Here is a 70,195-nt window from a genome sequence, read left to right as displayed (position 1 = left end):
ACTAATTTCTATGTTCTAAGATACAGCTGGAAAGTATTCCACATATCTGTGAACTGCTTGGATAAGTAATTCCAAACAAAGCATCACTAGCAACCTAAACAGTTGAAGTAAAAGTACTTATTGCCTAAGAAGCAATAAAACAGAGTTGTTTATATTAATGAGTTCTTCATTGAACTTGGGAAGATTGCATGTCTGCTGACTTGATGGTTCTTCATTGCAAAATGCGTAGAACCACTATCGAAGTAAGAAAGACTAGATCACAAAATAAACATACTAAATAGATCTTATCATCTATCTCGAAGAACATTCGATGAAAAGGATATTAAGATTGGCAAAGCATGATAACTAAACCTATGCAACAAGTGAGAAACAACACTCACATTGTGGCACTGGAAATCAAGCATAGCTTTGAATTCCATGAACTGTTTTAAAGATGGGTTTGAGGCCCATGGTTGTAAAACATTGGGGTTGAACATTTATCATATATGAAATGTATTTTCATATTCCATTTAATCTTGGTTTAGTATTAAATGATGAGTCCCTTCAAATTTGACGATATATTCAAGATAGACTGTCAGGACCAGTCCTGTGACTAAGAAATGTCTATCAAGTGAACTTGAATGTCAAAGGTTGAAAATGGTCCCTGGTCGGAGTTTTCTATAAAATTGGACGCATAGAAAACGTTAGACGACTAGAATGCAAGATGACTAGTAGTTATGTTTCTTGAACTATGTGGACATGGCAATGTCATAATCATTTGCATAGATACTTACTTTGAGAAGACTAGTATCGGACAAACCTATGAAACTTTACTGTAAGAGATGAAAATCTGTCATAAGTAAATTTCATTAAAATTATTAGACACTAAATCCTCAATACCTGAGTGATTTGAGATTACTTGTTTGAGAACTGGTTGCTTTGACGTTGACCAACCGTCGCACCGTAAAAGGAGGCTATAAAGGCAACGCTCAGGTAATCACCTATCAAACGAAGTCTAATCTCAAGATCGCAAGATTGGGATTGTCCTCCCATAAATCGGGATGAGATGCTTAAAAGTTGTACAAGGCCACTCGGAGAGCTAGAAACTGTGAAATGCATGGGCGTGCTCGGATGAATCATAGGCTATGATTATCTGTTTATTTGATAAGTTGAACTCTGAAACCGAGAAACACCTCTGGGCATAATAAGGATGACAACTCTTACCTTATGTTCAAGAGCAAGCATCGAGCGACAAAGGAATTAGGAAATGCACACTTGTCCCTAAGGACAAGTGGGAGACTGAAGGAAATAATGCCCTTGGTCCAAGTATGCATTCAATGTTAAGTCTAATAAATGCGGTTCAGTATTAATTAACAAGTTAATAATTCAGTGAGATCAAGTGAGCTGAATGCCTAGCTAGAGGCCGCTTCAGTTCAAGTGGAATTAATGATATTAATCCACAGCTTACTTTTGACTGAACCCGTAGGGTCACACAAATAGTACGTAAACGGATCAAGTATTTAATGGCATTAAATACTCTATCTATGGATATTCGGAATCGACGGATCTTGGTTTCAGTGGGAGCTGAGATCGTCACAAGCAAGTGAATACTCCGGAAACGATGATATTGCCGGAAACGGAAATATGGATCGTATCGGAAATATAAATATTATCCAAGTCGTAGATGTTGGCGGAAATGAAAACATGGTACGTATCGAAAAATATTATCGGAAATGGAAATATTGCCGGAATCGGAAATATTGCCGGAAACGGAAATATTGTCAGAATCGGAAATATTATCGGAATCGGAAAATAATTCCGGAAACGGAAATATTAAATATTTGTTCAAAACGGAAATTAATTCCGGAATCGGAAATATTAAATATTGTTCGTATCGGAAATGAATTCCGGAACCGGGAATTTAATCGGAAGCGTATCGTACGAATAAGCATCGGACGAGGCCTGCCGGACGAAGGCCCAGCACGAAGCCAGGCCATCGCCCAGCAAGCAAGGACGCGCGCCAACGCCCAGCCCAAGGCAGCGCCTGGCCCACCGCAAGGCAGGCCCAAAGCGCCAAGGCAAGGCTGCCCAGCGTGGGCTGCGTGGGCCGAGCGCACGCGTGCGGGCGCCCTCGTGGCTCCGTGCGTGTGTGTTTGTGTCCATGAACAATTCCTAAATCTATTAGGATTTGGTGTGTGATTTAATTCCTATTCCTATTAGGATTATTTAATTAATTAGAGTCCTTGTAGGATTCTAAGTTTAATTAAATCGTATCCTACTAGGATTCCAATTCCCTTTCCAAACCTCTATAAATAAGGGCCTAGGATCATAATTTATAGACACGATTGAAGTATTCAAAGGGTAAGTTTTTGAAAGAAAATTCAGCCACTCTCTTGCACTAATAGCTGAAAATTCCTAAGCATCTTAAGGGCGATTCTAGTTGGTCAATCTTGAGGCGGATCCGGACGCACTGTGGACTATCTACGGAGGGACGACACTTGGAGTCCTAAAGACTTGTTCTTGTTCGGTTCGGGCGCAGCTAGGGAAGGCACGCTACAAAGTGTATGCATCTATACTATGCTAAATGATTATGTGTAAATAATATGCTTTCCTGGCTTTATGGTTTTTTTGCATGATTTATGTATTTTCATATGTATCATAACCTAACAACCACAACCTTGTACCATCATAGTGTCATAAGGAATACCGAGTTTGTTAACTCTACATTTAATCTTGAATCTTTTTAACCACGTCAAAATAAAGTTCTCCAATATGTAATCAACAGTATTATCACTGACATCACAACCTATTTAATGGTTCAGAACCAAATATCAGTGCTTACTAACTACAGAATTCAATGCACAGATGATTTAACAGAGAGATCCAACCCATTCAAAAGCAAAGTGGAAATTAGACAGAATAGAAACTACAATCACAACTTAATACTGAAGGATATGAGAGGAATATTCGTTAAAAGGCACATATAGAAACTTCGGCTATTACTGGTTAAGGCATTTACTGAAAAAAGAGACATACAATTCCTCTAAGATAAACACTTATGAGTTATGACGATTTTCCTTGGCCCTAGAAAAATTCTTCCAAAAGAAAAAAAATCTAAAGCATTATTCAGTTATTCCTCCAAGACATACAAAAGGGTTGGCACAAAAACACACTACGGAGTACAATGTACCAGCAATTTCAACAAATAATGTGTAGTACTATCAAACAAGCAATACCAAATTGTACTTATTCTTCAGTAAAGGGAATCGTAACCCAGAGTCCATCAATTGGGGAAATTAGTCATTGAAATTTAAAAATACTTCAAATATTGAAATATCAGAAATTCACTTCGATAAATTCTTTGGAGGACTGATTTTTCGAACATAAATTAGTTTCACATAATTCACAACTCAAATTTGACATATTTTATTGTAAACTGAAGCTAATTTGTAACCCTAAAACAATTTCGATAATTTAAATACCCTTGAATGCAAAGGCTTAAACCTTATCAGTATGATCAACACCTAAATAATTTTGGGAAAAAAACATATATTAAAGAAAGAAAATGCGAAAACGAAGGAAATTTAAGATCAGTACCTCTAAAATTTGAACAAGTGTTTTAAGGGTTTAGAAAACTTGTGGGGAACACCAGTAGTGCAGACCATTGCGGTGGCGCGCGAAGGGTCTCGAGCTAGCGCATGATCGAGTGCTTCACTGCTTGTGCATAGCCCATGGCCATTGGTGATGATGTGTATGTGGAATGATGAGTCATTTAGATGAATTATATGAGTACTTAATGCTGTTTTTTTTAAGAGAAGAAAAACTAGGCTAACTCCTAATGTAAGAGTAATCTAAGTCTATCTTTTCAGATGATTAATATCAGGCTAGAAGCGGAATCTTCGACATGATATACGAACGATGAACACGAGTGATCTTTATCGATACAATGCTTGTTTGGTTCACTTGGGTAGTGGAGTAACTTTTAATGTGAAGTTAATTTCTTTTGTTAACTTTCTAGGAAATAGTTTGATTTTGTTTGGTTGAACTTAGGCATTGGTACTTTATGGAAATTGTGATTCATAATATTCATAGGGTATCTAAGCCAATTCCTATGTTTCATAGGATTTTCAACTTTTCAAGGAAGTTCTGATTCCCCCTCTCTCCTATTTCATGTCAACCAAACAACTTAAATTATCATATACTACTTGTGTGCAACTTAGAGTATGCATTTTTCAAGAACTCACATTTGTGTGCAACCAACCATCACTTTAATGTTAGATTCTAAACATAAATTTGCATCCTCTTGAATATAATTATACATGCATGCATATTATGATTATCTTATCACGTGATCCTTAAATAAAATGAGAATTTAACTTTAAGTATGTCGATCTTTTATTTAAGAAGTTTCTCACTTCTCTCTATAATCACAACAATGAGGGTGAGGTAGTCTATAAACATTATCGATTATACATGAACAACCTTAGGGTTAGGAGGGTGGTAGGGAAATATAATAATAAATACCCACTATATGTGATAAATTGAGTTTGTTTGAAATCATACTTGGCCCTTCTCTACCCCCATGAGCATGATACAACTCCAGTATATCTAACCTACTCCTTTTTGTTAGATTCTGACAATCCATTATTGAAAAAGAAAGTCATTCATATGTAGTGAAAATCTAATAAAATTTAATTTGCTCATATAAAAAAAAGAATGCAAGGAAGAAATATAAATAAGATTCACAATTATTTAACATTTCAAGGAAATGGTGCCGTAACTTATTTTTTCCCCTCATTTCCCTCTCTTCACCCTCCTCTTTTAAGGTTTTTATTTTCTTGGCCGTTTAAACCAAAATACTCTAATTTCTTGGGTCCTCTTTCTTGTTTGTCTTCGGTTTTTGTTTTTCGTTTTTCGCCTGTTTTGTTGCCTATTTTCAAGGTTGTTTCCAATTTCTATGTGGTTTTCTCAACCTTTTAGGATGTTAGTAGATTCATATGAGTTTGGGGGTTTGTCATCAACTCGTTGATCGGAACGATTTGTGCGTAAATTGCAAAGGGTTCGGAAGATGTGAAAACATCGAATCGCTACTCGCGTCAAGCTATAAGGGGTGGAATACGAGCTATGCTTTAGTAGGCAAAATAGTAATTGTGTTGATTGTAACAATTATGTCTTTTTTTAAAACTTGTAATTCACAAATTTGTCTATTAATTTTATCTTTGTAGATACCGTATGACTAATTATTAATGATATTGTTCTTCCCCGTTAAAAAAAACAAAAACAAAAAACAAAATAAAAATTTCAAGACTTCCAAAGTGATTGCATCAGAAATATAAATAAGATTCAATATTCATTGATCAATAATGTCTGCTCTGACAATTAGAGATGAGTACATAAATGTCAATATATTTTTCTTCTCCATAAATTAATTAGTTAAGAAAACCAACCATGTATCCAAAAATACCTAGTTTAGGATTATAGGATACAATTTAGAATATCCAATACCAGAGCAAACAAATACAAGGGTAATTGGGGTGATGATAAACTTATAATCAACACAAGAATATCCCATACCAGAGAAAACAAATACAAGAGTCTAAAACTAATGATAACATTGATCACACTTACTTCAACATCAATAATAATGTTAAAAATGAATGTGAGAGTAGAAGTTACAAATCGCGTCTGACAAACAAGAGGCACAGAGCTCTTTCGAGCAATTCGCAGTGTTAGTGCCCTTAAGTTATGCTTTACAGTGATTATTGCTCTCAATGGCTTGAATGGTGATGTTCAATAGCCAATATTTTGTAATAGAGACATCCCAAACTTGATATGTTTTCTTAATCACGTAAAAGCAATAAGAACATTAGCCAACTCCTTCTGACAATCGAGATGAGTTCGAGTAATGAGATACTTATAAGTAATGAATTCAATTCATTTCAAATCTCAGTCTCCAATTTCCGTTTACATACATCACCTCCTCGAAGGAGCATTTCAAGGCGATAAGAATCAACCTTAGAAGTATGGGATGTGGACGCGATGGAGTTGACTAAGTAATGGAAGAGAGCTTTTAAAACCCAGAAAGATGCAGGATTTGATGATCTATTTCTATATTGTTTCATCATCCCCGTCACTGTGATTTCTGCACTTCTTTTACTCCTTCCTGTCAAAATGGGTACAAATAAAATTAAGTAAAACTTTTTTTAAAAAATCTTTCTGTCAGAATCACACATAAGTCAAGTCAGTAAATTAGACTAGTTTGCTTTCTACAATGTGTAAAAGAAAATCAGCTGTAAATCTGTCAATGCAATAAAAAATAGACTACAACAATATCATTTTATGTAAATATGGAATAAACAAAAAATAAAATCAGGAAGGAAGGGGGAGGAACAAATATAAGAGTATTGGATAATGACATTACCTATATCAGGTAATTTACTGAATTGATGAAAATGGAACATTTCCAATCCCATTATAAATCTTTCTTTTTTTCTTCCTCTTCCTCATTGTTGGATGGTGATCTTTCACTCTTTTTTCTCTCCTAGAATCCTCAGAAAGCTTTACTCTCATTCAAATTTATGAGGATATGTAAAATAATGTTTGTAGCTTGGTGAATGCAGAATAAGGAATCGATACCTCTTTTTATAGAGCCAGAGAACTAGGTTAGTCCTTTTTTTAATACAAATAATTATTTATTAAGGCTAGTTGTTCAAGTAAATCATGATGATCCTATATATTTAAGGAAAATAATGACACCTGATTTGGAGGAAGAAATCTTCTGATTTGGTAATAAAATATTTGAAAAAGAACTAGGGTTAATCCTTTTTTTTAAATAAATCAGGATGTTCCTACATGTAAAGGAAAATAATCACACCTAATTTGGAAGAAGATACCCCTAATTTGGTAATAAAATATTTGAAAAAGATCACAGGGTTGTTGAATCTTTTGAAACTTTTTTTTAGGGTATTCTTGTGTTAAAAGGTATTTTCCTCAAAATTCAGAGATATTCTGTAACTTATATCCCTAGAGTTTTATATTCTCACAACATAGTGGGTAAGCTCGTTTTCTTTTCATAATTTACCAGGTCAGAATGAGGAAAACATAACATTTACTCCGTACATGATATTGATAACCTGTTCTTTTTGAATCACCCATTTGGAAAAGAATAAAACGTAGAGACGCCTCATATGATATACATCACCATTCTTAATCACCCATTTAGCTCATCCTTGTGAAGTATGTAACTTAGACTCTTCGTAAAAAATTGATAAGTTGATTCAATCCTGACAAGGAAAGATTAAGAGATTGATCAATCGTTTCATCAAATGCACGACACAAATAATAAAGAACCAAATATTGTAGCAAGCATGCATGAACTCATTTTAGATATCCCTTCATGTCTATAACAAGGAAAATAAAAATCATCCGTAAGTGCAATTAAATATGACATATAACCGTCTCCAGCTAGTGAACACTAGTTTTATCCTATGCATGCTAGCTACTAGGATTTGCTACAAGATAAAGAGCTATAAGAAAGCTGGCACCAAACTATTTCTCCTGGGGACCTAATATAATATTAGCACTAACAAAACGTGAAATTTAATAGGAGAAGTGGCAGTGTAAGAAATAGCCAGTTACCCATTCACACATTTAGATCCTCGCTGAATGAAAGGAATGAGCAACAAAAGTTCATAAATTAGCCTCATCTAACTTCAATTTAATGAAAAACATTTACATATTGGTGCCACAAGCCTAACAAAATTGATCCTAAGAAGATCTAACAAAAAGTATGCAGAAAGCAAGGACTAGTTTCTTTATACATATATAGGTATTATGGACATAGTCCATGTAGATACATGGTCTTACTTTTCTGCAGCAGTAATTCATAGGTCATATAGCTCAAACGCTCTATATACCTACATAAAGATTGTATCGTTTAGTGTGATGTTCCAACTTAGTGGACAATACTCATGTCAACCAAACAACAAAAGGTACAATACATAACTAAACATGCGTAGAGACAGTGAAATTAAGGAATCACCAGATTGATACATGAATTTACGAATCTGCATTCCTTTTAGCTAATCATTATCGGACGGAAAAGCATTACGATATTTAAATTTTAGAAACTAAAAGAATAAAGGACAATAAGCTCCCGGTCAGTGTGTAAACTTGTTTTCTAAATCATAAGTTGGACCATTGTGTTAGGGTATAAACTTTGGCCAGGTAATATCCAACAAGGTGAAAAAGTCAAGCATGATGAATAACAAACAAGGATAAAAATATCACAGGAAGCACGTCTCCTAATAAATTGAATTCCTACCAGAATTCTTAGATTAGAAGACTAGAGCTCAATATTAGAACGGACATATTTTTCTTCTTATCCATTTTGTCATTTGCTAAGAATTCCAAGGCCGTTTCAATAAATATTTTGACTTATTTTCATGTTCAACACAAAGAGGATATCAGCTTGATACATGAATTTGCAACAGGGAATAATTTCATGTTTTCCCTAAGGAAATATCTCCCCTTGTCTACACCATTGTGTCTTCTTTGACAATGTCAGAAACATACATATTACTCTGTTACCAACCACCTCTTAACCTTTCTTTTCTAACATCATAAGGTTTTAGTAAAAGCGTCTTCTACATCTATCTTAATCACCACTAATTAGCTACTCCGTATTACGTTAAAAAAAGCTGTGGTGACTGGTGAGTCAGGAGGCCCCAAGTTTAACATTGATCCAACATTTCTAAGAACCTAGCTTATTTGTCCTAGTATTTTTAAAAGACCAACAAGATCAATTCCTCAGATAAATGCACATTGAATTATGTATACAAAATTTTAATGGAATAAGACAGAAAACCATTTGGACACAATATGAATTGGTACATATATACCTTTAAGAATACTTTAAATAATCATTTCATTTGATTTTATTTTCCCAAGATGGGCAATATAAATTCTACCAAAGTCTCTAATATTCCTTTGCTTATTAGTTAGATAACTCAATAAGGAGATAACTTTCTTCTCAAAATAACAAACTTGAACTTTCTGGTTCATTGACCCCTCTTGCCTATTACACTTATGTTCTTTCCAAAATTTCTTACATTCCTACAATGCTTGTATCAGATCAAAGTACAAAAGGAATTAACAGTTGTATCAGATAAAAGTAAATAAGGAATTAGAAATTGTATCAGATCAAGTATAAGAGGATTAGGTAAATATAAGCTGACAAAGATTGGGTCAGGTTCATGTTCCACAAGAAAACCATTCAATAAACATAGTATGAAAGATTTAGGGAATCCTTAATTTCCACAAGCCAAGCAATATAATGATGATGACCACTATTAACTATTAAGCACAACCTTAAAGTGAAGTAGTACTAAAAAATTAGACCAGCATATAGAAGTATATCTATTCGTGGCATGGCTTACTTGGCATTCCAAAAATATTCAACTGCTAGTTAAGGGAGAAGGAATACAATTATCATGACCACCATTAAGCATATCATATACAAGCATATCATTTTACTAAAATCCAGAAGTAATAAAAAAATTAAACCATAATATTGAAGTATTTTTTTTATAGCATGGTTTACCTGGCCTTCCAAACAATTCAAATGCTAGATGAGGATCTGATTCCTTATTAGAGAAAATAAGTCTCATACTATCTAGCTTTATATACTTCATTCTGCATTCTGCAAGCACAATTGAGTGTCTTCCGCCTCTGATTATTTCTTCATGTGCACTAATACAGACATGTAGTAGACAATTAGCGTCTTGCCTTTGGTTGCAACGTGCATGATTTAAAACCTAGCAAACAGGAAATGCAAACAATAAATGGCGGGCATGAAGAGCATATTTGAAAAAGAAAAACACACACACACACACCCATTCGCCTAAAAGTATAGATTATGTTTCTAAATATTCAATTTCCTATTATAGATGACACGGTTGAAATAAAGCATGTCACGTTCAGTTTGATATAATGATTCTGAATGCATGGGCTTGAACCAGGACAAAAATAGAAGAACATTTGCAGGATCAGTATGTCTAGCTCTTCAAAACCAGAGAAATATATACTTCTCTACCTGTAATAAATTGTATAACTTGGAAGTCTTTGCTTATAGGGGACGCAAATACCATCAAAGAAAAGAAAATGTACAAAGTCAAAATAAGCGAGTTTGTGGATCCCAATAGCCCATGCATCGACTAGATATTGTTGGAAGATCGAGCCCGACCAAAAGATTTCCTCTAGAACTCTTGCCAACCCAAATCTAAACACATCTTTGCTTTGCTAGATATATCTAGGAACCTTCATAAATCTAAAACATAAGAGTTGCGTCTTAGATTAGCTAGTTAAATCAACATAATCTTTGTTCACGCATTGTGTACAGCTAACAATCACCAGATCTTACCAATATTTATTTTTAGCAAAAGTGTAATTTATTATATCTGTATAAGAAAATGTCAAAGTAACAGTTGCAGATAACTCACAAAATAATGTAGTTCCATTTAAAAGATTAAAAGAGTTATATTTACTAGGATTGATGCTAAGCCTAAACAAGGAAGATATGATAAAAATCCAGCCTTACTAGGATTGCAACTTAACGAGTTGCTGCACACATTTTCTGATGAAGTTAATAAGATCTCCCAACACCTATTAATAAAGAAAATGCATTCACTATTAGATAGACCAATTTAAAAGTGTCAAAGTAGAATTGCACTGTATAATCACAAGATCTAAATTGTTAAGCTGTAAATTATTTGGGGGAATGATTCCTCAGCTCTAACTCAAAAGAAGACCAACCACTTTGCATTTCTTATCATGAATGCTATTATGAAATAAGGACCAAACTATTTATGTCCTTCCCATCTAAGAAAAATACGAAGTATTTTATATATTTCATTGACTGCATTATTACTTTATTAGGAATACTAATGTATGTTTCAAAATTCTCATAAAGGGCAAAAATCAGATGTTAGTTTTAAGACTTAATTCACATATGTGTATAAGCTGTCCAGAATTAGTAGTCTTAAAAGATTGATGTGCGTTCCTCAGACTCAATATTACTTGTTGACATCAATAAATCAGCAGAATGCGTGATCCAGGCTTTCTAAATCTTGAATCAAGACTCATTTACACACAACATAATCTTATACCAAAAAAATCTATTATGCCAGTTACTACCTTGAATTGTCGTATCTGACTGGTCTTTTGCAAGATTAATTTTTTGATTACCTATCAACTACATAAGACAACGTACCACATTGTCTTGTTGAAACTTTAAATACCTATGATCCCCTATCTGTTCCAGCAATAATATAACGCCCTAGGGAGTTACCAAAATCTACACATGCAAATCACCAAAACATCTACTATACCACCATAGTAATTTGAGGTACTTCCATGACATACACTTTACAACAACAGTAATTGAAATTCAATCACTATCATATGTGTAGTGAATACCGAGTTTGTTAACTCTACATTCAATCTTGAATCTTTTTAACCACGTCAAAAAAAAGTTTATCAATATGTAATCAACACTCCTATCACTTACATCACAACCCATTTAATTGATCGAGACCAAATATCAGTGCTTACTAACTACGGAATTCAATGCACAGATGATTTAAGAGATAGTATCCAACCCATATATTCAAAAGCAAATTGGCACTTAGGCATAATAGAAACTACAATCACAGCTTAATATTGAAGGATAATCCTTTTCTTTGTTGAGAGGAATATTCTTTGAAAGGCACATATAGAAACTTCAGCTATTACTCGTCAAGGGATTGACTGAAAAAGAAACATACAATTCCTCGAGATAAACACTTATGACATTTTTCCTTGGCCCTAGAAAAATTCTTCCTAAAGAAAAAAAAAACTAAAGCATTATTCAGTTATTCCCCCAAGACATACAAAAGGGTTGGAACAGAAGCACACTATGGAGTACAATGTACCAGCAAGTAGTACTATCAAATAGGCCTGGTTATTGGGTGGGTCAGGGCGGGTCACTAGCTGGGCGAATCGTTTGCTGGTCATATAAAAATTCATGTGGGTTAGGGGCGGGTCAGGGTTATAAGGGCCAGGGTCGGGTCAGGGTCATGGACAAAATCTAATAGGGTGTATAGCGAGTCAGGGTCAGGCTCGATTATGTCATTTCTATCATATAACTAATTTTGTAATTTTTCGACATTACCTTCTTACCAACAGGTGCTCTGGAAGTATTGAACTTAATCAAGGAACAAACACAATAACAAATTACAACATTACTAAATTCTAAAACATTGGGCGAATTAGTTAGAAACTTTTGGAATGTAATTACCGTGAAAGATTCCCTTAAAAAAACTGCAGAAAGTTGAAGAATTAAAAATCACTCACTAAATCAAGTAATTATGTGCTCGACATATCCAAATCAATTCAGGTACTAGCCCACGCATCAGATTAGGGTTATTTTAGGGAGATTTAAGCTAATTATTTTTCCTTAATACAAATCAGGCGAGATTAACTGGAAATCAACATACTTTGTTGAGAAAATCTTGCCATGAAAGCCGATGGATCTGTGGGGAATGAGGTAGAGAAAGATGAGATATAATTACCTATTGACGTATGGGGGAGGAGAGAAAAGCAAAACAACCGTGATTTTTTTTCCCATGGCTTGATCCTTTAATTTTGTTTTAAAGTTATTGGGCTTTTAGGAAATACCCTGTAAAAGCCCTATAAGGGCCCTGTCCTATACGAAGGTAAAGGGTCAAGATCCGTTTAAAATTGGCCCGACCTTTATACTCGTTGGACTACCCTGTTCAATAACCAGGCCTACTATCACCAAGCATACCAAATTGTACTTTTTTTCAGTAAAGGGAATCATAACCCAGAGTGCATCAATTGAGGAAATTAGTCATTGAAATTTAATAATACTTCATTACTCGAATTCTATCAAAAATATTGAAATTTTATGCAATTCACTTCAATAATTGTTTAGAGGAACATAAATTAGTTTCACATAATTCACAACTCAAAATTCACAATTTCGATAAATTTAATTACCCTTGAATGCAAAGGCTTAAACCCCATGAGTATGATCACAACCTAAATAATTTTGGGAAAAAACATATACTTGTTAGGTTATGATACATATGAACAACATAAATCATGCGGAAAAACCTTAATGCCAGGAATCATATTAATTGCACATAATCATATAACTAGTCTAGGATGCATACACATTGTAGCGTTCCCTCCCTAGCTGCGCTCGAACCGAACAAGAATAAGTCTTTAGGAATCCAAGTGTCGTCCCTCCGTAGATAGTCCACAACACGTCCGGATCCGCCTTAAGATTGACCAACTAGAATCGCCCTTAAGGTATTATTATTTTCGGCTAGATAGGCAAGGTTTATGGCTGATTTTTCTGCTTAAAAATCCTAGCTTTTATTGTTTGAATACTTATTAAACTCGTCTATAAATTTGTGACCCTAGGCACATATTTATAGAATCATGGAAAAGGATTTCGAATCCTATTAGAATACTAAATTAATTAATTAGAATCCCTTTAGAACTCTATTTAGATAATTTCTATCTTCTAGGATTAGGATTTAATCATAGCACGAATTCCGATAGCTTTAGGATTCGTATAGCACGCACACGAGCACGAGCACCGCACAGCCCGCGCGCACGCCTCGCGGCCCACGCGAACTGCACAACGCCCAGCCCATTGTTCGCAGCCCACTTGCTCCGCGCGCGCGCCACGCCTTGCTGGGACTGGCCTTGCGCTGGGCCTGGCGAGGCTTTGGCGTGTGGTTTGATGCGTATGGCTTGCTGGGCGAGGGCCTGGCTTCGTGCTGGGCCTTCGTCTAGCAAGTCTCGTCCGATGCTGATTCGTACGATACGCTTCCGATTAAATTCCCGATTCCGGAATTCATTTCCGATACGAACAATATTTAACATTTCCGATTCCGGAATTAATTTCCGTTTCGAACAAATATTTAATATTTCCGTTTCCGGAATTATTTTCCGATTCCGATAATATTTCAGATTCTGACAATATTTCCGTTTCCGGCAATATTTCCGATTCCGGTAATATTTCCATTTCCGATAATATTTTCCGATACGTACCATGTTTCCGTTTCCGGCAATATCTACGACTTGGATAATATTTATATTTCCGATACAATCCATATTTCCGTTTCCGGCAATATCATCGTTTCCGGAGTATTCATTTACTTGCCTTTGACGATCTTAGCTCCCACTGAAACCAAGATCCGTCGATTCCGAATATCCATAGATGGAATATTTAATGCCATTAAATACTTGATCCGTTTACGTACTATTTGTGTGACCCTACGGGTTCAGTCAAGAGTAAGCCGTGGATTAATATCATTAATTCCACTTGAACTGAAGCGGCCTCTAGCTAGGCATTCAGCTCACTTGATCTCACTGAATTTATTAACTTGTTAATTAATACTGAACCGCATTTATTAGACTTAACATTAAATGCATACTCGGACCAAGGGCATTATTTCCTTCAATACTTCCTCTGCTCTTTTTTAAATTACACAATTATTTAGGCACGTTTGCCAATGCACGATTTCAAACATCAATATCTTTAGTTATGGATAAGAAAAAATTATAAAAAGTTGATATTTAAAAAATATTTATTGAGACGAATCTAATAAGACCCCATACGACTATATATTTTCTTAAGTATAAATCACAAAAGGAAGTCAAAGTAGCTTGTGTGAATAGTGTCAAAAACCCATTTGTGTCATGTAAATAAGAACGGAGGAAGTATGAAAGAAAGAAAGAAAATGCGAAAAACGAAGGAAATTTAAGATCAGTACCTTTAAAAATTGAACATAAGTGTTTTAAGGGTTTAGGAAACTTGGGGGAACACTAATAGTGAAGAACATTGCGGTGGCGCGCGAAGGGTCTCGAGCTAGCGCATGAACGAGTGCTTCACTGCTTGGCCATGGATGATAATGTGTATGTGGAATGATGAGTCATTTAGATGAATTATATGGGAACTGGGAAGTACTCAATGCTTGTTTTTTTACAGTAACCTAAGTCTATATCTCCTAATGTAAGAGTCCTCTATCTTTTCGGATGATTAGTATCACTGAGTAGCGAAGTCTTTCGACGTGGTATGTGAGCGACAAACACGAGTGACCTCTATCGACACAATGTTTGTTTGGTTCATTTGGGTAGTGGAGTAACTTTTAACGTGAAGTTAATTTCTTTTTGTTAATTTCTAGGAAATAACTTGATTTTGTTTGGTTGAACTTATGCATTAGTACTTTAAGGAGAGGGTATCTAAGCCAATTCATATTTAACTCACATTTTCCCATCTATTTATATGCAACCAAACATCCCTTTAATGTTAGATTCTAGACATAAATATACGTCCTCTCGAATAATCATGCATGCATATTATCATTATCTTATTACATGATCCTTAAATAAAATAAGAACTTAACATTTAGTATGTTGTTAATTTGTTATTTTATGTAAGGAGTTTCTCACTTCTCTCTAGGTAGGCTATAAACATAAACGACTATACATGAACAACCTTAGGGTTAGGTATGGTAGGGAAGGAAAATGATAAATACTCACTATATGTGATAAATTGAGTTTGCTTGAAGTCATACTTGACCCTTCTCCACCCCATGACAATGATACAATTTCAGTATATCTAACTTACTCCTTTGTGTTAGATTCCGTTATTAGAAAAGAAAGTCATTCATATAAATAAGATTTACACTTATTTAAGGTTTCAAGGAAATGGTGCCGTTACTTATTTTTTCCTCTCATTTCCCTCTCTTCGCCCTCCTCTTTTAAGGTTTTTGTTTTCTTGGCCGTTTAAACCAAAATACTCTAATTTCTTGGGCCCTATTTCTTATTTTCCTTCGATTTTTGTTTTTCGTTTTTTCGTTGTTTTGTTGCCTATTTTTAGGGTTGTTCCTAATTTCTATGTGGTTTTCTTAGCTTTTTAAGGTTTTAGTAATTGGGAAGATGTATATTTTTTAGTAATTGCAAAGATGAGTTTTGGGGTTTGTTATCAACTCGTTGATTGGAACGATAAATTGCGAAGGGTTCATAAGATGTGAAAACATCGAATCACTACTCACGTCAAGCTATAAGCGGTGGAGTACGAACTATGCTTTAGGAGGCAAAATAATAATCGTTTAGATTGTAACAGTTATGTCTTTTCATTAAACATGTGATTCACAAATTTGTCTATTTTATCTTTGTAGATACCGTATGACTAATTATTGATGATATTGTTCTTCACCATAAGAAAATAAATAATAACATTTCAAGACTTCCAAAGTAATTGCAATAAAAATATAAATAAGATTCAATTATTCATTTGATCAATAATGTATGCTCTGACAATTAGAGATGAAAATATAAATGTCAATATATTCAAAACTATTACAGGATTACTGGATACAATTTGATACTTCATAAATTAAATAGTTTTGGATTACAGGATACAATTTAGAAGTAGCACAAGAATATCCCATACCAGAGCAAACAAATACAAGGGTCTAAAACTAATGATAACATTTATCAAACTTACTTCAACATCACTAATAAAGTTAAAAATGAATGTCAGAGAAGAAGTTACAAGTCGCGTCTGACAAACAAGAGGCACAGAGCTCTTTCGAGCAATTCGCAGTGTTAGTGCCCTTATGTTAGTGCCCTTAAGTTATGCTTACAGTGATTATTGCTCTCAATGGCTTGAATGGTGATGTTCAATTGCCAATATTTGGTAATAGAGACATCCCAAACTTGATACGTTTTCTTAATCACGTAAAAGCAATAAGAACACTAGCCAACTCCGTATGACAATCGAGATGAGTTCGAGTAATGAGATACTCAGAATTAATGAATTCAATTCATTTGAAATCTCAGTCTCTAATTGCCGTTTACATACATCACCTCCTCGAAGGAGCATTTCAAGGCGATAAGAATAAGCCTTAGAAGTATTGGATGTGGACGCGATGGAGTTGGCTAAGTAATGGAAGAGAGCTTTTAAAAACCCAGAAAGGTGCAGGATTTGATGATCTATTTCTGGACAGTTTCATCATCCCCGTCACTGTGATTTCTGCACTTCTTTAGCTCCTTCCTGTCAAAATGGGTACAAATAAAATTAAATACAATTTTTTTTTATCATCATTTTGTCAGAACCACACATAAGATCAATGTTAACACAACGAAAACAAAGTGCATTACATGTTAATATACAAAATTAGACTAGTTTGCTTTCTACAATGTGTAAAAGAAAATCATCTACAAATCTTTCAATGCAATAAAAAATAGACTACAGCAATATCATTTTACGTAAACCTGGAATAAACAAAAAGAAACTCGGGAGGGAAGGGGGAGGAACAGATATCAGAATATTGGATAATGACATTACCTATATCAGGTAATTTACTGACTTGATGAAAATGGAACAGTTCCAATCCCATTACAGATCTTTCTTTTTTTCTTCCTCTTCCTCATTGTTGGATTGTGATCTTTCACTCTTTTTTCTCTCCTAGACCCCTCAGAAAGCTGTTTGTAATATCCAAACAGATGAGGATATGTAAAATAATGTTTGTAGCTTGGTGAATACAGAACAAGGGACCAGGACCTCTTTTTATAGAGCCCGAGAACTAGGTTAGTCCTTTTTTTAATCCAAATTATTATTTATTAAGGCCAAATGTTCAAGTAAATCATGATGATCCTATATATTTAAGGAAAATAATCACACCTGATTTGGAGGAAGATATCTTCTGATTTGGTAATAAAAGATTTGATAAAAAAAACTAGGGTTAGTCCTTTTTTTATCCAAATACTACGTAATTATTTATTAATATTAGCTGTTCAATTAAATCACTATGCTCCTACATACTAAAGGAAAATAATCACACCTAATTTGGACGAAGATACCACTAATTTGGTAATAAAAGATTTGAAAAAGATCACAGGGTTGTTGAATCTTTTGAAACTTTTTTTAGGGCATTCCTGTGTTAAAAGGTATTTTCCTCAAAATTTAGAGATATTTCGTAACTTTTATCCCTAGAGTTTAGGGAAGCTCGTTTTCTTTTCATGATTTACCAGGTCAGAACGAGGAAAACAGAACATTTACTCCGTACATGATATTGATAACATGTTCCTTTTGAATCACCCATTTGGAAAAGAATAAAACGTAGAGACGCCACATATAATATACATCACCTTTCTGAATCACCCGTTTAGCTTCTCATTGTGAAGTATGTAGCTTAGGGTCTTAGACTGAGTAAAAATCTGACAAGTTGATTCAATCCTGACAAGGAAAGATTAAGAGATTGATCAATCGTTTCATCAAATGCACGTCACAGATCATAAAGAACCAAATATTGCAGCAAGCATTAACTCATTTTAGATATCCCTTCATTTCTATAACAAGGAAAATAAAAATCATCCGTAAGTGCAATTAATTACGACATCTAACCATTTCCAGCTAGTGAACACTAGTTTTATCTTATGCATGCTAGCTACTAGGATCTGCTGCAAGATAAAAATTAAATATTTCTCCTGGCACCAAACTATCAGAAAGCTGGCACCAAACTATTTGGGCACCTAATACAATCTGTTAACACTTAACACTAACGAAACATGAAATTAAATAGGAGAAGCGGCAGTGTAAGAAATAGTTACCCATGTACACATTTAGATCCTCGCTGAATGCAAGGAATGCGCAACAAAAGTTCATAAATTATTTTCATCTAACTTCAATTTAATGAAAAACATTTACATGCCACAAGCCTAAAAAAAAAAATTGATCCTAAGAAGATCTAACAAAAAGTATGCGGAAAGCTAGGACTAGTTTCTTTTATACATTATGCAAAAAAGATATAGGTATAATGGATGTAGTCCATGTAGATACATGGTTCTTACTTTTCTGCAGCAATAATTCATAGGTCATACAGCTCAAACGCTCTATACACCTACAAACAGATTGCATTGTTCAATGTGATGTTCCAACTTAGTGGACAATTGTTAATACTCAGGTCAACCAAACAAGAAAAAGTACAATATATAGCTAACATGTGTAGAGACAGTGAAATTAAGGAATCACCAGAATAATACATGAATTTACGAATCTGTATTCTTTTTAGCTAATCATTATCTGATGAAAAAGCATTACGATATATAAATTTTAGAAACTAAAAGAATAAAGGACAATAAGCTCCTGATCAGTGTGTTTTCTGAATCATAAGATGAACCATTGTGATATGGTGACTCCACCAATTTAAACTTTGGTCAGGTAATATCCAACAATGTGAAAAGGTCAAGCATGATGAAGAACAAACAAGGATAAAAATATCACAGGAAGCACGTCTCGTAAGAAATTGAATTAGTATCCTACTAGAATTCTTAGATTAGAAGACCATAAGCATTAAGCTCAATACTAGAATGAACATATTCGTCTTTTGCTAAGATTCCAAGGCCATTTCAACAAATATTTAGACTTATTTTCATGTTCACCACAAGAAGAGATAAACTTGATACATGAATTTGCAACGGGGATCATTTGAAGTTACAGTTTCATGTTATCCCTAAGGAAATATCTCCCCTCGTCTACACCACTGTGTCTTCTTTGACGATGTTCAGAAGCAGACATATACTCTGCCACCAACCACCTCTAAACCTGTTCTTTGCTAACATCACAAGGTTTTATTAAAAGCATCTTCTACATCTATCATAATCACCACTAATTAGCTATTACGGTAAAGAAACTGTGGTGAGTCAGAAGGCCCCAAGTTTAGCCAAGATCCAACATTTCTAAGAAGCTAGCTTATTCGTCCTAGTATTGTTAAAAGACCAACCAGATCAATTCATATAGAAAATTTTAATGGAATAAGAAAGAAAACCATTTGGACACGATATGAATTGATACATACCTTCAAGAATACTTTACAAAATCATTTCATTTCATTTTCCCCCCCAAGATGGGCAATATAACTTCTACCAAAGTCTCTAATATTCCTTTGCTTATTAGTTAGATAACTCAAATAAGGAGATAAATTTCCTCTCAAACTAACAAACTCGAACTTGTTGGTTCATTGACCCCTTTTGCTTATTACACTTATGTTCATTCCAAATTATTCTACATTCCTACAACGCTCGTATCAGATCAAAGTACAAGAGGAATTAACCCTTGTATCAGATCCAAGTAAATAAGGAATTAACGATTGTATCAGATCAAGTATTAAGAGGATTAGGTAAATATGAGCAAACAAAGATTGGGTCAGGTTCATGTTCCACAAGAACACCGTTCAATAAACGTAGTATGAAAGATATAGGGAATCCTTAATTGCCGCAAGCCAAGAAACATAATGATGATGACCACTATTAACTATTAAGCACAGCCTTAAAATGAAGTAGTACTGAAAAACTAGACCAGCATATAGAAGTATATCTATTCGTGGCATGGTTTACTTGGCAACAGCCTTAAAATGAAGTAGTACTGAAAAATTAGATCAGTATATAGAAGTATATCTATTTGTGGCATGGCTTACTTGGCATTGCTAAAATATTCACTAGTTGAGGGATAAGCAATACAATTAGCATAACCACCATTAAGCATATCATATACAAGCATATCATTTTACTAAAATCCAGAAGTAATAAAAAAAATTATACCATCATATAGAAGTATATTTCTTTTATTTATGGCATGGTTTACCTGGCCTTCCAAACAATTCAAATGCTAGATAAGGATCTGATTCCTTATTAGAGAAAATAAGTCTCATGCTATCTGGCTTTATATATTGAGCTTTATTCTGCATTCTTCAAGCACAATTGAGTGTCTTCCGCCTCTGATTATTTCTTCATGTAGTCAATTAGCGTCTTGCCTTTGGTTGCAACGTGCATGATTTAAAACCTAGCAAACACGGAATGCAAACAATAAATGGCGGGCATGAAGAGCATATTTGAAAAAGAAAACACACACACACACACATTTGTCGGAAAAGTATATATTGTGTTTGTAAACATTCAATTTCCTATTGTAGATGACACAGTTGACATAAAGCATGTCCCGTTCAGTTTGATATACTGATTCTGAATGCATGGGCTTGAACCAGGATAACAGATAGAGGAACATTTGCAGGATCAGTATGTCTAGCTCTTCAGAACCAGAGAAATATATACTTCACTACCTGTAATAAATTGTATGAATTGGAAGTGCTTGCTTAAAGGGAACGCAAATACCAGCAAAGAAAAGTAAATGTACAAAGCCAAAATAAGTAAGTTTGTGGAGCCCAATTGCCCAATGCATCGACCAGATATTGTTCCCTAATTTATCTAGTTTTTTAATCTGCTGATACTGGCACAAGATGAAGTATGCCCCAAACCAGTACGTCAATGTGACATGATGAGATTGATGACATCCTCCAGTTTCCAACATGATCTAAATCATTAAAAGTTTTGAGTGCTAGCTAGCAAGTAACAACTAAAGACTTCAAGAAGCGTGTAGGCTAATATACATATGTAGCGTGTTGAACAAGAAAGGAAGCAAGCATTACATAAAGAAGAAAGTGTATTTATGGAAGAAAGCAAGGATCGCGAAACTAGAAACTATACAAAATGTTGTACTTTTCATTAACTTGGGTTTGTAAATTACATGTTTCAAGAGTTTTAATCGAGAGACTTCTTAATACACTGAGCCATATAGAGTTTTAATCAAGGAAATAATGGTTTACGTGAAAATGTAAAGTCTTTTTAACCTGATGTTAAGGATTTTATGCCTTTGATATGAAATATAGGTTGTTTTCTCAATTTTTACAATACTTGAATATTACTTATATTTAGTGAAATTAGCATTGGCATTGTAAAGTGGCATTGAATACGTGCTGATGTTATAATATGACACAAATTGTTGTATTGTTATATGAAACTATTTAACATTGTATTGATATACAGTAGTAACATTTTCATGTATATTTTAGATTTAAAAAATTCACTAAACAGGATTGAAGGAAATAAATCAAATAATTGATTATGAGGAGCATGTACATTCACTCGGAAATTTGATATATTTCTGTGAATAATAAACAATCAGAAATCAAGAAACAACTTTTTGCTAAATTTGCCATTAACACCACTCACCAGTCTTAAAACATTTTCTAATTTCTATTGATCTTCAATCTTCAACAGGCAGTGTGCTAAAGTAAATCAAGAACATCAATGAAACTAATAGGTATTAGTTCACTAGGGAGAAAGAGGAAATCCAGAATCATAAGATACCTCCATGTGAATTTTTTTTTCTTTTATCCGAAATGTCCGAAGTGATTAGTGAATGGTGATAACATCAGTAATATCTGTTGAAATTGGCGGTAGCTTCTAGAATTACGCTCTGCAACAGTGAAAAGAACAAAGATATCACTCATATCATCTCCATGTATTCAATTTTAATGGACAAGAAGAATTAAATAGCTGAATAGTGAATACTAGATTTTTAGCTCTAACTAGCCTATCTTGTTAGATTATATTTCGCAAAGCAGTTATTAGGCTGATGCCGTTGCTAATGTGTAGTTCCTTTTTCCCAAAATAATTGCAACATAGGGGAGACACAAGATTTTAGGAGGCTACGTGATGAGAAGAGAGAAAGAGTGATAAAAAGTGAGAACAAGGTGATGATGATGACGCGTGACGCGTGAGAGAGAGAGAGAGAGAGAGAGAGAGAGAGAGAGAGAGAGAGAGAGAGAGAGAGAGAGAGAGAGAGAGAAAGAGTGATAAAAAGTGAGAACAAGGTGATGATGATGACGCGTGACGCGTGAGAGAGAGAGAGAGAGAGAGAGAGAGAGAGAGAGAGAGAGAGGGGGGGGGGGAGGAGGGAGGGAGGGAGGGAGAGAGAGAGGGAGAGTGAGAGAGAGAGAGGGAGGGAGGGAGGGAGGGAGGGAGGGAGGGAGGGAGGGAGGGAGAAAGAGAGAACCAATTCCCAATTTAAGTATTGTTGCAATAAAAACCTCCTGAAAAGGAAGTGTTGCAATTATTATGTAACACGGGAAATGAGGAAGTAATGAATTAAGTTCAACAGCTCAATGCCAAAATTACTTGATGTTTTCAAGATATTATTGCTTCCCCTGGTAGTTTCTTAGTAGGATACAGTCCATTAGATTTCAAGTAAAAGCCACAATATACCGGGGCAATCCTCTGCTATGCATTAGATATAAGAGGCGGGTTACTAGAAGTTCATAATTAGTTTGTTAGAGTTAGCTTGAAGAGTTAGAGCAGAACAAAGGGATAAAAGAGGGATCCTGTACAAAAAATGGAGATTAGAGGGAACCAAATCATGAGAAAATTTATTGAATTAGCTTGAAGAGGAAGCAATGAAGTTAGTTAGAAGTTTCATTTTACATTTGAAAGCTTGATTGTCCTTTCAATTTCTGCAATTTTCATATCATCAATTGTGTGATCATCCTCCTTTGATTTTTTTTGTCAAAAACTCCGAATTCGTCACATCCTCTTCAAAGAAGTTTGTATTATAACAAGAACTTATTCCAACAACATCCACTAACTTCAGCAAAGCACTATGTACCATGATACAAATAGGATTTACATTGATCAAACCCCATCATAAGCGATCATAGGCATAACTAGAAAGAGGTCAGGTCAACGGAAACAATGGCCTCCACCATAGAATTTTCTGAAACCTAATTCCAAAGTTGAATAAATAATTGATGATGAATTGAAGAAAGACAGGAAGTGGCTAGGGTGGGAGGATGAGGTATATCTGGTGAGAGGAAATGAGGATGTAAGGATTCATTCATCAAAGGTGAGAGCAATGAGGGCTAGTGTGATTTCTATAGTATACCGCATCGCCTCTTGTTTGGTGTTAAATCTGAGCAAATTATTTATTCAAAAAATACCTGAGCAAATTATTTATTAAAAAAAAAACCTGAGCAGATTATTATTTACATAATTTCTTTGAATTTTTATATACAGAAGAAAATTATTATTCTTTTTAAATCTTTTAACTTTTTCGATTTCAATTCAAAACGCATCGTATTTCTTGAAGCATTTAGCTATTTTCCCACTAGTTATATATCTATTAATAAGAAGCGGTAACTTGTGGAAGAAGAAAGAACATCTTGCACTCTACACGTGACTCATATGAGTCATATCAACTTGTTTAAATGTTGATAATTTGTCATTTGTCTCGGTGTATAATTTTAAATATCAACTTTTATAATTGTTAATAGGGCGCCATGCATTTATTGCCACTATGTGGTGTGTGTGGTTGGAGAGAAACTCTTTTCATGAATTTCAGGTTCTTTTGAATTATTATGGGACAAAATGCGGGTGGGGCTTCCAAGAATTACTTGGTTGGGGAAGTACAAAGAAATTGGGGCAATTTGTAATTTATTTTCAAGTTGAAAGTACAGCTTGTCCTCATTGTTTCTTCTCTTTCTTTCCTACCGTTAATATGATCTCTTTTCCAATTAAAAAAAATCAACTGATAATTGTTAACAATAGATAACTAAATATATTATGGTTAAAGTTGTGTGTTGACAACTTGACTTATAATTAAATAGAGATAGTACCACAGTAAACAGATATCCTTCAAAGCAAGTTTCCCTCTTGAAATTTCACACTAAGATGTAAAATTTAAAAATGATTGCTGGGAGTATTAGAGATGTATACAATGTTCTATTAGTCTTTAATCAATAAATATTTGCATTGAAACTTAGATTTGATTTATTTGATGTACAATATTTGAACAATAGCATTGAGAATTTAGATTGAAATAAAACCCAACTTTTCCGTAGTTATTTAAGGAAACTGAGCATCACGAGCGTATAAGATATAACTTGGGATAGAAGCAGAGTATTGATCATATTATTTCACGATCACAAATAAAACTTACTTTACTAGATTCAAGGTATATACAACAAAAGCTATTTATCGATATATCATATAGTCCACATTTTATAACCACTTATAAACATTTGTTGAAATTATCAAAAACAACAAGGCGAAGAAGCTTAAGATCACATAAAAGGTGATAAATTGCATCTGAGGAACAAAGGAAAAGATCATCAAGGTGAGAGCTTAAGATCAGAGTTTTTCATCTGAGATCACTAATAAATTTAAATTTGCAAGAGTTAAGGACAAGGTATGTTTGGTCAAATACAAACTTATTTAGCCTTTACTGGATCGTATCATCTAAGTACTTTTTAGAGTAGTGATTAATTAACAGATCAGGGAATGAGGAACACTACAACCAAAAAAAAAAACAAAGTGCATCGACAACTTTTGCCTTGGAGGTGTAAACCATACAACCATTTTAAGCAATTGACAGTGTGTACGAAGACGATGATGCTTACGGTAATCCTGTTATGAAGAAGAAAAAGCAGGATTGGAATCTTCATCAACCACGTAGGAAGCGGCTCAAGAAGATGGGAGACAAAAAGGAATAATTACGGAAGCAAGGTTGGAAGAGAGGAGAATGGTAAATGTGTATTGTCACAGAATTTGATAGTGACAATACCTAATTTCAGGTAATTTACTGACTTGATGGAAAGAAGCAGGTCCAACACCATTATAGATCGTTCGTTTTCTCTTCCTCATTGAAGGAAGGTGATTTCCCCCTTCTTACTCTTTTTAAATCCCTCGCAGAGATGCTCACTATTGATAAGGGTATAATATGTTTTGTAGGAGGATTATTGCAGAATAAGAGATCAAAGACTCTTTATATAGAGCATGAGGATTAGGGTTATGCCCTTGTTTTTCATCAAAATAAATCAAATTATTAGTGGTTTACAGAAATCTTGATGTTCCCATTTGTAAAAGGAAATAAATCAAAACTTGATATGCAGTAATGAAAGAATATCTCCCCTGATTTGGTAAACAAAACTAGAAAGATTATAGGGTTGTTCAACCTATTGAAAGTCTTTTTGGGGAATTCTTATGTTCGAATTTTTTTCCCCCACGGCTCAAGGGCACCTTTTATTCTTTAGAGAGTTGTTTTGGCTCACTATGTTAAACTTACAAAATCCTACTATAATGTTGATGTGTGTTAAACCTAAGTCTTAAGCACCTCCTCCGTATAAATTTATTTGCTCCATTTTTCTTTGTGAACCACTAATTTGTTGGGGGAAAAAAGGTCCTGACACTGACAATGAGGAGATATATGAAAGCTAGTGGAGCAAATAAAATTGGACTCCCTCATAGGTCCAGGTCCAGGTCCAGGTCAAGGTCTTGTAGTTACAATTTGAACTCCAACCACCAAATATCTCATTTGCTCTTAATTTAAGCTAAAATGTGCATGACCTGGCATAAAAAGAAAGCAAAATTCTTCTGTTTTCACCCAAAAATATTAGCACCGGATCCAACAACACTCAAAGATTAGTAGATTATACAGTTGTATGAACAAGCTGACACGAATCTTGTCCTTTAACTCAAAATGAGAATTACATCCGCCCATTTTCAAGGTTCTTTTTGCCATCAATAATACATGCACACAGAGTTTCACAGGCGGGTGGAGCAAGGTATGTACCCTCCAATTTAGGCTTCTACCTACCAGGGCCACCACAGATCATCAAAGAGACAAGTCAGACATGTACTGCATGTGGCCAGAGGCGGAATCAGAAAAATGTTAAGTCAATGAAAATCTAAGAACCTGTGTTAGATACATGTACACGGAATTTCTAACGCTGTTATCTGTGTTAGATATATCTAAGAACCCCCTTTTTTTTATTGAAAGCATTTATCTAAGAACCTTCACAAAACTAAAACGTAAGAGTTTCTCCTTAGCTTAGCTAGTTAAATCATAATAATCTCTGAAGAATGAATATTATAAGAATAAAATTTACTAGGATAGCTGCTAAGCTTCAGCATACATGATATGATTAAAAGCCAGACTTACTAGGATTACAACTTACCGGATGATACTAACATTTTCTGATGGAGATAATAAGCATGTCCAACACCTATTAGTAAAGCAGATACATTCACTATTAGATCGACCATTATAAAAGTTTCTAAAGGAGAAATGCATTATATATTCACAGGATCTAAGTTGATAAGCTGTTGATTATTCGCAGAGTGATTCATTTAATTAACTCAAAAGAAAACCAACCGCTTTCCACTTCCTATCATGAATGCTGATAGGAAATAAGGAACAAACTATCTTTGTCCCTTCCCATCTAAGACATACATATTATATGTTTAACAGACTGCATCAAATTTATTAATACGTATACATGCTTCTAATTTCTCATAGATAACATAAAAAATGTTAAATTTAAGACTTGATCCACATATGTGACATGTGTATTAAAGGACTGATTGTGTTCCTGAAGTTCATTATTACTTGTGTCATTAATAAACCAGCTGGAGACATTATCTGGGATTTTTAAGCTTGAATCAAGACTCATTTACACACAACAGAAACGAAACCAAATATCTTCTGTGTCAGTTACTACCTCTTATTGCTGTATCCGATTCATTATCTGCAAGATTAGATTTTTGACGACTTATAAACGGCATGATTCCCACCCCATTCAAAAACAAAGTGACAAACACAATATTAGACAGGACAGAAACTACAATCACAGCTTAATATTGAAGGGTACTCCTCCAATTCTTTGAAAGGCGTTTACTAATCAAACTTCAGCTGTAACTCCTCAAGACAGAGACAGATAAACATACTCACAATTCCTCGAATATAAACCCTTACGCAGTTTCCCATTGGCCCTAAAAAAATTCCGCCAAAAGAAAAAACTAAAGCATTATTCAGTTATTCCTCCAAGATATACAAAAGGGTTACAATAATCAACCAGCAATTTCACTGAAGCCTTTGAAGCATTATCAAACAGCATACGAAACTTTACTAATTGTTCATCATAAGTTCATAACCCATAACACCCAAGTCACCCACTAACCCAGTACCAAATAAGAAAAATAGGTGCATCAAATTTTGGTGGATGACTATTTTAATTTGCTAATGTTACAAATCTTTCACAAAGTAATGAAAATTACTTTCAATAAATTGTTTGGATAATCGATTTCACATAATTCACAGCTCAAAATTGTTCTTTAATTTCTTCAATTTAGTGGCTTTATGGTAAACTGAAACTCAGTCATAACCCTACAAAATTTCTAACAATCCCCCCTTGGATTCAAGGCTTAAACCCCAATACCCATCAGTATGATCCACAAAAAGGTTAAAAATTAAAACCCAAAACAAGTTTGGAAAAAAGGATGAAAATAAAGAAGAAAAATCGAAAGATGAAGGAAATGGAAGAAAAGTACCTCTAATTTTAAGGGATAATTTGGCGAGAATGTGTAGTCTCACTCTAGTTTGGGTATAGAACACTTGGGGAACAACAACTGCAAAGCTTTGTTCTTGAGCAAGCGCATGGTCGACACTCAGCAAAGAGGACTGGCAAAACTTTCCAAAGTCGTTATAGGTACTTCAAGTGGATTGTGAGGGACTTTGATTATCCGAGTTAAACAGGTTGAGGTTGAGTTCAGGTCAGATTTGACCGTATGAGGTTAAGATTTGAAATTCACATATCGAACTAGGTTAGTGAAGTTTCCGGATGGCAAATAAGTCAAAAATTATTGATAAAACTTTTTCAATTTTGGCGATAATATTCATTTTGGGTGATTGATTAGATTTTAGGTCTTGCGCGCACAAGGTGCACAATAAATTTATTGTACACCAAGATAACTTTTACCCCTTTTTTCGTAACTTTAACCTAGTTTTGATTAACTTTTATATTAGTAAAAAAAAAGTTGATAGAAATGATTAAATGATTAATTTTATACATTATAAGTGATTTTGAAGAAATAAGTTTTACTAAAATGAAAAAATTAATCACTTAAAAATAGACAACTTTTACATATATAAGCTTAACTTTTAAGCATTTCGAGTTAACTTTTACTTCGGTGTACAATAATTTATTGTACACCCATTGTAAATAAGAATTTGTGGACTTCTTAGGTTAACAAACTCGAGGAGTCCATTTATTAGTAGTTTGATACATGTATACACTACGGAGTACAAATAAAGCAACATCTGATGAAGCAAATAAGTAGGTATTCCTCCTAAAATCCTATAACATTCCAAGACTTCAAAATGATTGCATTAAAAATATAAAAAAGATTTCATTGGTCAAACAATTATTGTTTGCTTTGAAAATTAGAGACTAATATGTAAATGTCATTTCTACTGTTCTACATATATATAAACTAATAAAGAAAACCAGGCATGTTTCGGAAATTACCCAAACTTGCAACATAACATAGAGATGCAATAAACTTGAGGTAGCATAACTACATAAGAGTATTACTTTAAGACTGGTGATAACATTCATCATATTACTTTAAGATCATATCACTACATTCTGCATATTAGTCATACTCTTCATGTTACTAGAGCACAAAACAAATACAAGGGTCTAAGACTAATGATAACATTCATCATATTACTTTAAGATCACTAGAAACCAAAAGACGAACAAGTTTACAAGATTTTCGATGTGTCACACATTTTATGCAGCCATTTCCATGTCCAGCCTCCGCTGAAATTGTCAAATATAGCATACGGAAAATGTAAGTGAAGCTTCCTTCAAAAGAAAAAAGAAGCTGATGGAGGAGAGCTTCAGGAACCCAGAGAGGGACAGTCATAGATCATTAGGTCTTGAAAGTTTCATCCTCCCCGTCACTGTCACTTTTGCAGTTCGTGAAGATCCATCCTATCAAAATAGGTACAAATTAATAAAATTAAATACAAAAAAATTTCATCATTCTATTAGAATCACATATAGAACCAATATAAACTCATCCAAAAAATGTGCATTAAAATTATACTACAGAAATATTGTTTATTACTGCAATCAAAATAGACTACAAAATTATCATTTTATATATGTAAATCTGGGATAAACATAAAAACATCAGGAGTTGGGGTGAGGAGCAAAAATCATAGTATTGGATGATGACGTTACCTATATCGGATAATTTACTGATTTGATGGAAGTTTCAATCCCATTGTAGATCTTTCTTTTTCTCTTCCTCATCGTGGGATGGGGATCTCTCCCTTTTTTCTCTCTTACACCCCTAATATTTTCTTTCACCTACCTGATGAGGTATGTATAATAATGTTTGTAGATAGGTTAATGCAGAACAAGGGATCAAAGCCTCTTTTTATAGAGTATGTGAACAAGGCCTAGTACGTCCTTGTTTAAATAATTATTTTTTAATAATATCTGATGAAGCTATGTATTAAAGGAAATGAATCACACCTGATATGGAAGAAGATATTCCCTGATTTGGTAATAAAAGATTTGAAAAAGGCTTGTTGAAGCTTTTGAAACTTTTTATACTGCGTAACTATGTTAAAAGGAAGTATTTTCATAGAGATACTCCGCAATTCTAATCCCTATACTTAATCCCTAACATTGTAGTGAGTATGCTTGTTTTCTTTTCATAAATTATGAGCTTCGTATGAGAATTGCATACAATTAAGCTCCGTGTATGATATTGATGTGCCTAAGGCACCCGTTTCCCTCCCCCTACTCGACCATATTGGAAGCAAGTTGTTTGAGTGTTTGCTACATGCATACTAGATTTCTAGATACTACACAAAACGGATCAGTCAACTTTATTCTTGCTTCTTGAAGTAAATGAATAGAGGCAGAAGTCCAGCTATTCAAGACTACAAAACTAACTAACTTTGAAAAATCAATTCCTCTCAAATAATCATTATTTTAATAACTAAAACTTTTGGAGATATAACCGAAACTTTTGGAGATTCCCACACTAACAAACTCTAATTCATTGAAAACACCCCCCCCCCCCATCGTTAACTGCTGTACCCGGGTACAGCCAGCTCTGGCTGTACCCCCTAAAACGACGCGCTCATATTGTTTGTTCATTCTTGTCGACAGTTTGTTCTTTTTTATTGTACCGTTTGTTCATTCTTATTGTACTGTTTGTTCTTTCTTGTTGTACTGTTTGTTCTTTCTTGTTGTTTTTTAAATTCATCATCAAATTTTCATAATTGTTGTATTTTTTGTTCTTTCTTCTGGATTTTATGTTCTTTTTTATATTGTTTGTTCTTTCTTGTTTATTTGTTTGTTCATAATAATCATATGGTTAATGTTCATAATTAAACTCTTCATTAATCTTTTTATTCTTTCTTTTTGTATTGCTTGTTCTTTCTTGTTGTACTGTTTGTTCTTTCTTGTTGTTTTTTAAATTCATTCATCAAAGTTATTGTTGTATTGTTTGTTCTTTCATGTTGGCTTTAAAATTCATCATAAAATTGTTCATAATTGTTGTATTGTTTGTTCTTTTTTCTGGAATTTTACGTTCTTTTTTATATTGTTTGTTCTTTTTTGTTGAATTATTTGTTTTTTTTTGTTTATTTGTTTGTTCACAATAAATATATGGTTAATGTTCATAATGAAATTGTTCACTTCATTGGTCTTTTATGTTTTTACAAGCGCCTATATTGTTTATTTCCAAATAAATGTTCATTTCCAAAATAGTAAATGTTCATTCCAAATAAATGTTCATTTCCGAAATAGTAAATGTTCATTTCGGAAATAGTAAATGTTCATTTTTGTAGTTTATTTCCAAATAAATAAATAAATGTTCATTTCCAAAATAGTAAATGTTCATTCCAAATAAATAAATAAATGTTCATTTCCGAAATAGTAAATGTTCATTTTTGTACCAGTATTTGTTCTTTCTTGTTGTATTGTTTGTTCTTTCATGTTGGCTTTAAAATTCATCATAAAAGTGTTCATAATTGTTGTATTGGTTGTTCTTTTTTCTGAAATTTTATGTTCTTTTTTATATTGTTTGTTCTTTTTTGTTGAATTATTTGTTTTTTCTTGTTTATTTGTTTGTTCACAATAAATATATGGTTAATGTTCATAATGAAATTGTTCACTTCATTGGTCTTTTTATGTTTTTACAAGCGCCTATATTGTTTATTTCCAAATAAATAAATAGATGTTCATTTCCAAAATAGTAAATATTCATTCCAAATAAATAAATAAATGTTCATTTCCGAAATAGTAAATGTTCATTTTTGTAGTTTATTTCCAAATAAATAAATAAATGTTCATTTTCAAAATAGTAAATGTTCATTCCAAATAAATAAATAAATGTTCATTTCCGGAATAGTAAATGTTCATTTTTGTACCAGTATATTAATGTTCATTTTAAACAACACAAAACGACATCGTTTTGGATAGGGGTACAGCCAGCTTTGGCTATACCCGGGTATAGCCAGCAATTTGCGCCCCCCCTCCTTTTACACTTCTATTAATTCCAAAATGTTATGCGTTCTTAAGATGCTTGTATGATTGTATCAGCTCAAATTAAAAGAGGAGTTATGGTTTTATCATATAAAAGTACAAGAGGGATTACAGTTATATCATATCAAAATATGAGGGGAATTAAGTAAATATGAGCAGATAAAGATTGACCAATTAAGTTCAAGTTCCACAAGAACATCGTTTAGCATAGAAAAATTAAAAGAATCTGTCCTTATTACCACAATCATGATGACATGGCTACCTTTAAGCAAAGCATATGCAAGTTGTTTACTAAAATCCACGTGTCTTAAAAAATAAGACCAACACAATTAAGTATTTATTTCCGTCCATAACATGTCTTACCTGAACGTAGAGCTGTCGAAAATTGACCCGACCCGAGAAATCGACCTGAACCGACCTGTATTTTTAAGGACTCGAACCCGGACCCGATCCGAGACCCGGAATTTTGTTAAAATAGGAAACCCGTAACCCGACCGTATCAAACCCGTTAAAATCGACGACCGATTTCGACCCGTTAATGCATGATCCGGACCCGAACCTGACACCCGACCGAAATATAACCGATAACAAAACTGAGTCAGCTTACCCGACCGAAGAATGACCCGAACCCGATTCAACACCCGACCCAATGTCAACCCGAAACCGATTATAACCCGATGAAACTTGTTATTGACTCAATTCGTGACAAACCATTACCTGAATTTACGCGACCTCTTGACAACCCGATTTGTCATTGACCTAACTAAATAATAACTTAAATCAAGTTAATATTATAAAACAAGTGAAAAACGTTAAACCAAATTTAACTAAATTTATAAAAGTTAATTATAAGGTTAAAACTTGACTAGACCTGATAGCTATCGTACCCGGTCTTAACCCGTGTCGGATGGTGAACCTGACCTGAATTTTAACCGACCCGATAATTATCCGATCCGAACTTGACCCGACTCGTTAAGATCCGAACCCGTAATTGTACCCGACTAGAAAAAGACCCAACCCGAACCCGAACTGAACCCGACCTATACCGAAATGGAAAAATAACCCGACATGACCCGACAAATTTTCAACCTGACCGAACCCAACCTGAACCCGACCTGCACCCGGTGATAAAATGACCCGATACGACCCAACCATATCTTGACCCGTGACCCGAGATGACCAGACCCGGACCCGACTCGAGTAACCGTTTTGACAGCTCTACCTGAACGTAGTTGAGGATCTGATTCCTTTTTAGAGAATATAATTTTCATAATCCCATGCTATCTTGCTTTGTATGTTGGGCTTTATTCTACAAGCACTATTGACCTCTGAATATTTCTCAATGTGCACTAATAGAAATCCATATTAGATAACCGGAAATAATAAAGGTCGCAACATGCGACCTTTAAGGCGTGTCACAGTGGTGACATGGCACGCCTATGTGTCATAGATGTATTTGGAAACTAAAATATTTAGATTATATAACCTAATATACATGTTATAAAAAAAGTAGGAAAATCTTAATATTCTAATTTACAAATTTAATAATGTAATTTTTTATTTCAGAAAAATAATTCTAATTTATATAAGAAATAGGAAAAAAATACTTTTAATTATTTATATGATATAAGAAATAAAAATAAAAATACATTTACTAATTTATATTTAGAAAATAAAAAATACAATACATTAGAAAATAAAAATTAGGAAAAGGATTTTGGTGGGGTTTTGGCAAAGATAAGTGAAAGGAAAAGATAGGCAGGAAAAGATTCGTGTCTTGATCCCAAACTCAAAAGGACAACCTAGAAACCAAACAAATAGTCTTAAGGCCGAACAACGAAAAAGATGGGTGTATTGTCGGAGTGCAGAGTGCAGTTCTTCTTCTCTAGACGGGACGATGATAATGGTACGGCATGTATCGTTGAACGGCCCTTCTACAACGAAAAAGACCTAATTAAAACTAACCTAATAATTAAAATTAAAATAATATTTTAAAGTAATGTATAATTATGAATATTTATTTACATAAAATATATTATTAGATTATAAATTAGTGTATTTTTAAATTAAGTTGATTTTTTTAATTACACAAAAATATATTATTAGATTATAATTTTTATTTTTTTAATGTGTAATTTATGAGATAAAAGGAAATATATATTTACTATGAATATAATAAATATTTATTTCCTTCTTTGTATCTATTGCCTTGTTTATATAATTTCATAGTAAAAATATTGAATTGATAGTAAAAATAAATTGATGACGTGTAGCCCACATGGTGCTTATTTGTACCAATGAAATGCCGACACGTAAGATTGCGACAACATTTTGTTGTCGCAACTTGCGACCTATATCATCATCCATAGATAACTATCGCCTTGCCTTTGGTTGCAACATGCATCATCTAACAAACAAGAAATGGAAACAATAAAAACTTACAACTATATTTTTTTTAGCAAGTCAGTTCATTTGCATTTAATTTACTTAAAGCTAAAAAAAGGAATAACTGGAATTTAAACATAGCAAACGACTACTCCACTTTAAATTTAAACTTAGTTTAGTAAGAGGTTTTACCAAATTTTATATTCAATCACCTTACAAAATAAAATATAAAATTAAATTATGCATTTTATCTAATGTTGCATGTACGTATTTAAATATCAAACTATTTTACTTTTTAATTTAACTCAATTTTTTATTAAGATTAATTCTCAATTTACATATAATTACCGGGGCATCGCCCGAGGCGATAATTAGTTTCTCCTAAACCTTTCGTAGAAGGTTAGATATAAATTAGAGACAGAAATTTAAATCTGTCCCTAATTTAGAGACGGACTTTTATTTATTTATTTATTTATTTATTTATTTTGAGGGGAACGGACTTTTAATTTAGTCTCTAGTTTTGTAACACTCTAATAATTTCTTGCCTTTATAAACCATGCATTTTCCAACTTAAATAAAGGAATTAAGTATTAAAGTATTACCGCGACCGTGATAACGGTTAAGGCTAGTACCAGAATTATGCAGCGGAAATAACTAACTTTTAAAATATAATTAAATAATAGTTAATGACCTCCTCTACAAGTTGGAACCATAAAGGCCCAAACCAAAACCAATTAAACAAATCCATTAACTAAAAATAGAAATAGTAATAGTCTAGACTAATTAAACTAAATAGAGTTTAGAACATTGCAAGTAAAAATAGACGCTCTCAATCAATCTAATTGCTAGATAACTTCAATTGCAAGTCGCCTCTAGAATCCTGCTGATTAAAATTTTACTCCTCAACCATGCAAGTGCAAATGATGGATTATCATAGGGTCATTTAGGCAAAGGCCATGACCACAAACACAAAGCACGTAATCAACAAAAATCTGAGTACTACAAGCTAAAATAATTGTTAAACTAAACATGCTTCATTCCAAAATGATAAATGAAACCACATATAAAAGCCAACTAATAAACAATTAATCATGAAGACAATACTCGACTCAAGACACGACTCTTGACTCATAGATTAATTAGAATAAGCATCGAACGGGCCTAGAAAGAAATGTCCATTGGACGGGCGTTGGGAGCCCACCAAACACCAAAAGAAATGATAGTAACTCTGTGTCAAACCATATTGACGGAATTCTCTGCGCATATAAGAAGTGAAACAACGTCTTGTATCACTAGCAGGAGTAATGCCCCGTGGCCTATTTTACTCCCGCATTGTTCATACTCAAGCTGGTGTCTACGTTCCAAGAATTTTGAAGCTTATTCGGGTTACACTTTACGTTTATTAATGTTTTATTGAAAGCCGATTCAATAGACAATCAAATAAGACATTTAATAAACGAACAATCAAACAATGTGTAATACCTCGTAATTTTGAAGTAATTATGAATGTATTTTATTATATTTATAAAGCAGTTTGGAATTTGCTTGCTAAAGTGTATATGCAATAATAGAATAGGTGAGGATGAGACCATGAAAGTAGAGAGATATAGAGTATATAATTAAAATGTAAAAACTTACATAAAATGAAAAATGCACCCTTCAATAAAATTAAATAGAGACACTTTAGAAAAGTACATCATTTAATAAAATAACTAGTATTTGGGTCCGGGCGATGCCCCGGGTTGATACACGTATAAAAAATTTAAATAAATTCAATGAAGGAAATAATGCCCTTGGTCCAAGTATGCATTCAATGATAAGTCTAATATATGCGGTTCAGTATTAATTAACAAGTTAATAATTCAGTGAGATCAAGTGAGCTGAATGCCTAGCTAGAGGCCGCTTCGGTTCAAGTGGAATTAATGATATTAATCCACAGCTTACTCTTGACTGAACCCGTAGGGTCACACAAATATTACGTAAACGGATCAAGTATTTAATGGCATTAAATACTCCATCTATGGATATTCGGAATCGACGGATCTTGGTTTCAGTGGGAGCTGAGATCGTCACAGGCAAGAAATGAATACTCCGGAAACGATGATATTGCCGGAAACGGAAATATGGATCGTATCGGAAATATAAATATTATCCAAGTCATAGATGTTGCCGGAAACGGAAACATGGTACGTATCGGAAAATATTATCGGAAATGGAAATATTGCCGGAATCGGAAATATTGCCGGAAACGGAAATATTGTCAGAATCGGAAATATTATCGGAATCGGAAAATAATTCCGGAAACGGAAATATTAAATATTTGTTCGAAACGGAAATTGATTCCGGAATCGGAAATATTAAATATTGTTCATATCGGAAATGAATTCCGGAATCGGGAATTTAATCGGAAGCGTATCGTACGAATTAGCATCGGACGAGGCCCGCTAGACGAAGGCCCAGCACGAAGCCAGGCCATCGCCCAGCGAGCCAACACGCACCATCGCACGCTAAGCCTCGACCAGGCCCAGCGCAAGGCCAGGCCCAGCCAAGGCCTGGGGCGCGCGCGCGAGAGCACAGCAGTGGGCTGTGCGCTGTGCGCCTAACGTGGGCCGCAAGGCTTGCGCGGGTGTACGGTGCTCATGCAATGCTTGTGCGGGAATCCTAAAGCACGGGATTCGAAATATGATTAAATCCTAAAACTATTAGATAATGATTATTTAATTAGAGTCCTAGTAGGATTATAATTAAATAAATTAGTATCCTAATAGGATTCCAAAACCTTTTCCATAACTATATAAATAGGTGCCTAGGGTCACATATTTACACATATTATTCAAGTATTCAAAGTGAGTTTTTGAGAGAAAAATCCAGTCACATACCTTGCCTAAAAGTGCCGAAATTATTAGTACCTTAAGGGCGATTCTAGTTGGTCAATCTTAAGGCGGATCCGGACGTGCTGTGGACTATCTACGGAGGGACGACACTTGGAGTCCTAAAGACTTATTCTTGTTCAGTTCGGGCGCAGCTAGGGAAGGCACGCAACAAAGAGTATGCATCTAAACTATGCTATATGATTATGTGTAAATAATATGTATTCCTAGCTAAATGGTTTTTCCGCATGATTTATGAATTGTCATATGTATCATAACCTAACAGTGGTATCACGAGCCTCTTATTATTTTCATAATCTAAATTGCATGAACATGGTTAAATATTACAAATTTGCAAGAATTAAAAGGGGTGATTAATTTTCGTAATTGTTAATTAATTGCAAATTGCGTTTATTTAATTATACGTACGCAGTTTTTCGGCAGTTTCTTCGTTACTCATCCAAATCGAGTGATTTTTGTGTCAATTCCGCATGTAAAAGGCATTCTAAAATTTTGACAAAAAGAATTTTTTTCTGCCGAACCCAGAATTCTCAAATTCGAAGCCTAACTATGACTTTTCGAAGGTTTTAATTTTTCGAATGCAAAATTTCGTAAATTTAAGATGTTAAATTAAATATTTGCGATTCTTGTTGATAAATCTTGAATTTTTGATTGACCTACTGTATATGTTTAACAAGTTTGAATGCCTAGCCTTGTTAATTATGCAATCTAATTTGTAATTATGATTAATTTGTTGAAAATTAGAATAATTTAGAATTAATTTGATTTTCATAATTAATTATAATTTAATTAGATACCTATGATTAAAAACCACCATAAAAATTGTAAATTTATGATAAATTTTAAATTTTTATGACCTAAACTTGAATCCATGTTAATCGGAAATCAATTGAATAATAAATTTTCGATTTTTCGCCCTAAAATTATGAAATTAATATTAATTTATTAATTTGTCATTAATTTTAAATATAAATTTTTTAAATTTTATGCGATTCGTTCATATAACTTGCACGCACAAAGCAATGGACGCTACGTGTTACCCTTAAGGGGTGTTGTATAGTGCGGGCATGCGACGACGAGCAAGGGAGCTCGTCGCCCATGCGGCACGAATGCAATGAGCAAGGGCATGGTGCACGAGCACAAGGCAGCAGCCCTGCCTTGTGTCGTGGGCTATGAGCAATGGACGAATGGGCATGGGCGAAGGCAAGGCACGGCAGTCGCGTGTGGGCAGCAAGCGAGCTGCGCCACAACGCGCACTGCCTCGCGCGCAGCGAGCGCAAGCTCGCGTGCCACGAGTGCTGCACCCAGCGTCGATGCCGCGCGCAGCGAGCGCTGGCTCGCACCAAGCGAGCGCTAGCGAGCGCGCACAGCATGCGCTGGCGAGTGCACGAAGCGAGCGCTGGCCCGCGTGCAGCGAGCGCTAGCGAGCGAACGCAGCGAGCGATGGCTCGCGTGCATCGAGCGCTGGCGCGCGCGCAGCGAGCACATGCTCGCGTGCATCGAGCGCTGGCGCGCGCGCAGCGAGCACCAGCTCGCGCGATGGCTTGCGAAAGGTAGAAGCAGCAGCTATGCGACGCAGCGCATGGGCTGCGCGCACATGGCCAGCGATGGCTGTGTGCGTGTGGCCCATGGGCGTGTGATGCGTGAGGTGTTTGCGTTGCGATTAGATCGTTTTGAAATTTTAATTTGAAATTTTCAGTTTACGTAATTTTAATTAATTTTAAAATTAATAATTTAAATTATTTTCTTGGATTTTAATTTTGAATGTTGTAATTATAATAAATTTTATTTATTCTAATTATTTTACTAAAATTAAAATCATGAATTAATTTAAATACGACTGAAATTAAATTAAACTTTTTGGATTCAATTATAAATTTATATGAGCTTTAAATTTTAATTAAATTTGTATGTTTCCGGTTAGACTAGAAATACATTTTTATGTTTAAAATTAGTAAAGCATATGAATTTATTGGTTTAAGTGGGAGCCCTTTTAGTCATAAACTCTTGATTAGGTCTACAAATCCTTAAGGTTAAAACAACTTGATTAGAATTAATAAGGACTGAATAATTGGTAGATTATTGGTGCCCTTGATTAATTGCTGCAAATGTTTACGTGATGCATAATGTGTTTTACTAACCAGCTATGTGGGCCATTCATGATAATGAATGGGTGAATGGTATATATTGTATATGTACTGTTTTGCAGGTTATGAAGTGACTAGTATGGCCCAAATAGGATAGAAAATATGGTCTGCGTACCATTAATTTGAATGTAATTGGTCTAAAGTACCAAAGTCGTTTTTCAATTCAAATATGGTCTGCGTACCATCAAATAGTTGTAATTAGTTTTAATTATAGCTTATCCTATTTGAAGAAAATGGTGCCTCCCACGGAGATTTTCAAGACGGACTTTGAAGCTAAAGCTTCAAGATGAAGTCGGGCCATACTAGATCACATTTATCTTATGCATGTTTTAAGTTATTTATTGCTTTTAAATATGTCTTAAAATGCATGAGATCAAAAGCTTGATTATGTTGCATGATTAAGGATTTTAGTTCACTTAAAATCTAACCAACATAGTAAGAGCCTTAAGTTCCAAACTTAAAAAATTGAGTTAAAAGGTGCCATGCCAAAATATACACTTGCTTGGATATCCTTTACATCAATCTAGTAATAGTTTTCGCTCAGCGAGGTGTTACTTATTGGTCCTAAAGGGGCAAGGTACACAAATAATTGTGAGTACATGTTAGTTTTGGTGAAACTCAACGATATAAGTAAGGAGTCCTTTTATGTCGTGGCAAAATCGATAGGTTTACCTAATAAGTTCTTAGACGTACCTATCAACCAAGAATAGTTTCTAGACTATTAGCAAAAGGCTTTTGCTTACCTAAGATGTTTTAGGATTAAGTCGACAAACTGTGCTTAGTTCTTCAATGATTTTAGGATCTTGGAATCATTTTATTCACACCTGCCGGAACAATAAATTCGAATAAAATGCTAATAACTTGTTGAAATTGCATGATTGCTTTAATTTTCAAGTTATTACTCATGATAAATGTTTAGACTTTGCATGCTTCAATGTATGTTTTAATTATTGTTTATAATTAAATATCTTGCACTGCGGTAAATCCTTTTAGAAAGGTAACAGTAAATTTCCTCGATTGGTAGTGAATCCAAGAACGATTCACGGAAATGAGAGAAAGTGAGCAATTTAAAATGTACGTTTCTTATAGCGACTTTTGTGGTTGTTTTCGAACATCAAAGTCGAATGGCAAACCAATTGGTGCTTGTGAATTCAAAATACACTGTAGTTTTGAGATCATAAAGCATTGAGTTTAATACGCTCAGCTTTACCAATGGTTAACAACCTAAAATATTTTTTCCATTTAATTCTCGAATGAGTCTAGACCCTAGACATTCGAGTAGATCGATGCTTAGAGAACTTTAGAAGCTTCTAGTAAGATCATCTAGTTGAAACAAAATATTCAACATAAATTAAAATGGTAAAGAACCTTGTTGGTGACATTGGACATGTCTAACAAAGTATAAAAGTCAACACTAAAGAATTCAATTCTTAAGACTATAAGAAAGGGTACAAGAAATAGGAAAACAAAGGAACAAATGAAAGGAATTTACGATTCCGGTTCTACCTATAAGTTTATGTTTAAAGAGAAGTGACCTAGCAATCAAACTTCCTTGGTATCGTATACCGCTTGAGGTTCTTACTTCGGTAATAACTCAAATAATGGAAGCTAGGATACACTAATGACCTACAAGTGGGAAATGAAGCATGGCAATGCTACATTAGTTGTAGGGTCATCTAGTTTGTTTTAAGTCCTTTCAAAGGCTGGAACTTAATGGCTATTTTGTTCCATAATCAGCATACCTAAATTTCTGCTTCAAACACAGAAAGACTCACATTCAGAAGAACGAAAACAATGTTTGTTTGTTTGTTTATTTGAATGAAATGGTCATTTACGGTTTGAGTCAATATGCTTGATTAAAACAAACAACTCTTTAAATAAAAACTTCACTAGGTTCAAATCAACCCCTTGATTTGAGTTCCACTAATCTTTGGCATTGTTGCTTAGACCATATCAACAAGTTAACATTCACAAGCTCTATTTTAATGGACTTTTGAAAGTTGGTTGATTTCTAGATCAACTTAAGACAAGCTAGTCTTACTTGTTGAAAGTAACAAAGAATATGAACTATTGTTAGAACGCCTAGACGATAGAGTTCAAAGCTAAAGAAAGGTTTTATGACTTTATTATTTCACATGGATTTGAGTGAATATAGGTTTATTTACTCAAATGTGATATAAGTTGAATCTGTTTGGCTAGTTCAAAGATTCAGAAGTATAAAATCCACTTGGCAAGAAATCATAAAGATCTAGGTTAGATCATGTTGATGATTACTTGAGACCAAATATGATCATCAATGATTGTGTGTTGTAATTTCACAATCTAGGTCCATAAGATATGGAATATCTTAGTTGGAATAATCGAAGTCAATTGGTACTTGATTCGATTAATGATGAATCATAAAAACTTTTTCTATAATTTCTAAAACAAAATGCTCAACTACCACCAAACTAAACCAAATTCGTCAAAGCTATTGAAAAGTAATTTCAGAATATCTTTTCGATAATATATATCTAGAGAGTTGCAAAACTCAGTGGGAGCTTAGTGTTTGTTATTCAACAAACTAAGGCCCAAGTATAGATATATGTTTCATTGTGATTTATTCGAATGAGACACAAGGGTATTGTTTCTACCACGAATTTTTGAGAACATAATGTTTGTTTGCTCGAAATGATGTCCTTTTGGAGATTCGTTTCCAAAATGACAAGTGGGAGAAAATAGACCTCGAAAGTCTTCGAGGCGAACAACAAACATAAACGGACATTCCGGAGGCTTTTCGAAGTGCTTCAGAAAATCCGAACTTATTCTTTAAAGACTTTAGAAGTGGCTTAAAAGAATAGACTTCTCTTAGAAGACTTTACAAGTGCTTCAAGGAGAACATAATATTCAAAGGACTTTCAAGTGGCTATTGATATTCTATTGTTTGATGTTCTATACCCAAGTAGGCATAGAGTTCAAGTCACTGAAACTATGAGATTCTTCTATTAAATAGTGAAGAATCAGTGAGTTCAGGTCACTGAAGCTATGCGATTCTTCTATTAGATAATGAAGAAACCTACAACTTGCAGTCAAACTATTATCATGTAGATTAATGAGTTTGTGACCTGTAAGAAAGCTATGACGAAACCCAGATTCCCTAAAATGGTTAGAGGCCATATATAGACTCAAATGTTTTAAATGGTTAGAGGCCATAAAACATACTCAATGTTTTGATGACAAAATTGAAATTTTGTTGATTTGCAAGAATAGTTTCACACCTATTGGTTGCAAGGATAAAAACCATCAAACCTGAAATTGTGTTCACACACTAAGCTAGATTAGTTGCTAAAGGTTACAAGCAAATTCACGGCATGGATTGTGTTGAAACCTCATGCATAATCATAATGCTCAAGTCTATAAATCAAGCAATGATTGCATATTGGTACATACGGCAATTGGATGACAAAACAAATTCCTCAATAAAATGTTGGAATAAACTATGTACAGGGTATGTCATAGGATTTGTGGATCCAAATAAATGCTTGAAAAGGAATGCTAGCTTATGAAATCTAAGTACAGATTTAAGCAAGCAATTGGGAATTAGAATTATATTTTAGTGAAGCTAATAAGTATTTTAGTTTCATAAAATGTACATGATTCTTATAGATATATAAGAAGTTTAGTGGGAGTACATAAAACTTAATTGGTCCTATGTGTATCACACACATATCTCTCTATTGTGAAATAACATTCAAATGCTAATAAGTTAGGTTTGAAATTATTTATCAATGATGGACCATGGCGAAACTTAGTGCATACTGGGTATTAAGATCTATTTATAAAGATCTTATAATATTGTTTTGGATTAAGTAATGGCATTTACTACTCCATTGGAGATATTCGATCCATATGAATAAATCTAAGTAATGAATGTTTGAACTATGTATAAGCATTTACTAAGTTAAACATCAAAGAGTCTAAATGAGATTCTTAAACCTATATTATATGTCAAAGAATTTAGCTGGATTCAGTATCTGCTGAAATTGAATGAGCTAAAGTTACATGAATAGAATTCAATTGGGAATTATTCTGCAAAAGAATTTATCATGTATGATATAATATGAGGATCGCCAAAAACGTATCGTATGACTTTAGGCATGACGAACATATACCAATCTCTATTGATCTAAGTGAAGATCAACTAGATTGAGATCAAGAATACTTATGGTACTTGAAAAGGTACATAGGAATAGTTCTTGATTCAAGGAAATAAAGATATGCTAAATATTCATGCTACACGCATAAACACTGGCAAATGATCAAGCAAGACCCTTTGGAGTTAACCATTGATAAGGACGAGCTATAGAGCATCGTGTTTTGAAATGGCAACATGGATTGGAGATCATGAGTTGTTGCGTGGGATATTAAAATATTAATTTCTATGTTCTAAGATACAGCTGGAAAGTAATCCACATATCTGTGAACTGCTTGGATAAGTAATTCCAAACAAAGCATCACTAGCAACCTATAAAGTTGAAGTAAAAGTATTTATTGCCTAAGAAGCAATAAAACAGGGTTGTTTATGTTAAAGAGTTCTTCACTGAACTTAGGTAGATCACATGTCTGCTGGCTTGATGGTTCTTCATTGAAAAATGCGTAGAACCACTCTTGAAGTAAGAAAGACTAGATCACATAATAAACATACTCAAAAGATCTTATCATCTATCTCAAAGAACATTCGATGAAAAGGATATTAAGATTGACAAAGCATGATAACTAAACCTATGCAACAAGTGAGAAACAACACTCACATTGTAGCACTGGAAATCAAGCATAGCTTTGAATTCCATGAACTGTTTTAGAAGATGGGTTTGAGGCCCATGGTGGTAAAACATTGGGGTTGAACATTTATCATATATGAAATGAATTTTCATATTCCATTTAATCTTGGTTTAGTATTAAATGATGAGTCCCTTCAATTTGACGATATATTCAAGATAGACTGTCAGGACCAGTCCTGTGACTAAGAAATGTCTATCAAGTGAACTTGAATGTCAAAGGTTGAAAATGGTCCCTAGTCGGAGTTTTCTATAAAATTGGACGCATAGAAAACGTTAGACGATTAGAATGCAAGATGACTAGTAGTTCTGTTTCTTGAACTATGTGGACATGGCAATGTCATAATCATTTGCATAGATACTTACTTTGGGAAGACTAGTATCGGACAAGACCTATGAAACTTTACTGTAAGAGATGAAAATCTGTCATAAGTAAATTTCATTAAAATTATTAGACACTAAATCCTCAATACCTGAGTGATTTGAGATTACTTGTTTGAGAACTGGTTACTTTGACGTTGACCAACCGTCGCACCGTAAAAGGAGGCTATAAAGGCAACGCTCAGGTAATCACCTATCAAACGAAGTCTAATCTCAAGATCGCAAGATTGGGATTGTCCTCCCATAAATCGGGATGAGATGCTTAAAAGTTGTACAAGGCCACCCGGAGAGCTAGAAACTGTGAAATGCATGGCCGTGCTCGGATGAATCATAGGCTATGATTATCTGTTTATTTGATCAGTTGAACTCTGAAACCGAGAAACACCTCTGGACATAATAAGGATGACAACTCTTACCTTATGTTCAAGAGCAAGCATCGAGCGACAAAGGAATTAGGAAATGCACACTTGTCCCTAAGGACAAGTGGGAGACTGAAGGAAATAATGCCCTTGGTCCAAGTATGCATTCAATGATAAGTCTAATATATGCGGTTCAGTATTAATTAACAAGTTAATAATTCAGTGAGATCAAGTGAGCTGAATGCCTAGCTAGAGGCCGCTTCAGTTCAAGTGGAATTAATGATATTAATCCACAGCTTACTCTTGACTGAACCCGTAGGGTCACACAAATAGTACGTAAACGGATCAAGTATTTAATGGCATTAAATACTCCATCTATGGATATTCGAAATCGACGGATCTTGGTTTCAGTGGGAGCTGAGATCGTCACAGGCAAGAAATGAATACTCCGGAAACGATGATATTGCCGGAAACGGAAATATGGATCGTATCGGAAATATAAATATTATCCAAGTCATAGATGTTGCCGGAAACGGAAACATGGTACGTATCGGAAAATATTATCGGAAATGGAAATATTGCCGGAATCGGAAATATTGCCGGAAACGGAAATATTGTCAGAATCGGAAATATTATCGGAATCGGAAAATAATTCCGGAAACGGAAATATTAAATATTTGTTCGAAACGGAAATTGATTCCGGAATCGGAAATATTAAATATTGTTCGTATCGGAAATGAATTCCGGAATCGGGAATTTAATCGGAAGCGTATCGTACGAATTAGCATCGGACGAGGCCCGCTAGACGAAGGCCCAGCACGAAGCCAGGCCATCGCCCAGCGAGCCAACACGCACCATCGCACGCCAAGCCTCGACCAGGCCCAGCGCAAGGCCAGGCCCAGCCAAGGCCTGGGGCGCGCGCGCGAGAGCACATCAGTGGGCTGAGCGCTGTGCGCCTAGCGTGGGCCGCAAGGCTTGCGCGGGTGTACGGTGCTCATGCAATGCTTGTGCGGGAATCCTAAAGCAATCGGGATTCGAAATATGATTAAATCCTAAAACTATTAGATAATGATTATTTAATTAGAGTCCTAGTAGGATTATAATTAAATAAATTAGTATCCTAATAGGATTCCAAAACCTTTTCCATAACTCTATAAATAGGTGCCTAGGGTCACATATTTACACAGATTATTCAAGTATTCAAAGTGAGTTTTTGAGAGAAAAATTCAGTCACATACCTTGCCTAAAAGTGCCGAAATTATTAGTACCTTAAGGGCGATTCTAGTTGGTCAATCTTAAGGCGGATCCGGACGTGCTGTGGACTATCTACGGAGGGACGACACTTGGAGTCCTAAAGACTTGTTCTTGTTCGGTTCGGGCGCAGCTAGGGAAGGCACGCAACAAAGAGTATGCATCTAAACTATGCTATATGATTATGTGTAAATAATATGTATTCCTGGCTAAATGGTTTTTCCGCATGATTTATGAATTGTCATATGTATCATAACCTAACATTCAATACTTTGTATTATTAAATTGTCATTTATTATATTTTGTTATGAAAAAATGACATATAATTTGATTTGGAGTAGTGGTTAATTGTTTGGTTTATAATTAGAGGTCACGGGTTCAAGACTTGTACCACACATATTTATCATTTTTAAATAATTGTGTATGACATGGAACATTGAAATGAGATTAGTACAAGTGTCACGTGGCACTGACACATAGGCTTGTTTACAACGCCTTTTAATATATTAGTATAGATGAGTGAGTAATTGTTTTATTTGCAACCCTATGATTCTGTTAGGACATATGCTGAATTGCTTACAACAAGCAGTAAACTGAATTTCATCCCTCTTTCTTCTCTCACTCATCATGCCAAAATGTGCCTTTTACCATCCAATGAATACTTTTAACAACCTCTAACAATAAGATTCCCTCCAAACCCAACCTTTTTTGGAGGGAACGCTAACTAACTCCCTCTCTCTCTATATATACACTCTTACATGTTATTGCAACTTAAACCTCCTCAAAAATAACCACCCATCTCTACCAAAATTTGACATGGAATTTTCATATGGTTCTTCTGATGTTGATAACGACTACGAAAACGATAATGCCAATAATAATGATTCAAGATTCAAATCCAAGAACTTAGACGCGGAGAGGAGACGCCGTGCCAAGCTTAATGATCGCCTTCTTCAATTACGAGCATTAGTCCCTATTATCACTAATGCAAGTATTTATTATTGGATTATCAAATTACTTCATTTTCAATATTGCTTGATAAGTTCCTTGCTAATTGAGTCATAATTATATGTAGTCTTGTTCATTTTTTATATCTTTTCCCTAATTAGTGAATAACCAAGACTATTAATTTCTTTTTGATTTAGATGACCAAAGCATACATCATTAAGGACGCGATTACTTACATTGAAGAGCTTGATAGCCATGTAAGTGAGCTTAAAGACGAGCTTCTTGAGCTTGGAGATAGTTTTCCTCCTAGGGAAGAAACTAAATCAGCAAATATAGACGTTGTAAAAAATATTATTGCGCCAAAAGAGATGAAGTGTTATGGAATTGAGGTTAGTATACATACTTAGTTACAAAGTTTACATTTTTATGTTTGTTCTGTCATAACTTTTTTTTTGGGTATGTGCTATAGCCTGAAGTGAAGGTGAGTCCCATTGATGACAACAAAGTGTGGATAAAGGTTGTGTATGAGAAAAAAATGGGAGGATTTACGAAATTGGTGGAGGCCATAACACGCCTAGGATTGGAGTTTAATGACACGAATTTCACCACCTCCAATGGAGCCGCGGTTATTAGTTCTTGCTTAGAGGTATGGGAAACATAACATCAACGTTTCTCAAGTCATTTTAAGCCTATTTCAATGTCATTACAGCTTGCTTATTTTATTTTTTTGTGTGTGTGTGTGTGTTAATTACTATATTATTCAGGGGATGAAGAACAACGTCGAAGAGACAGAGGAAGTGATAATGAGTGTGCTTAGCAACATATAATGAAATTAAATTATGGATTAATTAGTAATATAATTTTTGTTGGTATGAAATAGGGTCAAAGGGCTCTATGTAATTGGGAGGGTGGGGGAAAAGCAGTAAAAGCATGTATTATATTGTGTTGGTTTAAGATATTTTTTCTGAAGAGAAAATCTAATAGTTACATCATAGCAAATGTACCTTTGATTATTCCTGGCATTGCAACTGCTGTAGGGAATGGTGCAGTGTACTTTTTATCGCAGTTTTTAGATGCAATGCTGTGTGATTATGGCTGATTTCAGCTGGTAAGTTTATATGTACCTTCTCTTCTTCATGCTGAATGAGCTACACACTCAAATGTACAAGAATTAACAAAATATAAAGCATAGTGATGTTTCTGATTACTGATGGTTTTACATGTGTATCGTGTACCCTGTGCATGTGATCTGTTATAACAAAACGCGTGCCACGAAAGATTATGAACAAATCCTGCAAATACAAAGTAGAACAAAAAACTAAATATAACTGAAATACCTCAAATTCATTGATTATGGTGTGTATACAACAAACCAATATTGCTTAAATTACATCTTGCTGTGTCTTTCGACCTTATTAACTCGTGTTTAAAGAATAACAAATTTCACATCTATACCAAATACAACAATTACATCTATAACAGAAGACCTAAACTAGAAAAGAATCAAGTGTATAGTATATCACAAGTATGTATATAATTCAAAAAAATTCCAGCTTTCAGAATTCAGATCAGTGATGGGTTTTTTCTGCAGATTCCTCAGGTGTCTCAGCAATGAGTTTAGGGTTAATCTCTTCCAACTGCTGAAGAACCTGCTGAACATCCGGCCTCGCTTCAGGCAAAGGATCAACCAAATGCAAGGCCAACTTCAATGTGTTAAGCATTTCATCACCTGTAGTTGAAACATCTCTCATCAACTCCAAATCAAAGACCTCATTAGTCCACTCTTCCTTAACAGTTGATGCTACCCACTGAGGCAAATCTGAACCATCCACTGCCTCATTAGGTGACTTCCCTGTCAAAAGCTCTAATATGATCACCCCTAAACTGTAGATGTCGGTTTTTGTTGTTGTCTTCTTAGTCTTGGGAAGCTCAGGTGCGCGGTAACCTGCTGATCCAGCTGTGCCAATCACATTGGTGTTTGCAGAATCAGTCATCAGTCTGTGAATCCCATAGTCTGATATTCTGGGATTGTTCTGCTCATCTAGGTAAACATCACCTGAAGTCAGGTTTCCATGAACTAAGTTCTCTTGGTTATGGATATAGTTCACTCCACGCGTTACTCCAATCGCTATCTTCATCCTCGTTGGCCAATCGATCGTGGTTTCCGGTCCTCTAGCTGCAAAACATCCAATATCAATATATCATACATACAAGTTCATAATATCATGTTAATCAAATATTAACATGACAACATTATTCATATGTTACTCCATATACATCATTCTTAATCAAATACTAGCATGACAATATTCTCAATCCATTTGGTCACAGACTCACAAGCCACTTGACATTCAGAAACCCTCTAAAAGAGAAAGTCTTTGTCAAAAAGTTTAGAAACCCTCCTCCTAAACAATATCATCTTAATCATATGTTGGCATGACAATATCATCTTAATCAAATATTAGCATGACAATATCATCTTAATCAAATATTAGCATGACAATATCAACTTAATCAAATATTAGCATGACAATATCATCTTAATCAATATTAGCATGACAATATCATCTTAATCAAATTGGTCACAAGCCACTTGACATTCAGAAACCCTCACCCTAAACAAAATCATATCAATCAAATAAGTGCATGACAAATAAGTGCATGACAAAATAACCTTAAATATCACCATCTAAACTTGGTGCTTACCATGAAGAAACGAAGAAAGACTGCCCTTAGACATGTAATCAAACACCAGAAGCTTCTCTCCTTTAGGTCCCAAGTAATAGGCTCTGAGGGGGAGAAGATTCGGGTGGCGAATCCTTCCAAGTGCAGCAACTTCAATCTCAAACTCTTTAGGAGTCTTTGCAAGCTTCTCCCTAAGCCTCTTCACTGCTACTTGATTCCCATCTTCAAGCGTGGCCTTATACACAGTTCCATAAGGGCTCTTCCCCATGATTTCAGCAGTTGCACACAACAAATCATCAGCTGTGAACACAAATGGTCCATCAAACAACACCAATTTACCGCCATTCGGTCCGGTATCAGCACCAGCAGCACCTCCTGCAGCAGCAAAACCCTTCTCAACTCCAGCAGACTTACCATTCCTAGCTTTAGTACCTGTTCTTTTCCTGATCAAACAAAACAACAAAACACAGCAAAGTATAAACAAGATTAAAAGGAGTACTCCCACTATTATGAGGATTATATCCTTGGTACTCAATCTTCTATGGTGGTGCTTTGGTTCATGATCATCATCACTGGATAATGGACTCAATGATGGGCTCTCAGCTGGAGGTGATGCTGCTGAAATACATGGAGTTGAAGGACTAAACCCACATAACTGAATGTTCCCCACAAATGAAGAGGAGTTGAATTTCTTTGAAAGGCGGGCCGGAACTTGGCCGGAGAAAGAGTTGTAGGAGACGTTAAAGGAGGTCAAATTCGACAGATTTTCGAGTGAGGCTGGAATCTCTCCTGTGAAATTGTTTTCAGATAAATCAAGGAGACTGATCCTAGAAAGGTTACCAATGCTGGATGGAATATCTCCTGTAAGATGGTTTTTCTTAAGATTAAGGGATGACAAATTCTTCAAACCAGCGATTTCTTTAGGCAAACTACCATTAATCTTATTATAACTTAAAGATAACTCCTCAAGATGACTCAACTTACTCAAAGAATGTGGGAGACTGCCATAGAAAGAGTTATGATCAAGGGTCAATGACCTTAGATTTAGGGTACCCCAAGAACTAGGAATTAATCCAGATAGGTTATTGTTTTGAAGGGCAAGGAAAATAAGGGAAGAGGAAAGAGCAAAGCTTCGAGGAATCGAACCCGAAAACGAATTCAAACTCAAATTAACCCTATGAATCCTAGGAGAATTAACAAGACTAGCAGGAATTAACCCATTAAGCTGATTATTACTAAGATCAATGGCTTGAATTTGAGGGGAGTTACCAATTGAAGCAGGGATAGTCCCAGAAAATCGATTACTGAACAAATAAAGACCTCTAAGATTAGGGAGTGACCCTATAGATGAAGGGATAGTACCCCCAATAAGATTATCATGAAGACTAAGCTTCCTAAGCTGTTTAAACTGACCAATTTTGTCAGAAAGTCTCCCTCCTAAAACCTTAAATGGGAGTTGAATTGCTACCACTTGTCCTTTCATACACCTGATCCCTGCCCAGCTACCTGAACAAGCTCCATTTCTTGTCCCATTCCAGCTCTTAAGTGTGCCACGAAGATCGATAAGCTCCCGCTTGAAGGCTTGAAGGGCTTGGAAATCATTGACGGTGATTATTGTCACTCCATCGTTTTCTTGTCCTGTTACAGATTCAGGGGAAATGCATAGTAGATGAAAAATTGAGTACAGTATGAAAAATTGTAGCAAATTTAAGGGTAACCCTTTGTTTTTTCGGTCACCCATTACTCAAAATGCAAAGAAAAATGCACAATCAATGCCAAAAAAAGAATGAAAAATAAAAATGGAAAATAAATGATGAAATCTAGAGCAAAATCCAACAAAATTAAATTGGATTTGTCTTCTCTTCTGTTGTTGTTAGTAGAGAAGAGAGGAGAGAGAAAGAGAGAGACAGAGACAGAAGGAAGGTTTCATGGGAGAAGGAAGAAAGTGTGAAGTAGGGAGGGGGGAGTGATATGGGAGGGTTTGAGTAGACTACAACGGCTAGTTTTGTTCTAAAAGAATGAAAAAACAAAAAAGAAATAATAATGTAAAATGGGTTCAGGTGATAGTCAGGTTTAACGGGTTGATGCGTTGAAAATAGTTTAGTTGTCCACATTATTGTAGAGGAGGTCACGGGTAAGTAGGAGTGATTAGTAACGGCTCTTTGTGGATGGGGCACTCACTATAATTATTAACAACTAATGCTCATTTAATTATTTAGTTATACCACTTACCATGGTCTAAATTTCTTTCAAATGTTTCAAAAACCTAGCAAATTACGATTAATGCTTGTAAAGTAGTTCGATTGGTAAAGTTTTGAGTAAGTGATATCCAAGATCTGTAATCAAATCCCGTCTACATCATTTGTCTTTTGTGGCTTTACTTATACTGAAAAAAGAAATAGTCGATTGTCCAATGTTCCTTTCTTTTGATTCATTCTTTGTGTTGTGTGAGACCAAGGTTCGAATATCACATAACCTGATAACCCACTCTAGGGTAATTTACTCATTTGACGTAATCTATTACCTAAACTTTATAAAACAAAAGGCCTCGAAACATGAAGCACTAATCCTAGAAGTATATAGTTAGTGGATAAAAGAAACAAAAAGTATGGTATTGGTAATTGGTACTGATGCTATTATGCAACACATGTGAGTACATGTCTAAGATAAAAACATAAGAGCATCAATACTAGGGGTTACTCTTATTTGCCCACTCTTAATATCTCTCTTCATCCACATCATCACTCACTCTTAATAAGAGTTATCTATCAAAAACCTCAAGAAATACACTATCTCTTATTTACTACCTCTTAAGCACCATTTACATGTTTTTTTTTTTTTTTACAAAAATGTCAAAAAAGCAAGTAAAGTATCCCATAATCATCCACATCACCCCCCTCTTATTTCTAAGAGCTACCTCTTATTTAGAGGATGTCCCAATCAACCTCTAAATAAGAGATAGCTAAGAGTTACCCTATTTTTTTTAAGAGCTAGCTCTTAGAGATTCTCTCTCCTTAAAAGGGCTAAGAGGGAGCTATAATTGATGCTCTAAGAGAGACGAACGTAGTTACATAAGGATGAGCTATAACATTCACTCATTACCAACTTTTTCAAGATTCAAACTAGGGAATCTAGTCAACACCCCATGGCGCTTGCTTCTATTTCATGTTGTTGCCTTAACCTTTTTAAGTTTTAACCCTTTTAGTCTTTTACACTTTTTACTGCCTGGATTTAAGACTTCAACTAATCATTTTAATGGCATACGTGTAAATGTCAGTGAAGAGCCCGCGATTTAAAATTGATTTCGCCTATGGGTGATAATAGATCGGATTCGGATCCGATGAGATTTCATCCGCATCCATTTGTTTATTAATCCGTTTCATCCGCATCAATCTGTCACCTGTTTAATCCATTATTTTTATCCTCTGTCCATCATCGACGGATGAAACGGGTAGATTAGATTACTAATGGATGACTATCTTTTATTGAAAAAATTACATCAACTATAATATAGTCATTTTTAACAATAAAAAGTATTTACATACAAAAATAAAAGTTTGCAACAAGAATTTATCTTGAATGTTAATAGTTTTATTAAAATTTTGAATGAAAAATACATTAAAATGAATGGATTGATGGTTAACGAATGGAATGAAGCGTCGTGTCATCCGTATCCAACCCGATTCGTCACACTATCATCAATTACCTGCATGGCTGCATCTCATTCGTTTAGTTCTGATATCTGTCCATTAAATAATTACGAGATGAATTGTGTCAATGAAGATTCATTTAAAATTTCCATCCCTAATTTTTAAACCACCATTATGTGAGTACAGTTTTATGTGCTCTACTTACGTGCCAAAGAGGCCACTTTGTCCAAAGTTTAATAACACATTACAGTTTAACAAGTGTTCATTGTATTTTCCTTACAACAACTAGTGAGTTTGTTTTACAACTGTATAAACAGCATAATTAATAAATTAATCCCTCCCTGCCCATTTCATTGCTAGATCATGGGCCTCTTGCACGTACGATAGTTCTAATTAATTTTGTACATAGACAATCACATTTCGTAATTTAACTCGTCTCACACCCTCACGACGCAAAAGGTATGTAACAAAAAAAGATTTAAACTTGGCTTATATCAATGAAACTCTTCATTTCCAGAAACGAGTCTTGAAAACACTTGACTAATAATTCTGGATCGGGGATGATATCTTTAGCCACTATCACCTGTAGATTTACTTGTCCTGCATAACTCACCATGTGCATCATAATCGCCTGCTTGAACAAATTAATTAAGAACAAATAACTATTCAATTTAAGAACAACGGTTCGTTAATGTACTTAAATCAATTACAGTAGTACGGATTGAGAGAAAGATACTTACCTGAGATGTGCTTGAAACATTCACTTTTATGTTGGTTACAGGGTTGTCACCAATTACTATTTCTTCTGAAGGACCCCTAATGTTTGAGATAACCAACGTTGTACTACCTTCTAATCTGCGACAACACCAACTGCCCACCTACATTTTTTTTAAAACGGGTACTTTTTAGTTAGCAATCAACTATGCAATTTACTCCTGCCTTCGTTCCCTAATGTTATACTCACTTATTGTATAATCTACTGTGGTTAGTTGAAAGTTTAAGAAAAGTTAGTGGCCATAAGAAGAAGGTGGAATAAGTAAAAGAGGGACTAAAAAAGGGTGGGTCAATGTAAAAAGAAAAATGGATAAAATAAAAGAAACGAGGTGAAAATATGTACTCTTGAATATTAATAGCTTTACAATAAAATCGGAGTAATATTGTTAGAAAATGGATGTAAGGTGGTAAAAGATGTTAGACTAAAGTAGAAATTTATAGAACAACCCCAAAAAAAGTAACTAAATTCTATTAGGGAATGTTCTTTTTAGAAAAAAACAAATTGAGTATTTTATTTTGTAACACGATGAAGAAAAGGTGGCGGTACTTCTCCATTCTTTTTTAGTTGACACGCTTTTCTTTTAGAAAAAGTTCTTTTTAGTTGAAAAACTTCTTATTTAGTAAGTTTTGTAATATAATTTTTTTATTTGACCCTTATATGTGAGTGGATAGTGGTATTTAGCACTTATATAGGTTCATGGTTAGTATATTAATGGATAGGGGTATTATCGTCTACTATTTTTCTTTATGACATTTTCTTAATATGTGTGTCAAAATAAAATGTGTTTGCTAATAGAAATGGATAAATTATTATTTATTGCAAATTTACGACGTCATATTTAGGGATGGCAATGGGTAGGATCTGGATCGGATCCTACTGGATCCAGATCCAGAATCGTTTTCGACACATGGATCTAGATCCACGGGTCCAAAAAGGTTGGATCCAGATCCAGATCCACTGGATCCAACGGTTCCGGGGATAGGATCTGGATCCACATGTATTTTTTTTCCTTCAAAAAATATTTTTTTTATGCTACTTTTTACAAAAAAAATAATTAAAATTATTCATTCACCGTATAATGCAAAAAATTATATTCTAACGGTATAAAGAAAATAAAAATAAAAAGTATGAAAAATTTAACATTCATATTATTTTATACATACTTTTTATTAAAACGGATCCATGGGCAGGATATGGGCCGAATCTGGATCTCAAAAACATGATCCATATTCAGATCCTATCCGCCAGAAACGGAGCCGGATCTAAATCCACAGGGTCCAAATTTTGAAGATCCAAATCCTGTAAAACGGATTTGGATTCACCGGATCCGAACAGGCTCCAGTATCCATTGCAATCTCTAGTCATACTACTTAGCACCGATCAACAATAGTTGGAAAATTCAAAATTGAAAAACAATGGGCTAACCTTGGGGCCGAAACAGGAAACTACAAAGTTGCTTATTCTATACATGAGATGAGCCTCAAAGGATTGCTTCTTTTTGTCCATAGCTGCCTTCATTGCCCTTACATGTTCCAAAGGATGAAGCCCATTACAACAATTAATTGGGAGGAATACTACCATTGTTTTGTTTCCCCATCCAGATAGTTCGGATCTCGATCTAGATCCGGTTATCATCAAATCTGAAATGTCCTGTTTGTCGAACAAAAAACTGTAGTTAATGATAATATTTTGATTAGGGAAAACTTTATAATATAGTCTCTTGTTTGATTTTGTACAAATTAAACTATTTGTTGTCCATATATGTTTATGCTTTATGAATACATGGACAAAAGAAATAGTTTTAGTAATTTAGTTGTACAGTGTACAAAGTACAACCGCTGGATCCAATTATATGTATAAAGAAATAGTTTTGGTTATACAGTGTACAAAGAACAACCGTTGGGTCCAATTGTACAGTGGACAAAGAAATAGTTTTTGTTTCGGTTTGATGTTGCAACCTGCAAGATTAACTTGTTTATGCAGTTAATATGAAAAGTTTGTTTTAAAGGGTTTAAACTTTTGATTAACTCGACCAGTGCAGTCCTTACTTTTAGTGAATCATCTCACAACGATACTCGTGCATGATTAACTTGCACAATCGGTTAATATAACCCCTAAATTAAATCCAGGCATGCCACCCATGTTTCTTTCTCCATTCACCTTTATGCCTACTTTCACGTATCTATATTAACAGGTTGAGCAAGTTAATTATGCAATGGGTAAAAACAGTTTTGAGATGATACCTTTAAAAGTTAGGACCACCCTGGTTTCATCAAAATTGAGACATTTTAAAAACTCTTAATGACACTTTTTCTAACTTTTAAAATCTCAATGCTCCCTATCAATTTTTCAGTAGATAAGATCAATATTTCAGCAGCTAATTTCTTCTTTTCAATAGCTAATATCAAAATTTGAATCGCTAATATTTTTTAAAATTTCTAATATCAAATTATCAATAGCTAATTCATCTTCGGTACCATAAACTATTAATAAAACACCAAAAAGGGAAATAGAAAAATATGGTTGAATTGTGTAATACCTGAATAATAAAGTCTTTCCGTAGATTGACCGCAATAATAGCAGTTAATTGAAAAGCTTGCTGCACAGCTATAAAACACCCAAATTAAATGAACAACTGGGGTAAATAATCCGGCCAGCATCATAAATTATCTTTGCAGAATTTTTTTTTTCGAAAGGAATAAATTATCTTTGCAGATTATAAGCTAATTAGTGGAATATATAAATTACTAATTGGAAAAAATAATACGGGTTGAATAATTTGTTAATTGTTACGTACCGTTTGATGATTTGATACTAAGGTACTTTGAAAATCCCGACGATATGATCCCTAAGAGCACATCGTTAATCGTCTGCAACATGCAATGTTGAGAAATAAGTACAGGTTAAACAATCATAGATCTTTCCTTATTTAGTTAACATGGATCCAAAACCACAATTCCAACATTAGCTAACGTTTATTTCGACGTTAAACATTTACTCTTTAAAACCTTAAGAAAAGAAGAATGTGCAAGAGAAGTACGTGTTACAAGTTAGGCTATGTTGATCACTTGATCTTCACATGTTTTGGTCCGATTATTCGAGGTTTTTGTATGTTTTGAATTTTTCTAGTCTGGTCTAATTTTTAGAAGAATAAATAATAAGCAATCAAAATAAAGTGAGAACATAATCTTACTGCCCGTCAAATAAAAAACTTACTGCTTTAGGGATGGCTTGCTTGATAGACTTGAAGTCTTCCATCAAAAACTTGGCAGTAACCAATTTCCTTGGCAAAATCTCTACCCCATGACCACCACTTAGCACACTAACCTTGTCTTTAATTAACCATAATACCCTTCCTAAAACCCTAAACAACAACAACAAAAATGTAAACCATTTTCTCTTCACTAACCCCCATACTCCATGCTTTTCCCCATCTTTCTTCCCATGGCTAGCATCATCAACTCCATTTCCGGTTTCCGAAACCGGCGTCGTTTTACCAAAACAAGCAGAAAGCATAGACATCAAAGAAACCCCATCACCTACAGAATGGTGAACCCTTAACACCACACATTTCAAACCAGTCAATACATGTACTTCCCACAATGGCTTGGATTCACTTAATGGTGTACACACCGATATTTCAGCTAAGAATGAATTGATTGCGGCTTCTTCGTCATCGTTATCGTCATCTTCGATCGTATCGTGAACAATAATGTGATCATCAATGTTGACATGAGTTCTTTTCCACTGGTTATCTTTTCTTACCCAGAGACTACAAAATCTTGGGTGTTTCATCATCATAGAATTTGAGATTGTATTCTTAAGGCTTTCGACATCAATTGGATCCCTTACGACCATGGCGCAGTGGATTACCGCCTCCGAATTCGGGCTGTAGAGCTTCAAGAATACTTGGCCAAAGGGTGATTTTTTGGCCTCGTCGTCATACTTAATCTCAAGTTCATGATCACCCATGTTTAATTTAAGTATTATCAAATTAACTTTAGTGTAACTGAGATGTGCTAACTAGAGAGAAGCTTAATTTGGCCTCATTATAGTACTATGGTTTCTAAATTTTTTATACTGCAAGCACCTACCCAAAATGCAAAAATGGAAAGTACTTGGCTTCAGGGAATTAAATATTATGGGTCCAGCCTACTTGTTGTACAAGTCTTTTAACCTGTGTTCCTGAGTTCAAAATGTTAGATTATGTATTTAGTCTAGTTAGAGCTAAATGAGTTGGCTTATCTTGGAAGTTTTGGAGTGTTCTTTAATATATAGTTTTAATATAAGAGGGAGTTAGGTCACCAACAAGAAAAATTAGAAAACATACAAATAATAAAAGGAGAGGAGAGAAAGGTGATGGCTCGGATTTTTGACCTGTGTTCGTGAGTTCAAAATGTTAGATTATGTGTTTAGTCCATTTGGAGCGCGCTAAATCAACAAGAAAAATCAGAAAACATACAAATAATAAAAGGAGAGGGGAGAAAGGTGATTCCTCGGATTTTTTAGGACAACCTATAAGTTTGACGGGGTTCCATCCTAAAATCAATTGGTAATAGGTGAAGTAACCCATCAATCTTATATATTAGTCTATCTTTATGGAATAATTAGTCTAATACTCATATGTGATATACTCTTAACAAATAGGCTATTAGTGAAATGCAATAGTTCCGATCCGTACAACTCCTATTAAACGTCTGATTCGTCAAAAAAAAAAAAACTCACGGCTAATTACATCAAATTAGCTTTTGGCACGTTCTACGCACAAGCTATATTTTAGGAAACTCAATTAAAAAAAGGTAAATTGACATACCAAAATGATAAAGCTAGGTATAAATGTATAATATTTCACTGAAAACATTCACTAATAATTTTGATAGTACGTAGACAAGTTAAAATTTCTAAGATATATTGAATGGGAGCATTACTTTTATGGAATATATTATGAGCTCCCACAAGACCACAAATACATTCTTAATTGGAGTATATCTTTTTTATACAAGGCCTTTTGAAAAAATGAGAATAAGAGAAATATGCTAGTAAGGAGTAACTAAGTTAAGCATATGTATTCCTTGGATTAAACCAAAGAAATCTACGAATCTTCAATATGCTAAGAAATTCACCATTGTTGTCTGTTGGATTAAAAACTATGTTTCGGTTGCCAAGTATACATGAAGTTTCGCACCTATTCTCTGTATCACAATCAAGAAAACTACCAAAAAGGAAAATGACCTAAGAATTAAGAGTTGTTGATCTAGTTAACCAAACGTGATACGTCAAAATTCTGCAAAATATCAAAGACTAAACCATTTTTTTTAAAACTCGGAATTATGCTTATAGAGTTAGGGGTGTGGTAGTAGTAGATGTCATACAGATTTCAAAACAAAAATGCATCCATGTTTGTCGGTATTTAAGTAGTTTGTAAAAGAACTTGAAATATGATGACGATTGAGGCAAGTCAGGCAACGGGATGCAAAGAATATGCACCGTTGATTTAAATGGGCTAAAAAAATGAATATAATGATAACATTAACTAATACTAACCTCATTAGAAGAAATATTTTTCCAGAAAACAATGAGGTGGGCATGGATTAGAAGTTCATAACATAGTTTTGACTTCCAATCTCCTATAGAAAAATAGTAAAATTCTTCAGAATGAAGAAATTTAGCAAAATAAGTCAGGGAGGAATGTCGGTCTATAAAAAATTGTAAACATGTAGGTTTAATAAATAGTCAAGTTTATTAACGCGAGAATTATAACCATTTGAAACGTTTCTCATTCTTGATTCAACATAACCACCAATGTATTAATCAATGTCTCTAATTAAATTGTTCTAAACGGTTAAACTAAAATTGGAAAGGGAAGGATAAAATGTTGAGGTGATCGACTTATTACGTATTATGTATTAAATGAAGAATCGATTGTATATTCTTGACCACATATCTTCTAAGTGGTGATGATTATGTGTCCGCCACGTGTCTTCAAAATGGTGTTGCTTACTAAAATGGAGTTGATTTTCTTTTTTAAATACTAGGTATTGATATTGATTATCCATGAGGAGCAAAAGAGCAACAAACAACCCACAAGGCCACAATTTAGATGCTTTTTTTTCTCTTTAGTAAATTTTTTCCTCGGTTTTATTTTTATTAATTGTGCTTTTCCCTCCTATTAAGGGATTATTATTTTGGATTATGCATGCGACTTAACAATATTTGTGAAATACGGAGTATGAGTAATACTTTACGAGTTATAAAATTTGAAACCCCCATTTCTAAAATTTAGATATGTCTCTGATGAAAGTGTTGGTTGGTTACCTTTGTATGACTGATTTGAGTTTTTCCCCATCAATTTTATACTAATAAGAGAAGATGACAAGAAGGACTTCTCATAAGTCTCGTGGTTTTTACTCTTTACACTACAAGAATTTGTATCTTTAACGACAACCTAATTTCAACGGGTCAAAAATTCTATCGCAAAAGCCTTTTGCGACGGGGTTAACTACCAAACAAAGACGGGAACAACCGTCGCAAATGTCTTTTAATTACGACGGGTTAATGACGGAATTTCCCATTAACGACGGCCCCCTTTTATGACGGTTTTGCGACAGAAAATCTCGTAATTAATCAACAATTATATTGGCCTTTAGCGACGGGATTTCCCATCGTTAATGGTGCAATTAGGGGTTTTCTTGTAGTGTTACATTGTAGGGGTACGTTTTCCCACGTATAATCATGTGTGTTGATTGCATTTTATTCTTCCGCATTTGATTAGTTGTTGTCCATTATTGTTTGTTTGTCTGATTGTCATTTGGTGAATCATTTGTGGTATATTAGAGTAGTATTGCTTGGTTAATTAATTATCTTAAAGGTAATTGATATACTAATCGAATCCTATTACATCCAACATCCTCGTGTTAGCATTGAATTTTTTGGACTATTATTTTTCTACAATCATTTTAATTTCAGAATATACGTACATGACAAATCACATGCAGATTTCATATACGTAGTAGTTTTTGCATTGAATAAAAATTAAATGAGCAACGTGACGATAACAACAGTACGATTTGACACCGATTTTAATCAATGCAACGTCTAACAAAGAGGTCCTTTAAAACCATATATGCATAATTGCATACTACGTAGTACTAAAGAAATAAATTGCTATCTGGCCTATCAATGGTAGTATTAATTATGATATTTGCAGTTCTTGTAATGTTGTTAGCATTGAATATTTTTGGACTATTAATTATTTCTCTACAATTATATTAATTTCAGTATATACGTACACGACAAATCAAATGCCCTTTCTTCTAAGTGTCACATTAAATAAAAAGGAAATGAGCAATGCATATTACAATAATAATAGATTGGACATCGATAATCAATGTAACATGACTAACATCTAACAATAAAGAGGTTCTTTAAACCATATGCATACTACTACATACGGAGTAGTACATAAGAAAGAAATTGCTATATAAATAGCCTATCGATCAATAGTAAAGATTCAGTAGGCCAAAAATAGTAAAGATTCAGTAGGGGAAGAACAAAAAGAAATGCTAAAAAAGGAAATGGGAAGAACAAAAAGGAATGGAGGGAGTAGTATTATGATATTTGCAGCTTTTGTAATATATATTGTTAGAATTGAATTTTTTGGACTATTAATTATTTTCTACAATCACATTAATTTCAGAATATACAAATCACATGCAGATTTCTTATAGTTTTTGCATTGATTAAAAAGGAAATGAGCAATATATGTGACGATAACAATATTACCATTAGACACCAATCTTAACCAATACAACATCTAACAAAGAGGTCCTTTAAAGTTAAACCATATGCATATTACGTGTTACATGATCACCAAAAAGAAAGAAATTGCTACTCCGTACCCAACCTATCTATCAGTAGTATTATGATATTAATTTGCAACTCGATCTTGTCTTGTTAGTTTTTTCTTTTTTTTAGGGAAAGATAGCTCGATCTTGTATTTGTAGTTAACATTGAATATTGTTGGATTATTATTTTTCTACAATTATATTAATTAACTTCAGAATATATACCACATGACAAATCACATGACAATTTCTTACAGTTTTTGCATTGAATAAAAAGGAAATGAGCAATAGGACGGTAACAATAGTACGATTGACACCAATTTAATCAATGCAACAACTAATAAAGAGGTCCTTTAAACCATATGCATTTCTTTTTAAAAAGTAAGATGAAAAACCCTACTAAATTGGTATCTCGCACAGATTTTTCCAAGTCATACGTACTCATTAGAGGTGAGTGAGATAATAAGCGAAATCCTCACCTCCAAAGAGCCCCTAGTAGAGTTTAATCCCATAGATTATGAGGCCAAACCTTTACCACCACTACAAAATTATGCATCAATTAGAGATGGATTTTGAGACGGATACAATAAACGTCTCAAAATTGAGACGAATTACTTAAATTTCGTCTCTAAATTAAAATTGAGATGGAATTGTATATGGAGTTTCAAAAATTCCGTCTCAAATTTGTAATGGATTTGCCAAAATTTCGTCTCAATTTTTTTTGAGACGCCCTCTATAGAGACGCCCTAAATTCGTCTCAAATCCGTCTCTAAGCATCATTTTGAGACGTATTTGGACTATATAGAGACGAAATTTCTCGTCTCTATAAAACAATTATTTTGTAGTGCACTAGACCAAACCTTGTTTGATTTAAAACCATATATGCATACTACGTAGTACTACATACGTAAAGAACGAAATTGCTATCTACCTATATTGTGATATTTGCAGCTCTTGTAATATTGCTAGCATTGAATATTTTTGGACTATTAATTATTTTTCTACAATCATATTAGACTGTGTTCTGCTCACCTTATTTTCAACTATTTTAGGAAAAATAAGTTCAGCTAAGTTCAGATAAGATAAGTTCAGATAAGATAAAGGTTGAGTCGGTTGACCATATAAATTTGATAAGTTCAGTTAAATTCATATAAGATAAGTTTAGGAAAAATAAGTGAATAGGTGAATAAAATATACCTAGCTTTAATTTCAAAATATACATACATAACAATTCACACGCCGATTAATCTTGTATAAAGTTATAGATTTTAATTTCTTAACTTTTCAAGTCTTAGGGTTTCTCCTAAGCTAATTTTCTATGTATAAACGATCGGACTATAAACATAGGATATATAAGTATATATAAGTGTATAACCAATACTATTACTTAGCTCATGCATGCGCTTAAATCTTGAGAGCACAATCAGCACATATTATGTATAAAAAATAGTTTTGGACCTTTTTGTTATACTCCTGGTTGTACGGTGAAGTCACACCTCCTTGTAGTGGTTTCTAAGGAATGTGCCATTGGGATGCTAGTTTTATTTAATTGTATTGTCTACTTTAGTTGTTGGATCAATTTTTTCAGTTTCGATTACTATGGTAGTCGGGAGTGAGTTGTTAGGTTTAAATCAGAAGGAGATTATAAAGTGAGCAAATGAAAAAAGTACTATAAATTGAGCTCCCAAATAAAAGTCCGACACTTGGCTCTTTACTATACGGCCATGAAAATCATAAGCCACCAATAAGAAAAGATTAATAAAAATATACGTAGTATACATGTAGAAACTTTTCTTTATAAAGAACTCTTTATCAATAGCTAGTATGAACCATAAATCCCCATGCCCTCTCGAAGTCTCAACCAACCTAACAAATAAATAAAATTGAGCAAACAATGGCGTACATGGTTATCATCACATTGCTCATTTCCTTTTTAATCTTTTGCTATTTCTTTCGTAACAAAAATGGACTACCAACAAACTGGCCCTTTGTTGGGATGCTTCCCGCACTTCTTATAAACACTCACAGAATCAACGATTTTGCCATTGAAGTTATGGAAAAATCTGATCTCATTTTCCATATAAAAGGCCCTTGGTTCACCAACATGAACCTACTAGTCACCGTTGATCCAACCAACCTTAACCACGTATTGAGCAAGAAATTTGAAAATTATGTAAAAGGAGCCAAGTTAAATGAAATCCTTGAACCCTTTGGAGATGGAATATTTAACACAGATTCTACTTTATGGCTTTACCATAGAAATGTGGCTCAATCTTTTTTCAACCATCCTGAATTCTACCATTTTATGGTCGATGTTACTTGGAAAAAAGTGGAGAGTGGTCTCATCCTTGTTCTTGACCATGTCTCCAAAAACGCGATTGAGATTGATTTGCAAGATTTATTCATAAGGCTCATGTTCGATACTATGTGTATCATCATGATGGACCATGATCCATTATCTCTGTCAGTTGGTTTGCCTAGCTTCCCAGCCTTACAAGTTTTGGATGCAAGTCATACAATTGTTTCTCGTCACATCATGCCAACATGCATTTGGAAATTTCTAAGGTGGTTGAATGTAGGAGACGAAAGGAAGCTTAAACAAGCTCTTAAAGTATTTGATGATTTTATTTACAAAAACATCAACAAGAAGAGAAAAGAAATTATGGAAGGAGCATCAAAGACAAAGGATCTTGATCAAGACACAACTAGGGTAAGTATTAATCCATTTATCACATCATTCATTGAAGAAAATGAAAACATAAAAGCTCCCATTAGTCATGACAATAATAATAATAATAATAATAATAATGATAAATTTCTTAGGGACACAATTTCTAATTTTTTCCTAGCAGGCGGATCAACAACTAGTACTGCTTTATCTTGGTTCTTTTATCTTATCTCCAAAAACCCACATATTATTAACAAGATCCGACAAGAACTAGATGAGATATTGATTCCAATGAAAAATAACGATGATAGGTTTATAAAAAACTTTACAGAGATTAGTAATAAGCTAGTTTATCTTCATGCTGCATTATGTGAAGCACTAAGATTATATCCTCCGGTAGCATACAACAACAAGATACCAATTGAGCCAGATATTCTCCCGAGTGGACATGGAGTGAATCCAAACACGCAAATTATCTTCAATATGTACGCTATGGGAAGGATGAAATCGATATGGGGAGATGACTGCAACGAGTTTAAGCCTGAAAGATGGATAACAGAAGGAGGGATGATCAAATATGAGCCATCATACAAGTTTTCAGTGTTTAGTGCTGGGCCGAGGATTTGTATGGGAAAACAAATGGTTTTCACACAAATGAAGATTGTGGCTGCAATAATTATACAAAACTATCATATAGAGGTAAAAGAAAAGAATCATGTTCCTGAAGATGGTTTGATACTTCGAATGAAGCATGAGTTTAAGGTTAAGGTGTTTCCTTATACTACTCATCATGTTCAATAAAATAATGATGGATGTCTTCTTCGTACCATGGTTCCAAATGATGAGGTTGTATAATTAATCCTTGTTCTAGAAGTTTTTATGCATACTACTAGCTAGTAAAAATCTTTGAACACTCCATGTTGTATAAGTTGGTTGTGACCGGCTAGTAAGAGCAACACCAATGGTATACTGATTTAAAAAAACTTCTATAAGTATTTTTATTTCTCCAATGGTGCTTGAGTTTTAGTATTCGTGTTCTTTAGACTCATTTTGATATTCAAATGTCTGATGGTGAGACTCTACAAAAAGTAACTTCTCATTTATTACTTTCTAAACTTTTTTTGTAAAGTTATTTAATCAACAAATTAAAAATTCACCCAAATGCCCCTATTCTTAAACTTATTTCACCAAATGCCCCTATTCTGAAACTTATTTCACCAAATGCCCCAAACTTAAATATAGCTATTCTGATGTTCCAATAGCTAGTTTTTGTGTTTGAAAAGTGGTTGTTATTAGGGTACCTAACAAATTTTGTTATTGTGGTAGGAATGTAATTTTGCTTTGCTTTGCTAATTTCATAAGATTTGTTTCATGAGCTTTCTTTCAAAATCATCTTCCACACTCAATGAGTCCACATATATTAGGGTACCTAACCATAACCAACGGCTACCTTTCAAACACAAAAACTAGTCGCTGGAACATCAAAATAGCTATATTTAAGTTTGGGGCATTTGGTGAAATAAGTTTCAGAATAGGGGCATTTGGTGAAAAAAGTTTCAGAATAGGGGCATTTGGGTGAATTGGAAACTTGGCTAACGGCAGACTAACGGCCCGTTATTAGTAAGGGTATGTTGGGTATTGGTACGAATTGTGAGGGGTATTTTATGAATTATTGAAACTTGATGGGCGTTTGGTGAATTATGGCAAAACTTGGGGGCATTTCATGAAATTTTCGTTTTTTATAACTGTACTCATCCAATGACACACTTATTTTTTTTTAACAACACTCTCTCTCCTATTTTTCCCCTTCTTGAACCCCGCATTAGAAATAATCTAATACAGCTACTTTTCTTAGTCAAACAACAATATAAGTTACAGTCAAAAAACAATATAATTGACCATTTAATTTTGTTATAAGGTTCACCAAAAGTATCACTTTAGTGCCATTCCTAAGAGCATGATCAACCGTAAGGCTTAACACTTGAGTTGTGCTGACATGACGATATGACTCACCTAATTTTAAGACCAGACAAAAACAATGGTAGCATTGATGTGGACGAGTCTTGACAAATTCTTAATTACATTGAGTCTTGGAAAATAATAAGGTAAGGCCCCGTTTAGTTCTGAAGGAAATATATCCTTCACCCAAGGTGCATTTGTCTAATACCTAGGTTCATATTAATTACGAATAATTAACTTAGTAAGATCAAGTGATGGGAACATCTAGCTGGAGCAATGTTTTCGATCAGTGAGTGTTATTTATTAGGTTCACAACTTACTCTTGACTGAACCTACAAGGTCACACCAATGACGTAAAACAGATCGCCGGATTAAATGAATCAGAAATTCATTTAATGGCTTTTCGGGAATTTAGTTCGGAAAACATAAATATACGATAAGACTTTGGATCGGAATCGTATATCGTATTGCGTAAATTCGTAGGCAGGGCCAGATAAATATTACCTAATCAAAAATAACCTAAGGTCCACTAGCTAGGTAGCAAGGGAAGTCAGGATCGAATCCACAGGGAAACAGTGTTCTTTCTACTATTAATCAACTAAACTAGACTATTGGGAAACAAGAATTGGTTGGTTTGTATGCTAAGACTACGAACGATAATTAAACAATTAAGAATTCAGGAATTAAAGGATCTAGGGCATAGGTTCACCAACAAATAACAATCCAGGACGATAAACAATCACAATAATCAACAAAGCAATTAATTAGACTAGCATGCTCTCTCGAATCGATACTAATCATAGACTTGGAATTAACGGGCTCTCGCTACGTATTAATCCTAATTCCACCTATTGACACAAGCCTAAACATCAAATTGCATCTCTCGAATCTTAACTTGATATTGCCAAACTACCACAATTAAACCTGCGCAAATCTAATTGTATAGTAATAATAACCAATCAATAGGAATTAATTACAATGCCAACAATCACAATTATTCAATGTCCCTTCATATTATTCATGGATCCCCAAACCCTAGAAAATAGATTTACTCAAGCATATTAACAATAACCAAAACGATTAACATAATCGAAAGCATTATTAAGGCAACACAATGAATGAAATTAAGGAGCAATACCTAATTGAATGGTAAAGGAAATAGTAAGCTTGAATTTTTATTGAATTGAAACTAAGTGTTTTGAACTAAATTTGAGAGAAAAACTAAGTTTAGGAAAATAATCTAAGTGCTTAATACTAGAAAATAAGATCATAAGGTGTCTCACTAAATTAACAAAGGCTATATTTATAGTTTAGCCCAAAAATCATTAAGAAAAACCGGAAAAACTAAGTAAACCGCGCGCAAAAACGCTTCCTAGGTTGTCGTCGCCCGGTCGGGCGACCAGCTCGTAACCCGCCCGTCGGGCGCAGGTCTGCCCGTCGGGCGGAGGGAGACTTCTGGAAATCTTCTGCGCGCGCCCGGTCGGGCGGCTCTCGCCCGTCGGGCGAAAAGCGATTTCTGCTGCTGCTGCTTCTGATGGGCGCCCGGTGGGCACCGGGCGAAACTCCGCCCGTCGGGCGCCCTCTGACGAACTGATCCTCTGCTTGCTCGCCCGATGGGCGAAGGGCAATCCACCGGGCGGAGGGCTAAGTGATCCGCCCTTCGTCCACAACACCGAGTCTAACTTCCGGGGCTCGATCATGAACATCTAGGGCTCCCGTAAGTCGACAAAAGTCGTCCCGAACTCCCTCGGGATCCTGTAGTGGCCTAAATCATCAAGAAACGGGCCTAAAAAGACCAATTTCTCACTAAGTATTCCTGAAACTCAAGGCACACTAAAATACACAGATTAGTACTAAAATGGCTCCTAGGAGCTCATTTGACGCATAAAAGTACTAAGGGACGGGGGTGAAAACAATATATAAAATGCACATATCAAACTCCCCCAAGCTAGATCTTTGCTTGTCCCTAAGCAAAGAAATCATCGATGAACACAAAACCAACTTCACCCCCAACATATTTCAAAATGAACACATAATCCAAGGTAAAATATAACAAGTATGCATCGATGCCAACCAATCAAGTCCATTCAATTGCTAATCCTCCTTAACAATCGTCACGCAAAGCGAACCACAAATGCACAATGGAATTTAAGACTAGTGCTCACACACTCGTCACTCATTTATGTGGCGGATAAAAGATGTACCCGTTCGCTCTCCTCCCAACATGTAGTGAACAATGCCCTCCCAAACTTACACACTCGCGTGTCTAGAAAAACATACACTCAACCTAGTAGTCGACTCGGAATGTGTCATGTCAAAACTTGCATTGATAAACAACTACTTTCACATTAATACAACTCTATGCACAAAGGTCGGAAGGTCTTTCAAGCTTGTAATGATAGGCTTAGGTAAGGGTGCGGTAAGTTTGGGTAAAATGTGAGCTTAAAGCCTTGGCTTTGGGGAGCATAAATCCTAAAAACAACCGCGATCAATCAACACAATGACCATAATCTCCCACTCAACACATGAATAAAAACAACAAACAACTGTTGGAAGTTCTTGTTAGGAAATACAAAAGAAAAGAGTGTAAAAATGTGAATGTTGTTTTTGTCCCACATTGAAACTATAACTCATTTCCTCTTTGTTTATATATTGGGTTGAAGGTGTAACTCTTGTTTGAGAAAGTGTGAGAGTGGTATGGGTGGACACATAGCACACTCACGTGCGCGCGTGTCGGCTGGCCGGGTTGGGTCAGGCCTTGGGCCTTGGGCTCTTGGGAATGTGATGCGCGGGCGTGGGGTGGGTTTTGTGGGCCTTACATATTCTTTTCGTACCGGGTTGTTTCGGTTAAAACATTGTTACGGGAATCTATATTGATTACGTAACCGTTGGTTTAATTAGCCTTAATGGCGGCCGTTACAATCTTTATTATTCTAGCCGTTTTTGGTCTCTTGCTTTTCCTAAAGTTTGATTATTTAATCAAACTTTGTACCTTCCAAAAAAGAAATACGTAATACACAATTCCAGAAAAACCAAACACATGCTTTCTCTCCCAAATTGCTCTTGGTTTTGGGCATATGTTTTGACTCCATTCGGATTTGTGAGTGCACACAAATTCGGAGCTGTGTTAATCCT

At 34.5% G+C, this 70,195-nt stretch overlaps 4 protein-coding genes and 1 long non-coding RNA gene across 5 annotated transcripts; 2 read left to right on the top strand and 3 right to left on the bottom strand.

Annotated features, from left to right (window-relative positions):
* Window positions 1–16,366: 16,366 nt before the first annotated feature.
* On the bottom strand, window positions 16,367–28,529 carry LOC110804784 (uncharacterized). Its single transcript, XR_002537825.2, has 6 exons — window positions 28,279–28,529; window positions 26,907–26,954; window positions 22,267–22,375; window positions 20,705–20,902; window positions 18,211–18,298; window positions 16,367–17,113 (listed from the first exon to the last, which is right to left on the bottom strand). It is a non-coding gene; the product is annotated as an uncharacterized lncRNA (long non-coding RNA).
* Window positions 28,530–47,234: 18,705 nt separating this feature from the next.
* On the top strand, window positions 47,235–48,492 carry LOC110804769 (transcription factor DYT1). The gene is made up of 4 exons (XM_056831082.1): window positions 47,235–47,518; window positions 47,677–47,868; window positions 47,949–48,125; window positions 48,244–48,492. The coding sequence occupies exons 1-4, from the start codon at window positions 47,348–47,350 to the stop codon at window positions 48,304–48,306; spliced, it is 603 nt and encodes a 200-aa protein (XP_056687060.1). The 5' UTR covers window positions 47,235–47,347; the 3' UTR covers window positions 48,307–48,492.
* Window positions 48,493–48,804: 312 nt separating this feature from the next.
* LOC110804774 (probably inactive leucine-rich repeat receptor-like protein kinase IMK2) lies at window positions 48,805–52,258 on the bottom strand. Its single transcript, XM_022010382.2, has 2 exons — window positions 50,186–52,258; window positions 48,805–49,655 (listed from the first exon to the last, which is right to left on the bottom strand). Exons 1-2 carry the CDS (start codon window positions 51,903–51,905, stop codon window positions 49,048–49,050), a joined length of 2,328 nt encoding a protein of 775 aa, XP_021866074.2. The 5' UTR covers window positions 51,906–52,258; the 3' UTR covers window positions 48,805–49,047.
* A 1,800-nt stretch (window positions 52,259–54,058) lies between these two features.
* On the bottom strand, window positions 54,059–58,681 carry LOC110804787 (wax ester synthase/diacylglycerol acyltransferase 10). Its single transcript, XM_022010395.2, has 6 exons — window positions 57,806–58,681; window positions 57,387–57,459; window positions 57,129–57,196; window positions 56,015–56,239; window positions 54,555–54,692; window positions 54,059–54,445 (listed from the first exon to the last, which is right to left on the bottom strand). Exons 1-6 carry the CDS (start codon window positions 58,559–58,561, stop codon window positions 54,293–54,295), a joined length of 1,413 nt encoding a protein of 470 aa, XP_021866087.1. The 5' UTR covers window positions 58,562–58,681; the 3' UTR covers window positions 54,059–54,292.
* A 5,483-nt stretch (window positions 58,682–64,164) lies between these two features.
* LOC110804790 (alkane hydroxylase MAH1-like) lies at window positions 64,165–66,111 on the top strand. Its single transcript, XM_022010400.2, has one exon. The coding sequence runs from the start codon at window positions 64,328–64,330 to the stop codon at window positions 65,900–65,902; it is 1,575 nt and encodes a 524-aa protein (XP_021866092.2). The 5' UTR covers window positions 64,165–64,327; the 3' UTR covers window positions 65,903–66,111.
* Window positions 66,112–70,195: the final 4,084 nt, after the last annotated feature.

This window comes from Spinacia oleracea, chromosome 6, assembly GCF_020520425.1.
Source record: "Spinacia oleracea cultivar Varoflay chromosome 6, BTI_SOV_V1, whole genome shotgun sequence".
Lineage (NCBI taxonomy): Eukaryota > Viridiplantae > Streptophyta > Magnoliopsida > Caryophyllales > Amaranthaceae > Spinacia > Spinacia oleracea.
Note: the sequence above shows the minus strand (reverse complement) of the source record. Positions and strands in the feature narration are given on the sequence as shown.

Excerpts from the sequence above, each read along its gene's own strand:
- LOC110804774 (XM_022010382.2), bottom strand. The coding sequence starts at position 51,905 with ATGGGTGACCGAAAAAACAAAGGGTTACCCTTAAATTTGCTACAATTT. Across the intron at positions 49,656-50,185 it reads TCTTTCTTCGTTTCTTCATG|CTAGAGGACCGGAAACCACG; the intron begins GTAAGCACCAAG and ends GATGTTTTGCAG.
- LOC110804790 (XM_022010400.2), top strand. The coding sequence starts at position 64,328 with ATGGCGTACATGGTTATCATCACATTGCTCATTTCCTTTTTAATCTTT.
- LOC110804769 (XM_056831082.1), top strand. The coding sequence starts at position 47,348 with ATGGAATTTTCATATGGTTCTTCTGATGTTGATAACGACTACGAAAAC. Across the intron at positions 47,869-47,948 it reads TGAAGTGTTATGGAATTGAG|CCTGAAGTGAAGGTGAGTCC; the intron begins GTTAGTATACAT and ends TATGTGCTATAG. Across the intron at positions 48,126-48,243 it reads TTATTAGTTCTTGCTTAGAG|GGGATGAAGAACAACGTCGA; the intron begins GTATGGGAAACA and ends TATATTATTCAG.
- LOC110804787 (XM_022010395.2), bottom strand. The coding sequence starts at position 58,561 with ATGGGTGATCATGAACTTGAGATTAAGTATGACGACGAGGCCAAAAAA. Across the intron at positions 57,197-57,386 it reads TAGTATCAAATCATCAAACG|CTGTGCAGCAAGCTTTTCAA; the intron begins GTACGTAACAAT and ends GGTGTTTTATAG. Across the intron at positions 54,446-54,554 it reads ATGTTTCAAGCACATCTCAG|GCGATTATGATGCACATGGT; the intron begins GTAAGTATCTTT and ends TTGTTCAAGCAG.